This window comes from Capsicum annuum, unplaced genomic scaffold, assembly GCF_002878395.1.
Source record: "Capsicum annuum cultivar UCD-10X-F1 unplaced genomic scaffold, UCD10Xv1.1 ctg81950, whole genome shotgun sequence".
Lineage (NCBI taxonomy): Eukaryota > Viridiplantae > Streptophyta > Magnoliopsida > Solanales > Solanaceae > Capsicum > Capsicum annuum.
In genome coordinates this window covers 23,008-95,096 of record NW_025892707.1, presented here as the reverse complement: position 1 = coordinate 95,096, position 72,089 = coordinate 23,008, and the positions used below count along the sequence as shown (strand labels likewise).

The 72,089-nt window shown below is 36.0% G+C and overlaps 3 pseudogenes; all 3 read left to right on the top strand.

The window, feature by feature from the left end:
* The first annotated feature begins 38,572 nt into the window (after nt 1-38,572).
* LOC124895418 lies at nt 38,573-39,555 on the top strand (annotated as a pseudogene).
* Nucleotides 39,556-50,663: 11,108 nt separating this feature from the next.
* On the top strand, nt 50,664-51,543 carry LOC124895416 (annotated as a pseudogene).
* Nucleotides 51,544-52,275: 732 nt separating this feature from the next.
* On the top strand, nt 52,276-52,845 carry LOC124895419 (annotated as a pseudogene).
* Nucleotides 52,846-72,089: the final 19,244 nt, after the last annotated feature.

The following is a 72,089-nucleotide window of genomic DNA, read 5'->3' as shown; positions in this document are numbered from 1 at the left end:
AAATTAGAAATATGGGCGTGGAATCTACATTTAGTCAAAATAATCTTGGATGGAAAATTTGACTTTGTCAATGCATCTAAAATGTCAATTTTAGGATGGTAACATGTTTAGTGTAATTTTATGGCTTTTAAATCTCATTTCGATCCTCGATTTGAAAAATTATAATTTCAGGCTTCGAGGGTCAACTTTGTGAAAATGATAATTTTTTTAAGTTTTGATATCTCCATTGAGTTTGGAGCATCAAATTAAGTATGGTTGCATAGTTAATTTGCATATATAGGAATTCAAAAAAATTTCAAGCACCCCGTCGAAATCTGTTTGGACATAGAAAAATCAGATGCAGAAAAATCTACACTATAAAATATCCCTTTTTGACACATTTTGCTCATTCTTCCACCTTTTCTCTGAGAAGTTAAATCCTAAAATAGTATGAGATCTTAAAAGTGAAGCTTCTGGAGCTTGGGAAGTTAGATTGACATCTATTTCTTGATTCTATTACTGATTTAAGGTGAGATTTCATCCTTTTCTACTTTAATTTCTTGATTAATTTCTCAAAATCCAAAAAATTATAAGGCCAGATTTTAAATCCCAATTTCACTCTTTTTCACTTGAATAATATTTTAATCTTATAATTACTAGTTTTTCATCAATTTAACCTCCAATACAACTTCAATTTCTCGATTTTAACATGGATTTCAAAGATTTTACCCGATAAAGCTTTAATATGGTTTTTCTTCAATTTGAACCTTATTTTTTACTTGATTTGGCTTGAGTTTTAAGATGTAGATTCCTAAAAATATGAGAAACACATTCTTGAAGTAAAATTATGATTTTGCCCTTATTTTTTGAAAATTTGTTTTGGGTGTCCGTTTTGACTCCAAATCAAAAGTAGTCAGTATGGGTATCATTGGCTTTGTTTGGATGCGTAGATTTTATATTTCTTGATTTTAGTTGATTTTAAAATTGTTCATGAAAAGTAAGGTCGTAGGTGCAAAGTATGGTAGACCAGTTTCAACATTCGAAGTAGGCTATGGCTTAACTCTTTTAAACTGAGCTAGGTAGTTAATGATGGTACAAAATGCATGTTAAGGGTGGGAATTAATCATGAAAAATGGCCATCTATTTTTTGTGCCCGTGGGAGCCTATATGTGATGTATTTATTGAAATTAAAATATTATGTAATTTTTTTGACTGTATTGGATCCTATATTATATTAATAGCCATGTATATATGTGAATAATTGTATTGTGTTGTTGAAAATGCCTATTATGGTACCGTTGGTGTATTGTGATATATTCATACTTATGGGCATATGAAACATGTGAAAATTTATGAAAGGTTGGAAATAATAAAAGGATATTGGCCCATATGGTTGTGAAAATATATCATTATGGTTAGCTATGGAAATACATCATGTGGTTAGTGGTAGAAATACTCGTTGGGAATGATTGCGAACTTTACATCCTCATGGCATCATATGCATAATTTTACTTGTTTGTTATATGTTTCATATATACTTATTATTGTTGTTGGTATTTCTTGATTTGTGCCTGGTGTTATATATGTTCTTGGAAACATTGAAAATAATGGAAAAATTCTAGAAATATTGGAAACATAAGATTTTAAAGACTGCTTCAAATGATATATCGGGGAAGAGTTATAGATATTGATTGTATATGAGTTGATGAAGCCGCCCATGGTTTTTACATCAGAAGCCTTAGCTCTGTAGGTGTATACAGTGTAGTATACGGGTTGATGAACCCTCCATGTGTCATACATCGAGAAGCTTTAGCTCTGTAGGTATATACGAAGACTGTGTGATGATCTCATGCATCATCACCATCATCATCATCATCTTATACATTGCATTTGTTGTATTGTGATTGATGATGTGGTTCGATTGCCATATTTATTTATTATATGCCTACTTTCTGTATATCCTATTATTTACACTTGACCATCGTGTATATACATGTTCTTCTTTTTTTCTACTTTCATGTGACATAATGTATGCTTGTGTTCTACATACCGTGTTATTATTGTAATTCTAATATATTAGACATGTTAGTGCAAGTGGCGTGGGATACCGTCGTGGGATATTTTTTGACTGCAGGGGACGTGCCATTAGTGTATGTTTTTTATGCTTTATTTACTACTTTTCTTGGTCAGCCTATGATACCTTCTAAGTGGACCATACTCATGACTACTGTGCCATTTTGATGCAGGTCCTAGATCGAGTGCATCTCATATTGGTTGATTTTGAGCGCCTTCAAATTACTCAAGATCGTGGTTAGACATTCCTATATCTGGAGTTTTCCTCTATCTTTCTGTATTAGTAATGTATTCATTAGTATTCGGAGACAAAGCTTGTTTTTTTTGTGGTTATTTTCCTATGAATTGACTCATGGATTATATTAAAAGTTCTTACACTATTGATACCTAGTTTTGAGAATATATGGCATTTGCATATGTTCTTTTTATATTGTTATAATTACTTGTATAGTTTGGCTTCATTCTAGAAGATTTACCTTGGGGTATTTCTATCTTTTCCTTTTTTTTATATCAGTTGGGTGATAGTCTTACTTTTTATGGTACACCATGATAAGTGCCATCATGACTCGTATTTTTGGGTTCTAATAAAATGGTATCAGAACCAAGTTTCATTGGTCTCAACGGTGTAAGAATGGGATGTCTAATAAAGTATTATACATCGATATATAGACATCCATATCTATCTTCAAGAGGTTATCGAATGTCATTTGGAAACTTTTCTTATTTTATCCTTTATCGTTCGAAGTTCTTTCACACCTTGTGTTCTGAGTTGTGTTTCAGTCTTTTTATGCAGTCGATTTTGATTATGTCTAGCTAGAGTAGAGATACAGACCCTTCACTTAAAGGTCAAACCTTGAGGCATGGTGGAATCGAGGGAGTGGACGGGACCATAGTTCAGCCCCATCTAGGATGAGTACTAGGGGACTCTCTTCTGAACCTCGTGTTGAGAAGGTTGGAGGTGTGGGTTCTTCTCCAGTTTCTTCGAGCTCATTTGTCCCAGTTTTGGAGGGATTGTTGGTGCATTTTCTAGCCTGTCTTTAGGGTTCTCCTTTGGTTATGCCAAGTGTTCCTTCAGTTCAGAGTATGGATCCTCCTATTGCACCTGCTTCTATTTTGGTTACTCCTTAGACTCAAAGTATTATTCCTCTTCTTTGCTAGTATCTGATATGTTTTTCTGGGGTTAGGAGTTTGTGACTTTATCTATGTTACCTTCTTAGGTAGGGTCTAATCCAGTTGGACTTATTGTGCCTCCTATTTTCAGCGAGCCACGACATAGATAGTAGTGTTTGGGGCATTATTTTGAGTATAAGAGATCAGTCGAGTATGCATGGATTTATTTCTCGAGCATCTTAAGAAAGCGCCAAGAGGGTGCATTGTTTGGACAAGTTTATAGGTTGTTTTGTGTGTGATAATTTTGGCCATATGGCCAAGGACCATCCCCGTCGTGTGCTTAGAGCTACTCTTATTTCAGCTATGAGAGGTAAGGGTTTTACCAAAGGTGTGAGAGATAATAGTAGCTAAGACTGTTAGAGGTCGTGGGGTTATTCAGCTTGTTAATGGTCATAGATAGTGCTATATTATACCATCTAGAACTGAGATAGAGGCTCTAAATTTTATGATCATAGGTATTATCCTCTTTTATTTTAGATTTCCATCTGTGTTATTTGATTTTCAAATTGACTTTCTCCTATGTGTCTATATATTTTGCTTCGAGTTTTAATTCTATTAGTAAGAATCTGGCCATGCCTATTTGAGTGTCTACCCTAGTAGGTGATTCCTTAATGGTGGATCGAGTGTACCGATCTTGTGTTATGACTTTTGTTGGGCATGAGAGTTGGGTAAACTTCCTTGTGTTAGATATGGTTGATTTTGATGTTATTTTGGGTATGGATTGGTTTCATCCTTATCATGTTGTCCTAGATTATTTTGCTTAGACTGGGACTTTAGCCTTTCTAGGTGTGCTTAGGAGAACTTAAGAGGGCATGCCTTATTTGGGTCCTAAGAGGGTCACATCCTATGTTCAGGATCATCAATTGGTAGAAACAGGATGTTTCACATATTTGTCTCATATTTGTGATCCTATTGTTGTTTTGTCTCCTTCTTTGGATTCTGTCCATGTTGTTCATGGGTTTAGGGATGTATTTTTGATAGATTTTCCAGGTAGCCTCTAAATCGTGGTGTTGATTTTGCTATTGATGTTGAGTTGGGGACAAAGCTTATTTCTATTCATTCTTATAGGATGGCCCCAAACGAATTAAAGAAATTAAAGAATCAGTTACAGGAGATGTTTGATAAGAGATTTATCTTACCTAGTGTATCACCTCAGGGTGTGCCTATCTTGTTTGTGATGAATAAAAATAGGTCTATGCGGATATATATTGATTATCCATAATTGAATAAGGTGATAGTTAAGAATAAGTATTTTTTTCCTTGCATTAGTGATCTATTTGATCAGCTTTAGGGTGTTGTGGTGTTTGAAAAGTTTGATTTTTAGGTTTGGTTATCACTAGTTGAGGATTAGAGCTTTGGATATTTTAATGATAGCTTTTCAAACTCGATATGGTCATTGTGAGTTCTTGGTCTTGTCCTTTAGTTGACTAATGTCCCTGTTACGTTCATGGAGTTGATGAATCGAGTGTTTGGATGGTATATTGACTTCTTTGTTATTGTATTTATAGATGATATCTTAGTTGATTCCAAAAGTAAGGCTGATCATGATTAGTATTTGTGGATTTTTCTTCAAAGATTTAGGGATGAGAAATTGTATGTTAAGTTCTCTAAGTGAGAGTTTTGGTTGGAGTTGGTTTCTTTCTTGGGTCATGTGGTGACTAATGAAGGTAATATGGTTGACCTAGATAAGGTTGCAACAGTTCATTATTGGGCTAGACCTACTTCACCAATCGAGATTTAGAGTTTTGTTGGCTTGACATGTTATTATCGGCGTTTGTTAAGGGTTTCTCTTGTATTGCAGATCCTTTGACTAAGTTGACTTAAATGAAGATTTCTTTTCAGTGGTCTAATGCTTTTGAAGTGATCTGTAAAAATCTAAGGATTTGTTGACTTCAGCTCTTATATTTACTTTTCCCAATGAAGGTGTGTATTTCACCATGTTTAGTGATGCTTTAGGTATTGGATTGGGTTCTATGCTAATGTAGGAGGGAAAGGTGATTGCTTATGCTTCTCGTCAGTTAAAGCCTCACTAGAGAAATTATCCTACCCATGATTTAAAGTTGTGTGTGGTTGTGTTTACTTTGAAGTTATGGAGGCACTACTTGTATGGTGTCTATTATGAGATCTTCTTAAATTATCGTAGCCTTCAGTACTTCTTCACCTAGTGAGGTCTTAATATGAGACAACATTGTTGGCTTAAGTTTCTTAAGGAATGTGACTTGACTATTCTCTATTAGCCAGGAAAGGCTAATGTAGTTGCGGATGCCTTGAGCTGGAAGTGAGTAGCATGGGTATCTTGGTACATCTTTTGACCTAAGAGGGGCCTATAGATTTAGAGGTTCAGTCTTTATCTAACTAGATGGTTAGGCTTGATATTTTAATACTTGGACAAGTTTTGGCATTTGTGGAGGCTAGATCTTCTTTGATGGAGCAAATTCGAGCTCTTTAGTTTGATGATGTTGTATTGAGATTGATTTGGGATAAGGTGTTAAGTGGTGAGGATAAGGAAGATTCACTTGATTCGAATGGAGTTTTAAGTATTGGGGGCTGAGTTTGTGAGTCAAGAGTAGGTTATTGGATTAGTTTGATCTAAGAGAAGGCCCATTATTTCAAGTATTCCAGCCATCCAGGTGTGGCTAAGATGTACCATGAATTGAGACAACACTATTGGCGGGGTGGTATGAGGTGATATGTAAAGGAGTTTTTAGCTTATTGCCTATGTTGTCAGGAGGTGAAGATCGAGCATATAAGACCTAGTAGTTTGCTCAGAGGTTACCCATTCCTGAGGGGAAGTGGGAATGGATCACAATAGACTTTATGACTTGTTTTCCTCAAATATCTCATTATTCTGATAGTGTGTCGGTTATCTTGGATTAATTGACCAAGTCAGCTCATTTTATTCTGATTCAAGTCTCGGTCAGTGCTGAGAGGTTGGCCTGTATCTACATTCATAAGATTGTACAACTTTATGGTCTCTCAGTGTCTATCATTTAGATCGGGGTTCTCTATTCATTTCACACTTTTGGAAGACCTTTCAAGATGAGTTGGGTACTCAAGTTGATCTCGGTACAATATTTTACTCAGACTGACAGTCAGCCAGAGTGGATTATTCAGGTTTTAAAGGATATACTCTATGCTTGTGTGATGGATTTTAGTGGCCACTGGGAGAAATATTTGGCTTTAACAGAGTTTTTATATAATAGTAGCTATCATTCCATTATTGATATGGCTCCTTTTGAGGCACTGAATAATAGGTTTTGTCCCTCTTTAGTGGCTTGGTTTGATGTTTCTAAGGTTATATCGTGGGTATGAACTTGCTTTGTGAGTCTTTGGATAAAGTTCGAGTAATTTAGGACAGACTTCGAGCGTCTTTGAGTAGACAGAAATACTATGCAGATCGTAGGATTCATGCCTTGAGTTTTAGTGTTGGGGATCGTGTTTTCCTTTGAGTTTCACCCATGAAGAGGGACAATTTTAGCCCCTGGTATATTGTTCCATTTGAGATTCTTCGAACAGTTGGTGATGTGGCCTATGAGTTGGCCTTGCCCTCGAATTTGTCAGTTGTTCATTCAGTTTTGCATGTTTCTATGTTTCACCCCTATAATTTTGAAGAGTCTCATGCCAGTCGTTGGGAGTCGATTTATTTAGATTAGCGGTAGTCCTTTATTGAGGAAACAATCTCCATTTTGTCTAGGGATGTTAGGCAGTTGTATATAGAGTTATCCCTGTCATTAAGGTTCGGTGGAGACATTGACCTGTAGATAAGTTTACGTAGGAGGTTGAGTATGATATACGTAGTTCGTATCCCCCAGCTCTTCGTTAATTCAGGTATTTCTTTGCTTAGTTCAAGGATAAACTAGATTTTTAGTGGTGTTTGACATAACGACTGGAATATTTGATGAAATATGTGAGTTTGATTTGTATGATTTGACTATTTTAGCCCTCCTCATAACTCCATTATGGAATTTTTGGGGTGTGGGCATGATTGACATTTTTGTGCCTTTTACGCAATATTGTAATTTTTCATGGCTTTGAGAGACTTATTTTGGACTTATACGGATATCTTTTGATCCATACAATGTATGGATGAACAGACTGCACCAACATCTCCAAAATATCAACTTTAGGCTACGTAGACCTTTGGTTCGTGTCCCGATGCATCCAAGCTCATTTCAACCAGTTGGTTGGAAAGTTGAAAAATAAAAAATATGATTGTGGGGCCTACACTTGGTCTAAACGTGTTCAGATGGAAAATTCGACTTTTCCAATGCGTATAGAATGTTGATTTTTGGGTGGTAACGTATTCGTTGTGATATTACGGCTTTAAAATCTCATTTTGACCCTCGATTTAGAAAATTACAATTTCAGGTTTCAGGGTCAACTTTGTGAAAACAATATTTTTTTCAATATTATGATATTGGCATTGAGTCCGAAGCATCGAATTTGGTATCATTGCAAAGTTTGTTTGCATATATCAGATTCCAAATGAATTTTGAAAACTCCGTTGAAGTCTGTTTGGACTTAGAAAAACCTGGTGTAGAATAATCTGCACTATAAAATAGCCTTTTTGACCCATTTTGTTTATTCTTTCACCTTTTTTCTTAGGCTTTAAATCCTACAAGAGTGTGAAAGCTTAAAAGTGAAGCTTGTGGGGGATTGGGAAACTAGATTAACATCTATTTCTTGATTCTATTACAGATTTAAGATAAGATTTCATCCTTTTCTACTATAATTCCTTGATTAATTTCTCAAAACTCCAAAAATCTTAAGGCTTGATTTTAAACTCCAATTTCACTCCTTTCATGTGAATAATATTTTAATCCTATAGTTACTAGTCTTTCATCAATTTAACCTTTAAACAACTTTGATTCTTGATTTGACATGGATTTTAAAGATTTTTACCCGGTAAAGCTTAAAAATGATTTTTTCTTCGATTGAAACCACATCTTGACTCGATTTGACTTGGATTTTCAGTTGTAGATTCATAAAAATATGGAGAACACGTTTTTGAAGTAAAGTTACAATTTTTTCCTTCATTTTTGAAATTCGTTTCAAGGGTCCATTTTAACCTCGAACCAAAAGTAGTCAATATAGGTATCGTTGGCTTTGCTTTGACTTGTAGATTCTATATTTCTTGACTTTAGTAAATTTTATATCGTTTGTGGATAGTACGGTCGTGGGTTCAAAGTGTAGTTAGCCAATTTTGGCATTTGAGGTACGTTATGGCTTAACTCTTTCACACTGGGTTAGGTAACAAATGATGGTACAAAATATATCTTAATGCAGGAACTGACACGACCCGAACCAGGGCCTTATCGTAATAGGCATCTCAACTCTAACCAGGAATGGAGACTGCTCTCATTAACCAACCCAACCACCCAACATATACCCTAAGTAGGATGAATTCCTAATATATAACAACATTTTGTATAATTCCAGACTTTGGGATAGGTCCATGACCATGACCAGCTCAAGCAAGTCCAACTGTCCAATACCAACCAACCATAACCAAACCTATGTAATAACAAAGTTCGTATCCATAACATAACATAATAGGATGGAGCAATCATAAATACACTAAAGTGGTATCAACCCTAAAACCAATGTCAATACAAAGGCTAACACCACTACTGACACCACCCATTCCAACCCATAGTAGTCCCACAAAGCCTCTATCCAACAGAAAAACAATATTTGGTTGGGACATGCCCCCAATCATAGCCAAAACCAATATCCATGCAATAACCAAAGTATGTAAAGACATCTATAATATGAAATGAAGTCTTTCGGAGTATGTAAGCACTCCACTTCAATCCAATAATTGATCCCGAATTCAATCACTAAGCGGGAGGAGTAGAATGGCCAGTTCCTACATCGCGTGGGGATGTAGCTCAAAGACAGGTTAGCGGGTGAATTCTAGCAAGTACTCAGGATAACGATAAAATAATGTCAACTTTTAAAATCAAGTAAACAACCACATGCTTTCATAACCATACATACATATATATATATATATCCATGCTAGGAAGGGAATCGGGTTTAGCATGCATTTAAAACCATTAACTAGGGTATGTACAGCTTAACCATCCTAGAATGACCTATGGTCTATATTGGTCCAGTGTAACCCCCTGAACAAACCCCGATGAGTGTAGCCGCACATACCAAAGATACCATAGGAGTAGTTGATTCCCAAATACCCTCCCCTCTCCATGATACATATATACAAGTGTAACTTAGGAGATACCATGTACCCAGTAAGTATCATATATGGTAGTCATGATCAATCCTTATATCAGCGAACATTAGTTTCCAGTGTCCATCATTTGGACTCACACCTTCACAGTTAGCTATCACACCCCATCATTATTGCCCAATTAAATCCATTAACACACAACCAAGACACCATTCAATTTATTATTAACCAAGGCTATAAGTAGTGATATCGTAATACCAACTATAGATTGCAAGCAATTTCCTTAGCCAACCTTTTAGAGAAGACGGGTATTCCCCCGTACCCATACATTACGTTATTTAGATTCTTGGGGGATTCCCACGATTATATTATTTAGATGCTTGGGGGATTCCTACATACTCCACAAGTTGTTCAATTAAACCATAACCATGAATTTATTATTTAACCATTCCAAACTATTTAAACCATTTATACCATTTAGGGCTCCATTACCAAGTTCTACTATGCAATAGTTCCTTTTAAAGTCTAACAATATAGTAAAAGCATTCTCATAGGCATTTTATCAAACACATTGGGGGCATACAGTTTTCAAAGACAAAACCAACTACCAGTTAACCATTCCCATGCAACCACTTATTCAAACCACCATTATATTATGCAAACCATAAGAAAAAGACATGGGAAAACCATTACCAACCATTATAACCAAAGCCCCTAATATATATTTGAAAACCCAAAACAATAAAATAACTAAATCATGAAAATCATTCATAAATCATGCCTTTAGATGGAATCAACAATGAGGTAGGAGTAATATGTCTTGGATTGAGAAGAAGATGAGAAAAAATCACCCCTATGAGCCTCAAATTTACCATCTTGAAGAAAACCCTAGATTTTGTTTAACCTAAGAGCCTTGAGAGATTTTTAGAGAGTTTAGAGTGTTTAGAGTGTTCGAGTGACTGCAAATAGGTAAATGAAGTATTAAAAAGGTGTTTTAACTTGTGGGGACCCAAAGAGTTATAAGGAGAAATGTCCAAAATACCCCCAATTTAAACTGTATAAAACTCCCTCATGAAGGTATGCCCACCCACTTCATCTGTACCTTAGGGTATTGTAATACCCCAACTCTTTCGGATATTGGAACAAGAAGTTATGAATATCTGAAGTCCCAGATGTAAAACATCGTTATTTGGACCCTCAGCACATCGCAGAGATGAGTAATATCCCAATTGTCACTTTCCAGTGTCGCTTCGCGATATTACAGCATCGCACCAAGGCTCAGTATCAGGATTGTCAAAATCCAGTGTACCAACGCGATTCCACCACATCGCGGTGCCCTTCTAGGTTATAACTAAGGTGGCAATGCAATTTCACCGTGTCACACCACTGAGCAGTTTCCCAGTTGTCCAAATACAGTGAAGGACCACGATCATGGCGCGTCGTGCCAGGGCCAAAAATCGAGCTCCAGTTTTAGAATTTGCTCAACAGAATTTTGGTCTTTTCGCCCAGTTTGTCCCTCTATATATAGATTCAAGTGAAGATAAATCCATTCTTGTCAATTATTCTTCCAAGAAATATCTAGAACTAGGGCTTCTCTCTTCCTAATCCAAATCAAATCTTCTCTAAGAAATTCAAGAATTTTTCCATAGATTTCACCAAGTTGTTCAAGAATCAAGTTCTCCAAGTCAAAGGCCTCAAGAAACTTAACTGAAAAGTTTGAAGAAGAGTTTCCAATCAAGTCTTTTCATGTTAAAGTTTTAATCCAAGGTAAGTGGGGCTTGAACAAGAATATCCTTTCATTCTTATGCCCCTAGAATTGATTTTTACTATTGGAATTTCATGATCTTTGCAAGTGGGTTTACACCCAAATTACTTTATTGATGATCTATGAGATTTGAGTTGATTACGTTTGATATTGATGATTATTTTACCATCATATTTCTTAAATTAAGAATTTATGCCATGAGTTATATATTGTTATTATGCATTGATGATTTCTAAGTGATTTGAGATAAGTGTCATGATTTAAGCATTTCTATGAGAAGTTGATCATTGAATATATATTGATATTTGAGCTTGATAGTCAAGAATGAGTTCTATGATATTTTATTGTAGTTTGTGACGTTTAATATGAGTTAATAAGCAAGTCCACTTGATGATGAGGAAAATTATTTTGAGTTGAGTCGAGTTAGGAATCTAAAAGTTTTTTATAACTTATAGATGAGAAATATTTATGTTTGTATCTCTATCATAGACCCTTGAGTTGATTAAGGTGGATTTCCCAACACGTTCTGAGCTGAGTCTGGGGGAGTATTTAGCACCGAGCAGAAAGTATGGGTTTAGCACATCCTACTTCTCTAGAACTACGTGCCATCTTAGGATTTAGATTTAAGGTTCAAAGAGTCGAGTTTGTGGTCATAGAGATGAATTTGAGGTTATACTCCTTGGCAAGAGTATAATGCTCCCGCCAATGTGGGGTTCTTTCCTTAGAAGGGAAAAATGTTGGACTCTATGTAACTCACATGGTTTATGTCGGTTATAAAAAACTCCTAAGTCCATAATAGTCCAGGTTTCATAAGTCACCGAGTCACTCTAAGTCACAAGTCAAAGAGTTTGAGTTAAGTCCAATGATTTATGAAATTTATGAAGCATGTCTTATTATTGATGATTTATGGAAGTTATGATTTAGGTAATTCAAGCGAAGAGAGTCATTATTATCAGCTTACATGATTTTCTTACACATTTATGATATTATTTATAATGTTTCATACACCCCCACATACTCAGTACATTCCCAAGTACTAATTCCCATACTCTTTTGTGTGCTACATTTCTCGTGATGTAGGTTCAGGTGCTCAATCTCAGCAGTGACAGTGATCTTCGAGTACCTTCATCTACACATCTGTAGTTGGTGAGTCCTCATGGTTTGAGGACCTATGTACCTGATTTTGTCTTTTTAATAAATGGTTGTTTCTTTTCAGTTCAGTATGAGTCAATTGGAGATATGTCCTAATAGCTACTCAGTCTTATATAGTAGAGGCTTTGTCAGACTAGAGTATCAGTATGTATAGAATGTCAGTATTTTGATTGTGCAGGCCAGTATATCTTGATCTGAAGTATGTCCATGATATGATATCCTTTCTTATTTTGCCATGACTACCATCAAAGTGAGTTCAAAAAGGGATGACAAGATTAGAGGGTTAGCTTGAGGCCACGTGCGGCCTTATATACCGTGTGACATTTCGGGATGGGTTCTTGGGGTGTTACAAGCTTAGTATCAGAGCCTAAGGTTTAAAGAGTCCTAGAGAGTCTGACAAGCCGCATTACGTAGAGTCTTGATTATTGGTGTGTAGCGTGCTACATCTATAAGCAAGAGACGATGGGATATTTTAGGAAAAGTCATTTCTTTCTTTCAAGAGTCTATTATGCCTACGACTGTTTCTCTTCGCTATTAATTCATGTTCTCTTATAATAGAAAATGGCTCCTCGTAGAGCTCGTAGAAACAACGAAAGACCTCAACCCAGTGATTCTTTAGATGAGACGGTGTCCCATGCTGAATTCTAGGTAGCTTTTCAGGCGCTAGCCCAGGCGGTTACCTCCAATGCTCAGACCCATGCTCAGTTCACAGTTCCACCTTTTCAAAAAGGTAATTCATCAGTAGCTCAGTTTCGTGATTTTATACGGATGAATCTGTTAGAGTTTTATGGGTTAAAGACAGGTGAGGACCCACAGATGTATCTTGATGAAGTGCAAAATATCAGCCAAATTATGTATGTAACGGAGGAAAAAAGTGTGGAGCTAGCTTTCTATCGCTTAAAAGATGTTGGTTATGATTGAGTAAAGATATGGAGGAAGTGTAGAGGGGACGATGCTACTCCCATGACTTTGCAATTATTCCAGGACATCTTCTTAGAAAGGTTCTTTCCCCTAAAATTAAGAGAAGCAAAGGTAGAAGAATTTATGAACTTGAGACAGGGCATGACAGTTAAGGAATATTGTCTTAAGTTCAACCATTTAGCTAAGTATGCTCCCGGTATGATGGCTGATTCGAGGACCAGTATGAGTAAGTTTTTGACTAGTGTATCAAGTTATGTTATGAATGAGTGTAGATCTGCTATGTTCAATAGGGACATAGATCTTTCAAGGCTAATGATACATGCTTAAAAGATTAAGGCAGATAAGGTGAAGAAGAGCGAGAGAGTAAGAGGAAATAAGAGGGTTAGGTTAGAGCAATAGGGGTATAGCCAGATGTGATTTTTTGGAGAGAACCACCCTCAGTTCCAGAACCATTCATTTATGACAGCGCCTTCATCAGCTAGTGCTCCCGTATCAGAATCAGGAAGGAGTAGGGTAATAGGCCTACTATGTATAAGTCCCAAGACAGTGTGAGTAACAGACCTCGTCCTCCCTATGTTTGAAGTAAGGTAGGGACCATCCTGGTGAGTGCTTAGTTGATCGGAGGGGTTGTTTTGGTTATGGTAAGTTGGGCCATAGATTCAGGGATTGCCCATACAATGGGAGTCGTGATGTTCGTACCTAGAGTCAGGCCATTAGTGCTCAAGCTGCTTTAGTTGGCCCTACTCCTCCTCAGGGTGCCTCATCTAATACTGTAAGTTGTCAGCATCAAAATCATTTTTATGCTATACCACCCCGCATAGAGCAGGAAGATTCACCAGATTTTGTTACTAGTACACTCTGTATATTTCATTTTGATGTGTATATGTTGATGGACCCTAGGTCAAGTTTTTCCTATATGAATCCATTGGTGGTTGTGAATTTTGAGATTTGTGCTGAAAAGATTCCTGTGCCTTTCCTAGTTTCTACCCCAGTAGGTGAATCTATTGCTGCTAAGCGAGTGTATAAGAAATTTCCTATCACTTTCCTTCATAGAGTCATGTTTGCAGACTTGATTGAGTTATACATGTTTGATTTTCATATTATTCTGGGTATGGATTGGCTTCGCTCTTGTTATGCGTCTATAGACTTTCGTACCATTGTAGTCAAGTTTTAGTTTCCAAATGAGCTAGTCTTTGAGTGGTCCAAGAATTCCCTATCCCCTAATAGTCGTTTCATATCTTACCTTAAAGCCAGAAAATTGATATCCAAGGGTTGTATCTATCTTTTGGTTTGCGTTAAAAACACTAAGTTCGAGACTCCAACTATTCAGTCTATTAGTGTTGTCAAAGAGTTTCTTCATATTTTCTCAAAAGATATCCCAGGGGTACCTCCCAATAGAGAGATAGAGTTTGGGATTCATTTTTTTCCCGATATGCAGCCTATTTCTATTCTTCCATATTATATGGCCCCCGCAGAACTTAAAGAGTTGAAAAAGCAACTCAAAGATCCTTTTGATAAGGGTTTTATAAGGCCTAGTGTGTCTCCTTGGGGAGTACCCGTCCTATTCTTGAGAAAGAAGTATGGTTCATTGCGTATGTGCATTAACAAGGTCACAGTAAAGAACAAATATCCTTTTCCTAGAATTGATGACCTGTTTTGATTAGCTGCAAGGTGCCAGTTATTTCTTGAAAATAGAATTGATATCCAGTTATCACCAACTTAATGTTAGAGAGTGTGATATTCCAAAGATGGCTTTCCGCACACGTTATGGTCATTTTGAGTCCAATGATTTATGAGATTTATAAAGCATGTGTTATTATTGATGATTTAGGGAAATTACGTTTTAGGTAATTCAAGCGAAGAGAGTCATTATTATCATCTTGCATGATTTTCTTACACATTTATGATATTATGTATAATGTTGTATACACCCCCACATACTCAGTACATTCCTAAGTACTGATTCCCATACTCTTCTGTGTTCTACATTTTCTCGTGATGTAGGTTCAGGTGCTCAGTCTTAGCAGCAACAGTGATCTTTGAGTACCTTCATCTACACTTCTACAGTTGGTCAGTCCTCATGGTTCAAGGACCTATGTCCCTGATTTTGTTTTGTTAATAGATGTTTGTTTCTTTTTAGTTCAGTACGAGTCAGTTGGGGATCTGTCCCAATGGCTCATCATTCTTATATAGTAGAGGTTTTGTTAGACCAGAGTATCAGTATGTATAGAATGTCAGTATTTTGATTGTGCAGGCCAGTATATCTTTGCTCTCAAGTATGTCCATGATATGATATCCTTTATTATTTTTCCATGACTACCGTCAAAGTGAGTTCAAAGAGGGATGACAGGCTTAGAAGGTTAGCTTGAGGCCACGTGTGGCCTTAAGTACCGTGTGACATCACGGGATGGGTTCTTGGGGGGTTACAGGTACGAGTGGTACCTTTAATCGAACCCTAGGCCTCACATTGGACCCCCCACACTAATCAACATACAACTATGCAAGGCCAAATTGTATCCTAAGGTATAAAAAGTACCCTACTACCCGTACCCTATATAGAATGTGATCAAGGACACACTGATTAACATATGACTTAGCTCCATACGACCTGTATGTTTTCCACTTGTACCTTGGATAGAAACCCATCCTCACCACACTGTTTAAGGTAACACCAAGACCCCTCTAACCTGTATCAAATCATACGACTAGTAATCTTATTCGTATAATATCCAGAGAGTTGAAAACTTAGGAAATTTCTAAGGATCAAAACCTAGAGTTTTTCAGTCTCCCCCACTAGGATCATTCATCCTCGAATGATAGACAAGGTAGTACAAGCACGATTTATACCCCAAGATGCCTCTACTTTTATCTTTAACAAAGATACAAGGAAATCAATCTTTCATTAAATCAACACTAGGAAATAATAATGTTATAAAGAACAAATACCATAAGCACGAATATTGGATGGGAAAATAAGTGTGGATATTTAGACTTCATGTCCTATTCCGCTTTACAAGTATCGTCTTCCACCTTGTGGTTTCTCTATTGAACCTTAATCAAAGCTACATCCTTGGTCCGCAATGAATGAACTTGTCGATCCAAGATCTCAACTAGGATCTATTCATAAGACAGAGAATCCGTGATACCCAAACCTTCTAAAGGAACAACCAATGAAGGATCACCTACACACTTTCTCAACATAGAGACATGGAATACCTGATAAATAGGGTTAAAACTAGAAGGCATTTCCAATTCATACGCCATATTACCAACCCTTCTCAAAACCACGAAAGAACTAAAATACCAGGGACTGAGCTTCCATTTTTTTTCAGAATTGTATTACTCCCTTCATTGGGGAACCTTTAGGAACACCCTATCCCCAACCTCAAACTCAAAGTCTCTTCATCTTACATCTGCATAAGACTTTTGGTGACTTTTTGCAGTTTTAAGTCTATCTCGAATCATCTTCACCATTTTTATTAAGACAGGATCTAGCATTTGCTTCACTTTGATCTATGCACTAAGAGATGACCGCACCACTTCCTGTACCAACACGCCACCATCCCCGGAGTCTAGAAGACAAACACCAAGATTAGCTAAGCGGTGAATATCCTATACCAACTCCCTCTTATCCTTTTCCATATGAGCTAAAATCACCATGGACAACCTGCTAAGAGCATCAAAAACCATGTTAGCTTTACTTGAGTAGTAGTGAAGACTCATATCATAGTCCTTGAGAATCCCTAGCCATTTTCTCTGTCTGATGTTAAGCTCCTTCAAAGTAAAGAAATAATACACTCTTATGATCCGAGAAGATATCCAGGATCACTTCATACAAATAGTGACGCCAGATTTTTAAAGCAAACACCACAACTAACAGCTCCAAATTATGAGTAGGATAATTCCTCTCATGTATCTTCAACTACCTGGAAGAATAGGCTATCGCCTTCCCATGCTGCATCATAACACAACCAAGTTCAACCAACTACCTGGAAAAATAGGCTTTACCTTCTTCTGAGTCAACTTAGTCAATGGGGAAGCTATCACTAAAAAACTTTCCATAAACCTCCTATAGTACCCAGCCAAACCTAAAAAGCTCAAAATATCGATCATAGTCATGGGTTAGGCCACTTCTTAACCACCGCAACCTTTTATGGATCCACCATAATTCCCTCACTAGAAATGATATGACCTAGAAAAGTGACAACGTTCAACTAAAATTCACATTTCAGGAACTTAACATACAATTACTACTTCTTCAAGGTCTACGACACAATACGGAGGTGATTAACATGATCCACCTCACTCTTAGAATACACGAAGATGTCATCTATGAACATAATGACGAACAGGTCCAAAAACTAATGGAAAACCATTATGAAATCCATAAATATTGTCAGGGAATTAGTCAACCCAAAATACAACACCAAGAACTCAAAATGTCCATACCGTGTATGAAAATCTATCTTAGGGATATCCACCTCCCTAATCTTAAGCTAATGATACCAAGACCAAAGATCTATCTTAGAAAAGAATTTGGTACCTTGTAACTGATCAAACAAGTCATCTATCCTTGGAAAAGGATACTTGTTCTAAATTATCACCTTATTTAACTGCCTACAGTCAATGCATATTCGAAGGTAACCATCCTTCTTACACATGCATAATATCGGTGCACCCCATTGGGTTATACTAGGATAGACAAAACCCTTATCTAAAAGATCCTTAAGTTGTCCCTCAAGTTTCTTTAACTCAGTCGGAGCCATCCTATAAGGACGAATAGATATTAGACGAATGTCCATAACCAATTCAATCCCAAACTCACTCTACCTATCGAAAGGAACACCAGGAAGATCATCTAAAAATACCTCAAGAAACTCATTCACCACTGAAATAGAATGCAAAAAAGGACCATCCAACTTAGAATCTTTAACCCAAACTATATGATAGAAACATCCTTTGGAGATTAATCTCTCATGTCTAAGATATGATGTAGAATTCTCCCTGGGATCTAAGGAACCACCCTCCTATTTATTAACAGGTTCACTAGGGAACCCAAAGACAACCTTACGGGTCTAAAAATGGAAGCATGCATAGCATGAATGTAACCAATCCATATTCATAATAACATCAAAATTCACCATATCTAATTCATACAAATCCACCAAAGTCTCCTTACTACTAACAGATACCACACACACCCTATAAACTTTTTTAGCAATCACAAATCTCCTACCCGAGTAGAAATAGAAAAAATATCCAAAATAACCTCAGGATCAAATCCAAAATACACAGCCACAAATGGGGTCACAAAGAGAGAGTGGACCCCATATCAAGCATGCAATACACATCATGATAAAAGAGTTGTAATGTATCACTCACAATATCAGGAGAAGCCTTAAATTCTTATCGGGTAGTGACTGAATATAACCAATTCTAGCATGTGTCAGTACCTGAAGCAAAAACAGATAAAAAAGTAGCACCCTTTGGTGCAGGAGCAGATGAAGAAGAAATCATAACCTTATTCTCCCTGGAAGCAACCTTACCAACTTGGCAGCATCTGAGCATATGACCTAGCTGACTATATTTAAAGCATATATCCCTCTCCTCATCACAAAAACCCTAATGTAATCAACCAAAGAACCTATAATAAGCACATAATGAAGTTTATCGTGCCCTACTAGACTAAGATTGGGCACCCTTTGCCTTGAAATTATTGCCATTCTATTGATGCCTGTCACCCGAAGGTTTTGGGTATGGAGCACTAGCTGTAGAGAAAGAAAAAATACTCCCCCACTTTATTTTTTGCCACTTGCCAGCATACCTTCCAATTTGTTGGTAACCACCCTGCTTAGAGAACCTAAACTTTTTACCATGCCTTTCTCCTACCTCAGCCTGCTTTCTCTTTTCCTTCACTACCTATTGCATTAGAATAATCAACCTAGAAATATCAATGTTCTTGATCAGAAATGCAGTCTTGCTTTCAAGGATCAACTCTCGAGGCAGTCCTAAGGCAAACTTTCTTATCCTGGACCTCTTATCCGATACCATATTCGGATCATACCTAAAAAAAAGGTAAAACTTCAAGGTATACTCCTTGACCGATATCTTCTCTTTCTTCAGATTAATTCATTCCTCGAATTTTGCTTCCCTTAACTCTTGAGGAATAAAATGGACCAGAAAAGCATTCAAAAAGGTCTCTTATTAATATGACCTCTCAACATCACCCCTTGTCTTATCATATGCCTCGTACCATAGGTACGCCACATTCTCTAGCTGATGGGTAGCAAATTCACCCATTCAAAGTTCGTGGCCTGTATAATCTTGAAAATTTTTTTTTTCTCATCCAAAAAACCTTGAATATCATTCTTCTCAATAAAACCAGTAAAGGTTGGAGGACTTAGTTTCATAAACTGGACAACCTATGTGGCCTCAAAAAATAAAATACCAGATGCACCACTCTTAGCCTGAGAAGCTACCAACTGAGAAATCACATGAATCGACTGACAAAACTCTGCATTCATCACATTACCCTAAGAAAGACTAGAAGAAATTGATGAAACTCAAGAATAATAAGGGATTGGACCCATAGATCGAGTATGGATCCCCTGAGTAGAACAAGTCCCGTTAACATTATCCCGGGTTGGGACATAGGAATTTTCATGAGCTTCAGATTGTTGAGGAATAATTTGAAAGGCGAACAAATATGAATTAGAAAGGATTTCAGGACTCAGGATCCAAGATTGAAAATTAAAATGCAAGAAAGATAAACATTCCTTAATGTCTTTTAGCCTATCCCTTATAAGTGTGGAACGCTACACACCTTTAAAAGAGACTCTACTCGATACGGCTTAGTGGACACCCTAGTTGACCGTGAACCAAAAGTTCTGATACCAACTTGACATGACCCAAATCAGCGTCTTGTGGTAATGGGCATCTCAAGTCCAACCAGGACAGAAGACTATCCCCATTACCCAATCCAACCAACTAATACATACCCAGAGTCAAATAAATTCTGACCATTTAACAAGATAGCATTTTGTATAATTCTATACTTTGGGATAGGTTCATAATCGTGACCATCCCAAGCAAGTACAACTATCGAATACTAACCAACCATAACAAAACCAATGGAATAACAAAGTTTGTATCCATAACATAATAAAGTAGGATAGAACAATCATAAATACAGAAAAATGGTACAAACCCCAATACCAATGAAAATAATAAGGCTAACAACACTACCGACACAGTATATTCCAACCCATAGTAGTCTTATAAAGCCTCTATCCAATATAAAAAAAATATCTGGTTTGGACATGACCTCAACCATAGCATAAACCAATATCCATCCAATAACCAAAGTATGTAGAAATATCCATGATATGAAATAGAGCCTTCTAGATTATAGAATCTCACCACTTTAATCCAATAGTTGATCTCGAATCAAATACCTAAGTAGAAGAAATAAAATGGCATATTCCTACGTTATGTGGGACTACAATTGCCTAAAGATAGGTTAGTGGGTGAACGCTAACAAGTACTCAGGATAAGGATAAAATAATAGCAACATTTAAAATTAAAAAAAACGCATGCATTCACAACCACACATACACACACATATATATATCCATGCTAGGAAGGGAACTAAGTTTAGTATGCATTTAAAAGCATTAACATGGCTATGTGCAACTTAACCCTCCTAAAACCACCCACGAGCTATATGGGTTCAATGTAACCACCTAAATGGGCCCTAATGTGTGTATCCACAGGAATAAGAGATACCATAGAAATAGGGATTCCCAAGTACCCTTCTCTCTCCAAAATATATATATACAAGTGTAACTTAGGGGATTCTTGTGTTCCCCTTAAGTATCATATATGGTAGTCATGACCAATTTTTATATCGGTAAACATGTGCTTCTAGTGTCCGTCCTTTGGACTCACACCTTCATATTTAGCTATCACAGCTCATTATTATATCCAAATTAAAAACATTAACACACAACCGACACCACAATTAAATTTATTACTAACAGAGGCTATAAGTAGTGGTATCATTATTCCGACTATAGATTACAAGCAATTTCCTTAGCCAACCCTTTACATAAGAAAGGGATTCCTATGTACCCATAAATTACATTATTTAGTTGCTTGAGGGATTCCCATGTACCCCATAATTTGTTTAATTAAATCATATCTATGACCATATTATTTAACCATTCTAAACTATTAAAACCATTTATACCATTTAGGGTTGCATTACCAAGTTATACTATGCAATAGTTCCTTTTAAAGTTCAACAATATAGTAAAAGCATTCTCATAGGCATTTTATCAAACACATTAGAGGCATATAGTTTCCAAAGACAAAAAAAGTACCAATTAACCATTCACATGTAACCACATATTCAAACCACCATTATATTATGCAAACCATAAGTAAAATACATGGGAAAACCATTACCAACCATTATAACCAAAACCCCCAACATATATTTGAAAACCCAAGATAATAAAACAACTAAACCATAAAAATCAGTCATAAGTCATGCCTTTAGTTGGAATTAACAATGAGGGAGGCGTAACATACATTAGATTGAGAAGAAGATAAGAAAAAATCACCCCTATGAGCCTCAATTGACCACCTGGAAGAAAACCAGAGCTTTTTATTAACCTAAAAGACTTGAGAGATTTTTAGAGAGTTTAGAGTGTTTGAGTGATTACAAATAGGTTAATTAAGCCTCAAAAAGATGTTTTAAGTCATAGGGTCCTAAGAAGTTACAAGGGAAAATATCCAGAATAACCCCAACTTAAATTTTATAAAATTCTTGTATAAGGGTATGACCCCCCCCTCCATCAATACCCTAGGGTACGAGTGGTACCCTTACTCTTACCCTAAGCCTTAAATTAGAACGCTCACACTAATCAATATATGACCATACAAGGCTAAATCATTCCCTAAGGTACGATAAATACCCTACAACCCATACCCTAGACGGAATGGGATTAAAGACTCTCTAATTAACATATAAGTTAGCTCCATACAACTCATACCCTAACATACGACCTGTATATTATCCACTAATACCTTAGATAAAACCTATCCCACTATTTAAGGTACGACTAAGACCCCCTAACCCATATCATAACATAGAACTAGTACCCTTTATCGTATGATGTTTAGAGAGTTCAAAACTCAGTAAATTTCTAAGGATCAAAATTAAGGGTATTTTAAGAACTACTCATGAAAAATAGCTATATATATGTTGTGTCCGTTTGGGGGCCTATATGTGATGTAATTATTGTTATTGAGATATTATGTGATATGTGCGATTGTATGGGTTTCTATGATATTGATAGCCTTGAATACATATGAATAATTATATTGTGTTGAAAATGCTTATTATGTTACCATTGGTGTATTGTGATATATTCATACATGTTAGTATATCAAACGTGTGAAAATTTTTGGATGCTTTAAAATAATAAGTGGATATTGGCTTATGTGTTTCTGGAAATGTATCTTTATGGTTAGTTGTGGAAATACATCATGTGATTGGTGGTGTAAATGCTCGTTGGAGTGATTGTAACCTTTATCCTCATGGCATCATATGAATAATTTTACTTATTTATTGTATGTTTTTATATACTTGCTGTTGTTGTTGGCCCCACTTAATTTGTGTCTCATGTTATGTATGTTCTTGAAAACATTGTAAATACTGAAAAAATTTTGAAAATACGGGAAACATCGGATTTTATAGACCTCTTTAAAGGATATGTTAGAGAAGAGTCATGGATATTGATTGTATATGGGTTGACGAACCCCCCATAGGTCCTACATTCGTAAGCTTTAGCTCTATAGATATACACGGGTTTATGAACCCTCCGTAGGTCCAACATTGGAAAGATTTAGCTTTAAAGGTGTATACGGAGACTTTGCAATGGTCTTATGCATCATCATCATCTTATATATTACATATGCTTTATTGTGATTGATGTTGTGATTTGATTTCTATATTGACTTGTTATATGTTTACTTGACCTATATCCTATTATTTATACTTGACTATCTTATATATACATATTATTCTCTTCTTCTACTGGCATGTGATATAATGTATGCTTGTGTTCTACATACCATTGTGTTATTGAAATTGTGATATATTAGAGCTGTTAGTGCAAGGGGTGTGGGCTACTATTGTGGGATATTTTTTGATTGCAGGTGATGTGCTCTTAGTTTATATTTTGTGTTATTTATTTACTACTTTGCTTGGTTGGCCTATGATACCGACTGAGTACAAGTGGATCGTACTAACTCGTACGATACCCTTTTGATGCAGGTCTTAGCTAGAGTGCTCCTTAGATTGGTTGATCTCAGGCGCCTTCAGATTACTCAAGGTAGTGGTTGGACATTCCTACATCCAGAGTTTGGCTCTATCTTGCTGTGTTAGTTATGTCTTTATTAGTGTTCGGAGACAGAGATCGCTTCTTTGTGGTTATTTTCCAATGTATTCGACTAGTGGATTGTATTAGAAGTTCTTACACTGTTAACACCTAATTTTGAGAATTATGGTATTTGGATATGAGCTTTCTGCATTGTTATAATTACTCATATGGTTTGGCTTTTCTCTAGAAGCGTGCCTTGGGGTATTTATTTATTTTTCTCTTTTTGTATTAGTTTGGGCGATAGAATTACGTGTTAAAGTATGTCGCGACAAGTGTCATCATGACCTTCATTTTTGGGTCATGAGATATTCCAACAGCATCTTCGAAACCTCACTTGTAGATGTTAGAGTGAACATCATATCTAAGGGTGAGCTTTCATCTTTCGGATAGTCATGTATCTCTCTCATCTTCATCATGTCATCTTATTTTACACAAAGATAGCATTTATTTTATTGTTGATGTTTGTTGATTTATACTCTTGTACATGTTTTATATAGAGTTTTGACACGGTGACATTCCATTTCTGGAGGTAATTTATGGATGTTATTAATTTTATTTATTTATTTAATTGTTAGATATTATCATATTTATTAATAGAAATGTTTTATTCTTACTTACAACGGTTAAGTATTTGGTGTTAGTTTGTTGGGTTCGAAATTGATGGGGTGTCATGCCGAAACTAATAGTTGCAAACATAGAGGTGATAATTCTGATGACAAAGAAAAATACACTAAAAAGCATATTATTAATATAGTTTGGTCAAACAACATACATATTATAAACTAATATTGAAAAAGCATAAAATCTATTTGGATAAAATCTCTATATAAATAAGACTTTTTTAAATGACTACATTATAGATGTTATTATATTATGGTATGAGTAAAAGGATCTTCAATTTATATAGTTACAAAATCTTTCCCCAAAAAAGAGGTTAGTGTGATGCCCCGTAGTTTTCTCAACTTGATATCACATCATAGTATCCTTGGAGGGTCAATCTTCTGAAAATTTTCTAATTGTCAAATGGACTTAGTCATATTTTGAACCCCTAACCTTTGATTATTTTATTTTCAACCTTCCCGACCTCAACAAGTTAATTTTTAAGTTTTTTTCATGTCTGGGGGAGTAAAAGGAATGTGTCGAGGAAGTTTTGAATTTTTTGGACAGTGTTAAAGGTGTGTTTGGGCATTGGAAATAGTGAATCAATGTGAAGTCGATGTGCTGTGTTGATGGTCACGTTGATGAAGCAGTAAACTGATGCGATACCGATGTGTCGCATCGGTTGGCACGTCGGTGCTTAGTTTGCGAATTTATTTTAAATAACTAGCCTTGGGGAGGGAAATTTAGTCATTTTCCTTAATCATAACTCTGCCATAAAACTAACATAAAGAGTGTTTAGGACAAAATATCATCAGAAACTACTCTTATCATCTCAAATCAAAACCCTAGTCCCTCCTCATTAATCAAGAGTCCTCTTGGAAGCCAAATATTTCAAGAACTTAAGTGTTATTCGGATTCCACTCTTCCTTCTAAGCAATCTAAGGTAAGTGGAGTTTTCCTAAAACTACTTGGGCATAAAGAAATTGTTCAAAAACTTTTAACATTGTGAAATCATGAATTTTGAAGGGGTTTTAGAATTTATATTACAATGTTGCTTTATAAATTCTTTAATGACATAATTATTTTGGTCTTGAGGCCTTTCCCTCAAATTGATTTTAAGTCTTATAATTATATGTATGTCATTAAAGTTGATAACTAAACTGAGAGCATAACTATTTACGCTCCCTCTCATGTCGTAATACCTCTTGATTCTTAGAATGTTATTTAGAAGCATGGTATTAATGTTTCCTGACTATTCTTGAATGATGTAAGATTGATCTTTAAATTAGTGAGAGGGGTTTTTCATGTTGATAAATGTAGAATATATAATGAAAGATTGCATGGTTTGCCAACAATACATGACCACCACATGTTTGTTGAAATGATTGAAAGGAATGATTTTACATAGTTGATAAATGTATTGAAGAATGAATCTTCTTGAATTATTTGAAGTTGGGTGGTCTAAACCTTATGTTTTGAGATAGAAAACTGTGATATGATTTTTATGGCTCAAAAACATAACTTGCAAGTCTTGGTATGATGATACCAATTCAGATAATGTCATAGTAACACAGAATAGAACAGAATGTGGATTTTCCTCTAGATTTTTAGATTTTGAACTTAGAATGATACATATTCAGAAAAGGCTAAAAATGGGGATAAAGAGATGTTAGGTGGTTATTCAAAGAAGTCACGATTCCCCAAAACTCATTGCCCAAAATCGTGTTTTGCCGATACGGGATTATTTTGTCCCCTAGAGGGATTATACGTTGGTCTAGTGCCCTATGGCGTACCAGAATTAGAAACTCCAACTCTACCAGCAAACTTAGGTTGGGGGCTTGGAAATTGAGTTAAGGGAAAACTCCATATAGCCCGTAGGGTTGTAGAATTATAGGGTGGACCACCAAACTCAGAATTAATACAAAGATCTGAACTGCATTGACAAGAATGTTTTTATGAATATCAAAGAATTGCCCATGTGTTTTAAACTATATCATGCATGATGTTTTCATGACTTGCTCTCATCTATTTTTTATATATAAATGCATTATTTTGGATTCCTCTACGTACTAGTACAATTCTATTGACCCTTTATCTTTCAGGGTCTGAGGTTCAGTCTAGAGGTCCTGCTAAGCCGTAGACTTGTTTCGACAGAAGAGAAGTATATGCAGTTGGTGAGTCTTCTTTATTTTGGAAGGACTATTTCTTTTCAGTAAGTTGTTATTTTATTTGGTTTAGGTCCACTGGGGGCCTTGTCCCAGATTCAGACAGGTTATTGACATCTTATGTAGTAGAGATTTTGCAAACTGAGAAAGATGTTGTTTAGATGTTGAAAAACTTATTTTCTATATTGTTGAACAGATTTCAGATTTATGACCATGATTTCATTTATTATGATTCTACATTTTTTATTTATTATTCGAGTATTTTGCATGATTACCAAATGTAGAAGCGCGCTCGGGCCTCTATGGTTCGAGATGCTCATCACGGCCAGGGCCTTGGCTCGGGTCGTGATAGTTCGTAAATTTGAAAGAGAAATATATTTTTATTTTAGGAAAAATAAAATTAATTATGTTATTACTTTGACTTCACTCTGAAGAAAATCAAAACTCAAAAATGGTAAGAAAATCAGGACCAAAAACCCTACAAATCTTCACTTTTTGTCTTGATTTTCTTGATATAACATGATCTGTCCTCTTCACATACATTATATTCATTCTTCATATAATCTTCATATATCACTATTGCGTATTATGGTTAAAATTAATATGGGTTAAAAATTAAAGCCTTATTCATTACAAACAAAAGCATGGTTAATATTATTGAAGCCTTGTATTATAAGTAAATAGGGTTGAAAGGAGAGTCTTGTACATTAAAACTGAGCACAAGTTACAAGTGGAGCTCATACATTAAGAGTATATATATATATATGTATGTATGTATGTATGTATATAAAAAAGCCCAAACATTAAACATTAGCAGGGTTGAAAGTGGAGCCCATGTGTTAATACAAGTATGTGTTGAAAATTGATTTTATTTTTAAAGATATTAGGATTGCTGAAAATTTATTTGAAACTTTTCTGCACATGTAGTATTTGGACCTTTTTTATCAAAAAATTATTCATTATCATTAAATTGATTGCATGATTAATTTGAAACCACTTTAAATATATCTTCAATCTCATTCAACAATTTGACCTTTGAATCTTTGGGTCATAGAATCATCGGTGTTATTATGAGGGGAATTACCAAAATAGTGATTCCCTCCCTGTTCCCATATCCCTGACCAGATTTGGTATCCCCAAGATCATACCTGTTGTGTTGCGAAAACGTATACGAGCAAAGTCTGATCATGGTAGATTGGTAAGGATATACCTATCTTAATTTCGTTTGACTGAGTTGATTTTAGTTGCCAAAAAGGTTAGAAAGGGAACCTTCTCTTCTATAGACACTCCATACCCTGATATTGGTTGTGTCCTAGGAGTCCTGGATAAAATGAAAACTTTGTTCAAGGAACTCCAACCCATTTATTTACTATTCCTTCAAGACATTCCCTTGGAATTAGGAATGTCTTGGGAACCTACTTGGAAAAGTACTCCCTTATTAGATACTTTCGTCCATAGTTTTGGATTAAAAGTGGAAGATAACATTGATAAGGCATCCAACAAATATGCAAAAGACAATAATATTTTTTTTAATCTTAAGCATGAATTGGCGGCATTTATCTGGAATATAAATAAAATTTATTTAATTCCAGATGGGTTCTTTTCACTTGGTATATTGTGGTCAAAAATGGTATATTACCTTTTTTATTCCAATAATACTCGATTTTCCATGGACTCCCTTGAATATTTTGAAAAATATATAGGTCCTTACTTTAGTTCTATTTTAGGGACCTACACTAGGGTTCCATTGGTAACAGGTAGGTTAGCTCAGGTGATTGAGGGAGGTTGTAAGAGACAGTTCTTTGCAATTTGTAATTATATCAATCAAAGACTCCTGTTTCCTGTTCATAAATGGGCTATAAAGGTTCTATCCAGAATTCCAACTGATGGAACGTTCGACCAGGAACTTCCCTTGCATATTTTCAAGAAGAAGAAAAGTTTATTTTTATTTTCTTTTGATTTAAATTTACAACGGGATGTTGGACATTGAGTGTGATATACTACCTCATGTCTTGCATGTGAGGGAGTTCTCTTGCATCTTCAATAGTCAACAGTTTTCTGGGTCTTAGCACTTTCTTATTGGATAAACTGATTGTTAAGAAAATATCAGAGATAACCTTTCTTACTGGATAGCCTCTTGGTTACTATGGATCCTGGTCTCTCTTTTCATTGTCACACCACTATATAATATGGTTGTCTGTAAAATATAAATAACCAACAAGGACAACTCCTTTTGCTGTTTATGTTTTATTAGGTAATGATATCTTGATCACCGACATAAAGGTGGTAGAGCAGTATATGAAGTTATTGGATAGTATTGGTCTTACAATTTCAAAATTAAAATCAATAATTTCTAACAATGGTACCATCAAGTTCACCAAGAGGTATTGGACTAAGTCCATACAAGTGGATTTATCTCATGTATCTCGTCGGTCATTACTTTCTTGTAGGACAACTCTTGGCCTTTGTAATATCTCAACCAAGTATTCAATAAATATTTTTTTTACAAAGGTTGGGAGGAGAAGGATATAGGTTTCATTCATGTCATTACTCTACCCAGCCAAAATGATGGAAAAAATTGACTGTTGTTGCTTGAAAGCCAAACAGGTAAAATCCTCTACCTTTAGAATATTGGATTGGAAGGGCCAAGCCCTTCAATCCTTATCTAAAAAAAAGTTAGTGGATTATATTTGGACGAATTTAAAACCTAAGGAGATACATCTCTTCCCAGAAGAGTTGGTCTTTGATGGTGAACGAGAAATCCTTGAACACACTTTTTTACTCAATTGATAATGGATGAGATGGGTCTCGTGGGACTATTCTGTCGCTTTATCAGTAGAAGTAACCATTGATCTATTTATGGAAGTTCCTATGTGTAGCAGATCCTAGAAAAGATCAAATGTTGACTATGATCCGATCCGATCTTGTTGAATGAATTAATACATTATTGTACGCCCTACTTCTTAGTCAATTTATTCCTACTCGAACCTGTCGTACTTTCTTTGACTACTCCTGAGATATAGTGGAAAGATTTTTGTATGGTGGAGAGTGGGGAGTGAAAAGACCATTGCAGTAGAGAAGGACTGCATGAATCAGAATCTAATTATTAAGACAGACGATTGAGAAAGAATGGCTCCATGTTCGAATATTGGTTGATCTTAGCTTAGCGTGCTAGCCATTTTTTCATTTTGTATAGTAATAACGCTCTCTCTTTCTTAGTGCTCTTTCCCCTTGTATAGTAAGGGCTACTTTGGTTGTGTGGATTTATGTTATAGGGTGACTTGAATCAGCTTGACCTACTTGACTCAGCAGTTAAAGTATCACTTTCGTACAACGAGAGTCACTGGATCAAATCCAATAGTAGGTAAAACTGATGGAACCCCTATTTTTTCCATCATGACAGCAAGCACGGACTGGTAGTAAGGAGTTAATTGAATGATCAAAGTATCGGTTGCTTCCACTTATGGCCTTCTTCGACTGCCTTGACACCTTAATATTAAGGAAGCCCCCTATTCCACAAGTAGGTGGAGACATGGAGGGTCAGATACCCCAATGTGAAACCTTTCACAGTGGCATGTGATTTTTTCTTGAAGTGCTCTTTCCACTCCTGCCCCCACAAGAAAAGAGGTTTTAAGATAGCAGGCGACCAAAAAGCTTTGAGCAAATCTTCTAGAAAGTGTACCCTTAGTTTTTACTTTTTCTCTATTTTAAAACAAAAAGTCCAAAAATTAAAAAAAATTATGGAGGAGGCGATGCGACGAACTCACCTAAACCTCTTTGGTGACATTTGTTACCAGATTCATTCAGTGACAGCCTTAGGACAATGAATTCTTTTATATTTATTGTTGAAATAGGTGGCCACTCTCTCTCTTACTTTCTTTCATTTAGTGAGGCATGGGATAGGATCTCACTCGAATAAGACTCTTACCCTTACTTATCTCTTTACTCAGGGAAGTCCCTCTCGGAGGTTCCATAACATTCACTTTGTTGAGAGGTGTAGACTCTTAAGCTGGGAATGGCAGTAAGGCTCCTATTGAGATGAGATTTTGAAACTTCTTGCTTTCCTTAAGATGGGGGACCGAGAGCATCAAAGTAGTTGCCACTTGGTTGTCAATGAACACGGCTACTAAATCTGGAATCTAAGACTTGGATTTCCTAATCCCACCTGTCTCTTTTATCTTGGGAGTTTAAATCCATTTCTTTTATTAATTGTAATAGCTTAGCAGGCTTTCGCTACTCATTTCTCTTTATCCATTATCTGTTGCTCTGGTTTAAACCAAAACAAGACCAGATGCAGGCCTAAAACTCAATCTATCTGCTATGGACTATTTGCTAAAGTTTAATCGATCGAAGCCCTTCTTTTATTCGATTTCTCTTCTTATAGCCATAAGTCACTCCACCTCTAAGGAGGTTTGCCTATCTTTTCTTAAGAGGTTTGAGGAGGGTCTAGACAAATAGCTCGTAAGAACGTCACCAAGATGTAGCCTTTCTATATGGGAATTCTTCACTAGGTAAGTATTTTATTAATGCTTTTATGGATGGTTGAACCTAATGAGCAAAATAAAATAGACCGAGTAGTATGAAGCTATGTCATCCTATTTAGATATTAGTCTTTTCCACTGGAGATAGCTCTAATAGGGGCATCCGAGCATAGGGATTAATTCGTATAGGTCTTTTTCTCATTATTTTTATAGGAAGGTCGGCCTTTTACTTAAGCGTCAAGGGACTTTGCTTTTTCTTAACAACTAGATGACTATAGAGATTCAGAAGACTCCAACCAAAGGCCAATTGGAGTAAGGCTTTTCTATAGAATAGGATTCTCCCACTACTAACTTCTAAGCTAATTCTCTTGTCAATCTAGAATAGATTCTCACTTGAGAAACTAAAGACCGAAAGTCTAGACTCACTGTCTCATTCTAAAAAATGCAAAATAGCTTTTTAGCATCTATAACACGAGTCAAAAAATGTACCCACTAGAATGGCAAATGGTAAGTCCCTGTTTCTAGTGTATTACCCAGGGAAGTCAGAAAGGAATGGACATTGTAGTAAAAAATGAGAGCTAAGAGGGATTCTCACATTTCCTTCTCATTGAGGCCAAACAAAACCAAAGATTGCAGCTAGACAGCCACCATTGCATTTCTATTTTTTATTGCTTTTATCGACTATATCTGATCGACGAAAGGCATATCTGATCCACCAACTCACCACTAAATGGTTTGGCTTTCTTTTTCTACTCGACCGATAAGACTTGAAAGAGAGTTTCCTGGACCACTAACTACTTCTTGCAAGTAAAGGGGGAGGGGGAGGCACACCCTCACTTACATTACACTCCCTATTAAATATACACCTGACAAATAAAGGTTTTCGGGGCCACTTTTATGGCTACCAATCAATCAATCCTCCGTATTCTAACTAAAGTACTTAAGAGGGCATTTCTGCACTAAGATATAGAATGTTAAAAGAACACATAGATGCACTAATGCTAAGGGTTGGTGCACATGGCTCTTTCTACTGTGGAATTCTAGTCCATCATACCTAACCTCTATTCACATAAAAAATAATAGATAAGAGACATATGATCTTTTTTCTTCAGTGACAGGCATAAAAAAGATCTAGCAATAAGAGCAAAATCTTGGAGCTAGAGCATACGTTGAGCCAGATTTGCCAGATTGGATCACATTCAACTTAGAGTACCAGTCAAGCTCATCATGAGGTGCAGATTTTTTGTTCTTTGGTCATTTTTTGTAAGCTGGTAGATATGCTGAACTTTTTTCTGGAAGGGAGTTATGAAGGGCTATGAAACTAGTAACCTTAGCCCAGAACTCGATCTACAGCCCCCTCAAGGTTAGGGGCACTCAAAAGCATCGTTGCCAATGGTGCAATCTATGGTGACTCCAACGAATCCAGCCGATCCTTACCCTTCTAAGTGACAAAAAGTAAAACCATACTTTATAATAAGCTTTGCTCAAGAATTCACATTCGACGAATCCTATATTTATTGGGAAATGTTTTGATTCATTGCTCAGATTGGATCACATAAGATTAATGCTTATGGATTTACCCAATATTTCCACTCTTGTTACTAATTTGTGGGACCGCAAAGATAACCCACCACTGAAACTTGATTTTCTCTAGCTTTACTCGCTCCCATCTGTCTTCTTCCCACTATACTAAAAGATATTTCACCATATCAGGAACCTCACTGACCTTCTCAAGCATTTACTAAATGGGGATCCGATCTTGCTTATCCACCCACTATAAATGATTAGTAAAGGACTTGGAATGTAAATGAGATTGAAAAGGCCATTATTGGGGCAAATGATGCAATAGCTTTGGTTAGATCAAAGCCTAAAATGGCATATCCAAATAATTATTTTGCCAATGATGGATTTCGCGCCATGGAATGAATCGAGGAATTAAGGACGTTTCTAATATCGATAGCAGCTCTCACTAAAGCAATTGTAGTAGCTCATGCACCCATTGATTTTACATCTTCTAACATATCGAATTGAGAATTCTCCTCGGGCTTTTTCCATCATGATTTTATCATTGAGAACACTCACCTCATCTATTATTGCCCTCATTTCTTTTATCTTTAACATTGAGATGTTCATGCAAAGCATTGGCTAGACAAGACGTACACTCTACACCAACCCAATCTCAAAAAATAAAGAGAAGTACAAGCAAGGACATTTTCTCGATCAAAAAGGTATTGAACTTCTCAACACACATCTATCAGTTCCTTCATTGCCTCCTCTTCTTCTCTTATGGAATTTGTTTTAAAAAAAAAATTTCACTATTCAATATTTATATTGACAATAGTGTATCGAACAAATAGATTTTTTTGTGATAAATGAAGTGGATCTATTTTGTTATTGAAAATAGTGTATCGAACAAATAGAATTCATTGTGATAAATGAAGTGGATTTATTTTGTTTTCGTACTGTTGATTGAGACCTAGCCTCTCTTTTGGTTCGTAGCCTTAGGTTATACACTTTTCCTTAAGGCAGAGGTTTTTCTAACATAAAAACATATACTCCATCAAAGGCAAAGAGGATTTCAGCAACCCTAGAGCTAGTTCAACTTGAAGACTGTCTTTTTTCTCTATACAAAATTCCTAGGATTCCACAAAAGAAGGCAATACCAAATAACCTAGAATAATAAAGTTTCATACCTACTAAAGGGAACTATCAAAGAATCAATATGTCTAGTCACCTGGTCTTTAAGGTTCTTATGATAGCAGGCGAGACTAAGAAGAAATATAAAGTCTAGGTAATTCTTTATCCACTGTATTGAATCAATAACATTTGAGACCTAAGGAAGGTAAATTAGCTGCATCTCTTTTGAGATGAGTCCATATTGTTTTAGTAATACTATGAGATAGATTAGGGAATACTTTATTTTCTTAGTTAGGGTTTGCATTTAGCTAAGGTAGACGTTTTTTAGAGAGTGGAAAGTCAAAATGAGGGTCATTCTCTTCTAATTGAATTTCCCCCGCTTACTTGAATTCCTTCTTATTCAAGGGTTATAGATGCATCCCCATTTTCCCTTTTGGCTTATCCCTCTTTGAGTCATCTTTATTTCTTCAATACGATTGCTCTTCTCTTTCTATATAGCGCGGGTAGCTTACTTCCAAGCTACTAGCAGGAACCAGATAAGGAACAAGAGAGAGAAGCAACTCAATTTCAAATCCCTATCTCATAGTTCTTTTATTAGGAGTTCTCCCTCTATGGTATATATTACTGTGGAAAACCTAATGCAGAAGATTGTTGTACCCTTCTCCATTGGTTCTCTCAAACTAGTATCAACAAATGTTAAGGTTAACATAATAGTTGAGTTTGATTACTACCAAAATCCTGGTGATGGATGTGGAGAGGTGTGTGAACATAAATATTCATGATGTACAACAAAGACGCTCTTTGTAGGAATACAAGTACCAACAAGAATTTGGTCCTATATATTTTAGGTCTATTGGACCTTCACCGCCTACTGATCTATCTAATGATTTTCTAATGGATAGTTTAGTCATTATGACCATAATATCACATTACCATGGCAGTTTTCTTGTTGGGAAATTCGTTGATAGGAACTAAAGATTTTTTTTTGTATGTAGAGTTGTTGATGGTTCAACCTTTACCGTGTCATCGGGCACCAATCTGCAGGCTACTCTATTTATGCTTGGTCGGTATGTACTTTAATATGTATTAGATATTGTACAAAAGTGCGATTATGACTAATCGGGAGCTTACGTATATAAACAAAAGAGTAGACATACATCTTGATAACTGAATGCAAGCAAGGTTGGACCTAGATTAATGTATGTAAGTGAAAATGAAAAGAAAGGAGAAGGGAACTCCTTTCCTATCTAGAAAAGGGAAGAAGAGCTCCAACAAGGTTCAAAGATACCCTCTCTAAAGTATGGTTTAAATATTCTTTTAAAATAAAGAAGAAAGTAAATCCATTTATGGAGGCTTACCTACATACATTCAAGAACAGTTTTGACTCCTTGGCATCTATCAATGCACCGGTGTCCTAATCTGATATGTTTACATTCCTTCTTGTTGGACTGCCTTTGGAGTATGAAAACTTTAGTCTACAACAAAACATTTACAACCCAAACCAACTATGGTTGAGCTTGGGTTCATATTTTTGTTGCATGAGTCTTAGCTTCAGCAGATGCATCCTATTACTATATTGATGATCTTGTATACTAACTGAGTCTGCACTCATCCAAAACCACATACATCCTCCCATTAATTATCTTGTCTTTATTATGGTTTCAGGTCTTACGTCTACCCATCATAGTGTAGTACCGGTAAACTAAGTAATCGACCCTGCAAGGCAGCCAGCCTTTCTACAAAATTAATGCCTGTTTTGCCATTGCTTTTGGGTAGAGGTAGGCTTTTGCTTAATGCTTAATATTTAATACTTTAAGTGGTTTGAGATGCTCTCGATCATTCTTTTGTTGTTTCAAGCTTACGGTCACTGCGATAATTACAAGCTCTCACTAGAAGGATCGGAACACACAAAAGTAGCCTAGGCTTAGGTTAGGGCCCATGATCTTATTTTAGGGCTTTACCGCTCATGATTATCTCGATAAGAAGAATAGACTTCATTCGTTAGGGTGGCTGATGGCTAGCTTAGGATTTTCAACCAATTTCCTCTTTATTGATCCATTGCGTTAGCCGAAGAAAGTGGGCATGCTTTCATCACTTTTGTGCTCCTAGTTTTCCATTGCATTAAGGAAGGTGATGTCCTACGGTCAAGTCAAACAAAATATTTATTAGGAATATTATCACATAAGGACTTTAGATTATTGAAAGAAGAACCCTAAGGCTAGAGTGAGAAGAGTTATGACCCGATAGCTCTATGCCTATGGTTCTATGTTAGGGGTTCCTATAATATCTAAAGCTAAAGAGTTTTTAGCCTATAATTTTCCTTCTAAGGATTCATCACGGGATAAGGGAGTTAAGGTAACAAGTATCATTGAGTAATCCTACCTCAGGTATTTTTAAATCGAGATTATTTTATTGCTAACCCTACAGATCTTAATGAAGCTCATGTAGCTATGAGGATAAGAGTTCCTTTGGGGAGTAAGGCCCAGAAAGTGACTCATTCATTTTAGGGAGTTAGCTTTCTATAGCTAGGATTGGATTGTAAGAGTTCCTATGGTTTCGACTAACTATACTTTGGATTCTTTTACATCTAACCAACAAATTTTCCTTTTAACTTTGGTCCACCTATGAACCTTGGTTCACGATCTACATACCGTATTCTTTTAATCCCTTAACATTCTATTAGAATTACTTGCTTTCTATAGAAAGTGGTCACTCCTGTCAATGAATACCATTCATAGTTGTCTATGTTAGTAACAGATCCATAAAGACTTTGTTTTACTACTTGAGATGGTGATAGCTTTTATGTATTTGCAAAATTATAAGCTTTGATAGTGCTTTTCCTATTTTTTATTTTCTTAGCTTTCTTCTGCTAAACCGAATGAAGAAAGTTTCTTGTATCTATGTACCTATTCACTGATACCTTCTCTTTGTCTTTCTTTCTTTATTCAGGAATGGTGAAGATATATCAAGAATCGAAAATGAAGAAGGAACAGAGTTGTTTTTTGGTTGAGTTTGCTTTACTTCTTAAGCCCTCACCACTTTATGTGATAGCTAACAAGGGGCATTTAGGACAACTCGTTCATTTAGGACAACTTTATTTGGATGGGCCTCTCTTTGGAGAGTCCCTTCTTTCCAATCTATAAATATAGTACTGGCTTACTATTCATATTAATTTCACTTGATCGATACCAAGAACTCTATTTTTACTGAATTCTGGGTCTGGGCGCTTAGCAGCCCCTACTTTCACATTTCTTCCTATGTTAGCCTACTTTCATTTAGACTAAGCTGGCAATTATCTTTCTATAGATATCTCCTTTCTTATAAAAAGATTTAGTTTGAGAATCAGCTGAAGCATATTCAGGATTGATCTTTCTTATTTAAGAGTTTTATCAAACTCTCTGCCACTATAGGTGCAACACGGGTAGTAGTAACTGAAGAAATAGTGTGGCATAATCACGATTATAAGCATCCTATTTAGTTTAGGGATATAGGGACTATGTCTGTTGAGGGACTGAGATGATTCATCTTAGTCTTAGTATGTCGAGTATGTCTTTGGCCTAGCACAAGGATTGACAAATCAATAGTGGTGGGTCTATCTTCTTTTGGGCGAGCTGCGGAGCTACTTTTTCTTTCTTTCATTCCATCTGTCTTACTTGATTTGTTAAAGGGAGCTCTTTGATAAGACTATTCCGCAAAGAGTGCGGCTAAGAACTTTTTCACCTTTTGGCCTTCAAAGGAATGGTTGGAACTATGATCCTGATTAGATAGTTGCATTCTTATCCTCTCACTATTTTGGATTTGGGCACAATTAGGCTCATCTCTCTGAGTTTGACCGGTTGAACTCCTCCCAGGTGAATCAATAATGATTGTAGTTGGACTCTTCTATTTATCTATCGATCTCTTTTATGAATGTTATGATAGCCAGGCATAGCCAAAATTCTTTCGTAGGCAACTCTCAAGGCAGTAGCTTGAAACTAATCTCTCGCAGTCACCCACTATGATCAAAGATGAGATAATTCATACTATCTTGGTTAGGTCAATATCTATATCATCACTTCTATTTGATGTAATATAGTATAGAGGCCAAAAGAGAGAAATCATCAATTAAAGTAGATGCAACTTCCCTGTCTTAAAGGATAGAACTCTGGTAAGAAATCTATTAAAGACTTGGTGCTAGGTTAGCCAAAAATAAAAACTTTATCCGGTTCCTAAAAAATAGCTTTTTATGATTACATCAGCAATAATCCAGAAAGTGGATATATTTTATTTTTTTTTCTCTTTTAAGAAAAGAAAAATCTTATTTCCTGGATCATTGTTCATTTTAATTTGAATTAGGCATTTTGTGTCCAAATCTAAGCAGTCCTTACCTATATATGCAATGATCATATATGTATTATCTATTCCAACAAATAATACATAAGAACAAGGTTTGGATGCGCTTTAGGCCTTAAAGGGAGTCAGCAAGGGTAAGAACGAGAATCGAATCGATTGAATCACAAAGATATATTCAATTATATATATAGAAGAAGAGGAGTAGCATCATTCAAAATTCCTACTTCAAAGTCATAAATGGTAATAATAATTAGATTGGGTGGATTATCAAAAATAAAGAACATACCCAGAAGAAAAAAAAAGAAGGTAGATATGGTGAGGGAACAAGATGTGGTGAGGGAACAGAGGGTTTGTATTATATGTGACGACTAAAGGGATGGTCTTGTTTTTCCTTTTTTATTTTTCGAACAATTTTGTATATAAGAATTAGGGAAAGCAAAGGAAATTCTAGTATATAGTACTCCATAGGTAATACAGTAATAGTTTTCTAGTGAGAGAAAATAGCACAAGAGCCAAAGCTCACTAGATATTTCTGAAGTCATTCTTTATCCAAAGCAAAAGGTAACTCCAGTCTTGAGAGCTCTAGTTTATTACAGTAGCATAGTGATTTTCTATATATTTTGTCTAAAGCTTCTAGAGCACCATTTTCAAAGAGGATGCTAAGTTTCTTGAAAAAAGGTGGACATGGAAAAGAAGGTCAATCTTTTTCTCCTTTAATCATGAGTTGCTCATCTATGTGGAACTCTAGGGACCAACTAGAACATGATCCCTCTAAGAACACTGCAGTGGAATCTACATTGAAACATCACTTCGATATCAAGAAATCAAAATCTGAGTTCCAAGATCAGGATTTAACTTATACTCTGTCAACTGGCCAATCTAATCATGTGGAGGCCATAATGGGAAAAAGAAAGACCGTTCTGCAAAATTTTACAGCTTATCTGGGTTGGGGTGGATTTTAGATATGTAAGAAGAGAGAGGAACAAAGTCATCCCTATAAGGCGAAAGTATCACCAACACTCTTCCTCAGTCGCAACTGCATCATGATCATACAATAGCTTGCCTATCCTACCCTTGGGCTGATACTTACTTTGGAAGGCACGTAGCTATTTATGGATCATATGTCATTATTTTTCCTCAAATAGTGGGTTTCACCTCCATAAGAGTTGAACTTTCTTTTGAATGCACAGAGAGCTTTCCTATTTATATGAATCCAAAATAATACAGTGCTATCCTCAACAGGCGATAGGTCTGTTCTAATCGTCAAGCTCAAAATAAGCTTGTCAAAAACAGAAAGCCATATCATCACGAGTTTCAACATCATCACATAATGAAGAGAGCCAGGGGTTCTAGCATGTGCTTTTTGAACACAAATAATATGCAGCAATCCAAGCCTTTATCTCTAAAGAATGATAGAAATATCTTTAATCTTCAGTAAGCTATCAACATATCTAGTTAAATCGTTCAGCACTCATAGATTGGTAGTTGGGGGACTTCCACCCAATATGGTTATGATGTGACTAGCATCTTCCATGGCGATGACATGTTTAAGAAACTAGAGTTCAGAATCTTTGGCTTCCCTTTTCACATAGGTGCTAATATGCAGAAATCTAAAGACATCCTGCATATTGGAACCTAACAGCATACTTATGTTATCCATGGTGGCAGCACCAACACAGGCTTGATTGGAAATGCATTCTTATTGGTTCGCATAAATGGATAATCGACAGTTCATCCTTGGCTATGTTACTCTCCATTTTCCATATTGAAACCGTTAAGAATACTTTTTCCTAAACTTTGGTTTTGGTATGGTATATGGTTCATAGTTAAAGAGAAAAAGAGCACAAGTTGGTGTTGCACATCATCAAGAAGGGTAATGAAAGAAGAAATATATATTGTTCTGAATCATAAATAGTGGATATTAAGTTGTTTTCTTATTTTCATGGTCGAGCATATATGGATCATCTTGCACTTTTATGCCTGTACTTGTTTTTATTGTTTGCATTTGTGGTTTATGTTCTTCTGTGCTTTGCATTATTCAAATTCTTAATAATTTTCACTGGGCTTTATGCAACTTTATATCTAATCTATTTTTCTTGCTTGGCTAGGTGGGATAGATGAGTCATTCCCTTTTTTTTGGATAGTAGATTGGGCAAAACCACTAAAGAAAAAAAATCTATTCAATTAGAAAAAAAGAATGGAGGGGGATCATAATTCCCAATATGATTAAGTCAAGTCAAATCCCCAGCCGCTTTTATAGGAAGATGAGAAGAAAGGGCACTCAACACCAAATCCATCTTCCCTTTATCAAGCTTAGGTAGGCTTAAGCAGCCTACACATTACCTAAAGTGTGAAGATAATTCTTTCAAATAGGCCAAGGATTCAGTCGACCATTAGCTAGGAGTGATCTATTTTCAAACACAGGGGCATGCCTCTTTCAGCCCTATGTCAGCTTAGCAACGCAAATAGATAGGAAAGAGGCTGGGAGCTAAGATACATATATGAATATGGGAAATTCCTATTCTCTTTGACTTTTCCTATGAGCTTTAGTAGTTTGAACCTGATCTATAAAAAAAAAACATAGAGGAAGCCAAAAATAAAATAAGTGCCTACTATCTATTACTAGCCAGCGTGCGCTACTATATGTATAGATAAAGGATAGAAGAGAATAAGGTCACCTCATTTCTTCTTTAAACCCTAAGAGACATTAAGGAGGTATGGCAGAGTTAGGAAGGTTACCTACAATTCACTTTAGTTCTTCACTCTATATTGTAGATACAGGAGTTCAAAAAACTCCTCTATGTACTCTCTCATAGCCATTTCAAAAACAACCTTATCTCAGATCCTTAAAATTATTAGGCCATCAACTGGTTGAAATGAATCCTTAAACTGACGAACTTCTTGTTGTTCATAGCGATTCTCCTCCTTTTCCCTTTTCTGTCGTACATGTGCTCACCATAAGCCTGCCTTTTTATTTACCTTTAACTTTGTCTTAGTAATAGTGAGATGTAACCACTCTTGAGTTCGTAATTTCTTCTAGTTTGAAATACTGGTCTATCGCGGATAATCAGTTTAAGACCATGGAGGGATCTCATATTCCATAAAAGTTAGGGACCGCTACACTAGTCTTCACAATGACTCCACTTCCCTAAGTATTTGTGATTCTCCTATAGCTTGTACCATATAAAGGTTGCTCATATTTCTGTTGCCCTCACTCTCTATATGTTATGTCTTCTCCTTGGGGCATTTGGTTTCCCCCTATTAGTAAGCTCTGCTTCAGACTCATGCCTTTTAGCCTGGCCTCTCTAGCTACTACCTCTATGGGCATTTCCATCCTAGTTCTTTACTTATAGCTCTCTAAGGAACTTCGGCTACATCTTCCCTACTCGCTGCGCAGCACTAAAGTGATTTCCTAAAGTCCTAGTAGGCCTAGCGATGGGAGTAGTTGAATACTTTTTTATCTTTAAAGACTAAAATTCTTTGGCAAACCATGCCCAATAATCATTAGACCACATATATATATATATATATGATAGTTGTATAAATTTATTTTATTGAGGCGATACACAAGTAAGATGAGCCTTGTCATGAGTGGAAAAGCTAGAAAGTGTGAACCAAGATCCATACAAAAATTGAATGAGGAAGATACAATACCATTTTCATTTTTTAGAATTGTAATACCTGAACTTAGCCATCCTTGCTCCATTACATTAGAACTAGAAAGAAGTTACTATCATTCTCGAGCTTTCCTCTGGGACATATATCCCTTTTTGGACTACTCTTCAACAGCCCTTACCCTCTAGAAAAAACTACACCATGTCTGATTTAGATCTTATCTTTTTTTCTTTTATTTTATGTTTATTCATTTTTTTTTCCTCACGTTGATGCAGAAGTAGATCGAGACCTGGGAGTCCTCGCTGTGATTTTTTCTTTTGAGTCTGTTGTCTATGAAAGAATGTTCATTTTGAGGCTTTGCTTTTGAGCATCCCTTTTCTTGCTTTTAGTGAGGATTCTAGAATACTACTACTTCCTATAAAGCTTCCTTGTTCCTCTTTCTTCCACAGGCGTCTATGCTTTAATAATGGTTTATCCCTTTGAAGTAAACAATTCCTACCCTTTCTTTTCCCTAGCTAATCGTTGTCTCCATGCAATTAATGCAATGATTGAAAAAAACCTTTGGTCTCAAGCATAAGAGCTGGACTGGACTCTCGTATTTGGCTATCAATGATTGGAGCAGGGGGCTCTCCTAATAATCAATAATCAAGAGTAATACAATGCTTCTTTCTCCCTTCTGTCAAAGAAAAGATAGAAAGAAAAAAGCAGTATACTAACCTAACCTTATTGGAAAAATTAAAGTTCTTGATGTAGACCCCTTCGGTGTCTCTTGGCCTTGAAGGATCGTAAGAAGCCCTTTGGTAAAATATATTACAGAAAGGAAAGGGAAATGTGAAATCTTGGAAAGATCTCCGCATGCATATACGGAAATGAAGTGTCCCTCGAGACCAAGAGCCGAAGGTAACACTTCACTCTTCTTCCAATCTTTCCATGTCCTCTATGCTATTCGGTCCATTGGAGCTTGTAAAATAGATGAGAAATCATTTGTATCTGTTATAGGGACACCCTTCTTTGGAGTTCTCTTTCATCTTTGACTCCCTCTGTTTTCATTCCATCGGGCCATGGCACATATAGAGAACGGTACGATTCTTGTTATAAGGACACCATTGCAAAACCTTCCCCATGGGTTATTAATATTTAATATAATATGCATAAACCTTGGCTTTCTATCTTCTCACGTCTCTTTATCCATCATGATAGCAAAAAAAGTGAAAGTACGATGGACTCCTCCATGAGAAAATGGATTTCTTAGTTAATAGGATATGTCCTTTAACTTGGAAGATTGGAAAACCTCGGTCGTCCTTCGGACTTTAGTTTGCATCGAGCCCTCTTTTTAGGAAGAGTAGAAAAAGAGTTTCAATATTGAAACAACATTGGATAAAAAAAGTCTTTGTTCATTCAACGGCATTGCCGACCGGCCTAGACTCTTCGGGAGCAGAGAATATGATAGGCTACTGATAAGACCTGCTTGTTGGGATAGGTCAGGCAAATTCCTCTAGCCGAAGGAATATGCCTATAGTGAAAAAACCAATTAGTAAGTAAGATCTAAAGAGTAGGGACAGACTTTTGCAACAATCCTAGCAGTGAAATCCTCGAATTGAAGGAAGAGTAAGTGAAAGGCTGCACATTCATGCTTAGACTAAGCTATTTTTGGAATAAGCGCAATTTAGAGGGACTGATTGATCAAGATCTTACAAAATCTTATTTCATAACCAGGATTTAGCCATGTACAAACTATTAGTAATGATGCTTTGACTAGGTGTAAAACTTGAATAGTAAAGGCTATGTGCAATCAACACAAATCGGATTCTCAAACACTGCCTTTTGCTCCTAATATCGTATTCTTCTTAACACTTGGGCAAGAAGTCCAGGGAGTGGTGAATCCCTCAGAGCTTGCATTTCTAGCTTCGAATTCCATTCTTGAAAACAATTTTAACACACAAGGTGAATCAAGTTCTTTGGCCTATTAGAAATTTGACACAAAATCAATGATAAAATCCGCAAAGCAAAGCCAAGCAAGGACAAGGGTTCCAAAGAGCTAAGAATCCAATCTATCCCTATGAAGTAGATCTTGTAGCACTTTTACCCATCGAACTCAAACCTATCCTAGCCTAGGGTTGAGGCTATTTCAATTGCTTTCAAGTTTTATCGACTACAATAAAAGTAGAGTGAATATCTGACTTCATATCTTCATTTAGATGCCTAACTTTTTACCCGACATTAAGGGTTCTTCAAAATAGACTTGTGACTTCACTGACTATCATTGAGATTTCAAGTTTGTAGCCCTCCTTTTTTCAAATTATGTCATGTAGCATGCTGATGATCACACCCAACCTTCTTTGATCAACTTCACACCCAAGTTTGGATTCTTATATCTTTTCTTGACACATATACAATGGCTCCAACACTCAATCATCTAAGGTCGCCTATCATAGTTTGAAGGATTGACAATAGAATAGCCCTATATCGAATGACAAATCCCTTAATAAGGTAATGTTCAGCCATGAAAAAAATTCTCGCTTACACTCCACATTTCCAAGGTTTCTTGACCTAATAAATTTCCAAGGTCGCTAAACCTAATAATAGATAGTTCTCTTTCATTGTAGAAAATATATAACCCTCATGCCCTTATCTACAAACCCCTTACCCTACCTCAGAAAAGAATAGGAGGAGTGAACCCACCCATTAGAGCTACTATAAAAGGTACTAGGCCCTTAACTAACAACAACGTAAAAAAGTTACTCCACCCTATGCCCATTGCCTCGGTCGCTTTTATACAACTATATAATCCAAAAACAAAAAAAGGAGTAAACCCACCCCATTTTGGTTAGGACTATACCCACTGCTAAAATGAAGAATGCCATAATCCCCAATCCAACAGCCTTCAAAAGAGGTCCACTAGCTGGAATCGATAATTCACATAAAGGGTCCTTGCTCATATCTTGGTTCACTGGTTTTGACTGTGTTGCACTCTCTTTTTCTAGAAACTTGATAACCTGAAAACCTAGAACTCGATGTACGGGTTGGGAAAATCCCTTGTAGTTTATAAAGGGACAAATAAGAGATGGGTCCGATATAGAGCTATGGTCCACCTTGTACCAAACAACACACCATACACCAATCATAATAAGAGTAAAGTAAAGGGCAATATAACCCAGGCTGCATGATACTACATCTGTTAATACTTTTTCAATATTCACTTAGTCATTCACTAAAGCACAAAAACCAGCCCCTAGATTAGAAGATGTGAATAAAGTTGTATCTAGTGATATTTTATTTGTAATGTACTCAAATCCCAATTTATTATTAAATATGGTAAGATTTTCTAATTGTTAGTTTGAATATTCTAGCTCTTTTAGTAAGAAGTTTTTTTGGCCAAGCAGAAAACGAAATTCAAATGTCATACAACTATTCTTGCACGGACTTGGTAAATAGTTATCCAACCTGACCCCCAACTTCATTCCTTGTATGATACCTTCCCACTAAGGATGAAATATTCTCAATGCATGATTCAGAAAAGGTGGATTGCTAACCTCAAAACTATCACTACCGGTATTTGGACTATCTTAAAGAGTCAATTTATTTAAATAATTACAAAGGGAATCTATATCGAAATAGTAGATATCTCTTAAGACATCCAAAATTCTATACCAATCAACACTCTTAGGAAATATAAGCGCTATTTAGATCACTCATGCATAAAATACAAACCCTTTGGGCAATCGATTTAAATAAATGCTGACCAGCGCTAAACCCTATAGCTAGTTGAGCAAATGGTAGAGGGATAATTCATAGTAAGCGGGGTTTGTACACTATATACAACATTTCTCGTTGATTGTTTTTTAGAGAAGTATTTTGTAAAAGACACAAAATATCCTACTATGTATATACATACAAAAACCAAGCACTCATGGCGCCATCTATCATCAACTTTTTTTTTGGAACATCGGCTTCTATAATATCTTTAGTCAAAATCTTTTATAACTTCTTCATTCCGTAATTCTGGAAAAGTCAATTGTGAGACATCTTCTATAACCTTGAGATATCTAAACCAATATAGAAGATCCACATCCAGGTACATACAAACTTCATTGATATCATATTCAAGTAATTTTTATCACTACTCTCGAGAAAGTATAACACAAAAGGAAGAGCAAGACATACTATAACTAATTCGATTAGCATATTTTTGCTGAATAATAAGGATATAGCTCTACTACAATTCATTATGAGAAAATTGATATAGGTGAATATGCTTGTAAGTTGGTTTAGAACCAATAAATGATTATAAACAATTACATATAATCTGGAAAAACCTAAAATCCAAATCATACATATATGCTTCACGTAAGGGACAAAATATGGCTCTATAAATAAAAGCTATTAGAAGGGTAACCATGGTAGCAGTATTGAAATTCTATCGCGTAATTTTATTTTGCCATGCTATTACTTTCGAGCATTATTGTTAAATGTTTGGTTTCTATCTCTAACATTAAATTCTAGTTTTCAATGGCCTCTGGGACAATTATGTGATGACATTATTTCCCTAGAGATCTTGTAAAGCATATATATACTTTTTTTGTATGTTTGAGTTTGTCTTAGCCTCGCGTGTAGGGAGTTTTGAAAGTCGGAAGTAGGTTGTAAAACCAATTTTCAAAGGAATAAAGTACTTGTTGTATGAGGATTTTCAAATGTGGAAACCCCAATCAGGATTATTGTTCTCGTGGCTACTGGCTTCACATACCCATGGAAGATGTTTTTTTTTCAAAAAGTGGTACTCGTCATTTTGTTTTCAAAATAGGTTGGGCCGATCCGAGCTCCTAATAAAAGCTTTATGGTTTTATATAGTCTCATAAAGTACTTGGTCCCGTACGAACTAGCCAATTCAAATCAATAATTTTTCTACACAAAACAAGGAAAGAGAATGAACTAAAACAAAGAAGATTCTATTTATTCTAGCACTAGAAGCATTTTGTTACATGGGAAGCAGATATAGACCAGCCACACAACACAATATTACAAAGAGAAGCATTAGTGATACATATACAACAATGACACAATGCATAGAAGTAGATCTCCACAAAGAACAAGAACACCTTTAATGAAAGCATATGACAAAGTATCTACAGATACTTATTTAAACCTTCTGAAACTCCAATGAGTCGACTGACTCTTAGTTGTTTCTGCCATGGATGTGGAGTCTATTCTAACTATAAGGTCCTCCCTCTCTCGGATGAGGGTCCTCTTCTCTTCTTCCAAAGTTCTTATTTGGTTTAGGAGTTGTTGAGTGTGTTGTTCCACTAGCTCCTATAAAATAACGGGCACGTGTTCTAAAATTCCATGCAGATTTTGATGACATTGATGCATTTTATTTTCCACATAGAGAATTCTTTGATTCATTTGAAAAATCTTTTAGTTGTGGCTAGATCCATCTCTCTCTTTGCTTTTCCAAATATAGAAAACGGCTTCTATTTATAGATATTGGAAATCCTTTCTCTTTCCTATTATATTATTTGTAACCCTATTTTTATTATGTTGTCTTGGTTCCATACCATGGTTTAAACCTGGATTTTCATGAATATGGAACCCCATCCATTAGATTTTATTATGTTGAATAATTGTCCTTTCCTCATACGTATTTGACTACAAAAGGCTCTATTTCTTTTAGCGGGTATCGCCACGTGGGTTAATCCCGGATCACTCCTTAAGGAATAGGACACAATAATATAGCGTACATCAAAGAAGAGAGTACCCCATTTATTATAAGACAAGACCCCCGTGTCCTTACTTAAGAGATGTAGTAATCACCACTCGACAGCTTAAAGCTGACCGGTACAACCCGCGTGCTTGCCTGCTCATCTTTGACAAGCCTATTTGTATCCAGCTACATGATAGAATTCATCTCGGGTAATCATCACTCGATAACTCAAAGCTAACCAGTACAACCCCCATGCTTGCCTACTCGTCTTCACAGTCCTATTTGTACCCAGTTATAGTCTCTTCCATTATAAAAGAAAAAAGGGCCCCTCGGCTAATCCTCAATTGATAGCAACTCCGTCCTAGCGAAGTAACGTCTTTGCCTCGATCTCTTGATTGATCTGATTAGACGCTTGCTCTTTCCTACTTTTGATAGAATAATAAGAGCACAAGTTATCCCTAGTAGTATACTACAGTATCTCTATATCATTTAGAAAATGAGTTTGATAAAGAAATTTGCGATAGTCTTATTCAAAAATGAACATAGTATCTCATCCACCCTTAAGAGAGAAGAACTTAGAAATCCTTAAGAAGTATCTTATCTACCCTTAAGAGAGAACAACTTAGAATCCTTAATAAATGAACATAAGAATCCAACCACACCGTAATGGATAGTACTAAGTCCTCCATCATTTCATACATTTGGAGAACTTTCGGCTATCAAGGAAATGAAAAGTTATGTGAAGTAAAATAAAAAAGGGTCATCGATTACTACAAAAAACCTAATGAATCTGATGCGAAAGAAAAAAATACAATGATGCAAAACTATCCTAGTAATAGGTGCATCTTACCCATAAAAATAAAAAGACATGTCCTTATGGTTACAAATATTGAGAAATTTGTGAATGATTGTGATTGGTCATATTGCTAATATAGATCCTATCATCTCGGTATTGGGAAATTATACATTACGATAAAATGTGATAAGTTGTGTAATAGATTTCTGGGGTTAAACTTGATTCGTGATAGAAAAGAATATTGTGTATCTAATCATACTATTATTAATGAGTTTTGGGAAAATTTATACAGGGATATAATTGATAAAACCAGAAATCAAGAAGAAAATGCTACTTATAATAATAATGTTATGAAATTACTGTATGATTATAATAGAAATAAAGAGATCATTAATAATACAATTGACATCTCGGATGAAGAATTGCTTGAGTTATTAAAAAAGATTGAAGATATAAATAGTCAATTTGATGAATGTAATATATTTAATGAAATTCCTAACTTAATCAAACTATTGATAAGAATGAATCTTATAAACACTAAATCTTATTTATATAAATATCTTCCTCGAGATAATTAGTATAGTACTATTCAGTTCGATCAATATATGTTGGAGGTTATCATAATATGTGTTAGGGTTATTGTACAAATGTACTCAAGACACCTCAGTTGTAAGGGTATCTACATTGTAGGACAAGTTAGATAGCACACTTCGAATACTGGCCAATATAATCAATAATAAAAATATGGATAGTAGTACAGCAACAAGTAGTCGAGTTGATATAAAAGGTCAAAAGTAACAAATTGGTAAAGAATTGCTCGAGTTCATGATTAAAAGAAAGTTGATTAAAATTGAGACACTTTCAGCAGACAATGATAAAGCAGTAGTGAAGGAGCAGGAAAGGGTTATTCTAAAATGAATTTTTTCGCTGTATGTGATTTTGAAAAAAATTTTATCCCTTTTAAAGACAATCTTCCAATGGTTTACAAGTATTTAAAGCTGATCGAAAAATGTTATACCTAACGAACTAGGGTAGTTATGGGACACTAGCTGATATTGACCTCCTAGACTAGTACTGATAGTGGCTACTCGAATGAGTTATTGTTTAGTTAGGAGTAGGTTCTTGCAAACTTAAAACACTAATAAAAAATCACTTCCAGTTTGTAGCTAGCGAAAGTCTATCCTTTCATCACAAGTATTGGGGTGATCCGCTTCGGGACAACCATAGCCATATAGGCACTGGTAGTAAATTGATCATGGTAATAAGTATGGATCGAGGAAAATTCAAATTCATTCTTGATTCCCACTAGCTCACTGAAAACTAATCCTTTCATCTCTATTTTTCTAATCAGACTCAGAGGGAGATGAATTTTCTAATTTAGGCTTTTTAGCCGGATTCTCTAAGGCTTGAAATGCTGTGATTAGATTGATTTCTTTTCTTATGTGGGTTTGCCTCACTTACATAGTCTCCCATTAAATTCTTCCCTACCCTATTGTAAGAAATTACGTGGAAAAATGAGTCTCATACCCTTCTAATCAAAGAAGGTGCATTTCCTTCAACCTTTATGCTTTTCAACTTGACCAACTTTTCCACAGTAAGGAATTCTTTTTTTTTGTTAGGGGGTAGATCCTATAACAAAACTTGCCCCTTTTGGTCGAAATGCCTATTAGTCTTAGTGGTCTCATAGTACACGTCTCTTTTTATCACCCTTTGAATACTTTCGGGCTTCCCTTAGATTTTAGTTGTATTTAGTCTCTCCGTCCTGAAAAAATAGAAATAGTCAAGTTAAAGGAGCCCACTTTAGAGTTGCTTACAGTAAAAGCACTAACCTTTTCTCTTTTTGTATCAACTTCGATAAGACTAATGTCAGGGAAAGCTCTTACTTAGAGAGAGTTAGTTGGGTAGGGCCAATAGCTATAAGATCACATCAAGTTCTAACCCTAGGATGAATTCACTCCCTTTATAGATGATTAAAGACTAACAAAGGCAGGGCAGGAGAGAGGGAAATAAATTAAGAAGTCATTGTCACATCATAGCGGGTTAAGAACTTAGGCTTAGTGAATTCCCACTAAAATTTTGTATGTAATGTAAGGAAATCCTCTCTGTTAAAATAAAATCTTTCTAAATGACTTTTTGAAGAAAATACTAGATAATAAAAGTGAGAGAAGACAGCCAGTCTGGCTAGCAACTGAATTTCATGCTTTCAAGCTTAATTCGTTCATTCTCTCTAGGGTTATTGGACTAGTTAAAAGCAATTCCTTCCCACACGTACTTAATTACAAAGCTCAAAGTCATTTGATCCCTTTACCAATCATAGAAGATGACTTATTCTATCTCTTTGCTATCTTCATTGGTTAAACAGGGGGTATCAGAAAATCTTTGCTTATTTTAGCCGTAGACAAAGGAGCTACATGGATTTCATTAGCTCCTAGTGTATCATATCTGAATTCACTATAGGGTTAAGAGTTTCTTGATTATATAGCTGAATAAACTTCACTTTAGCAAGTTGTAGGACAAACTACATTCAAGAGGATAAAAAAAACTTTAAATAGAAGGATTAGTGCCCGTAGCAATCCTGGAGTTAGGTTATGATGGTCTTGATGAGCTCTACTAGAAAGAAAATCTCTTCTATTCATAGATGAAGTACTATCTAAGGGCTTTTGTTTCCTTTGACTTCCATTCCCTAGTTGAATCTGTAGCTCTAGATGTGTAAGTAGTGGCCAAGCGGCTTTGTACTTTTTAAAAAGGTTATCCTTCTCTCTTACTGCTACTTAGTCTTATAGGATATCTCACCATTCAAGTAACTTACTTTACCTGGCGCTTACTATCTTTTTTCTAGGCTAATTGGTAGAAATCCCTTTTTAGTTCCCCCATTCAAACCATTCAAGTGGCTTTCACTCCTTGACAATCAGTCTACTACCCATCCCTGATCCCATGTTTTCTGTTGGTCAACAACTAACTAAAGTGCTCTATACTTTTTCACTACTCGTACAGTCTTGATGGAGTTAAGCAGTATTGAGGGAATAGTTTTGTCTTAATCGAACAAGAATACCTCAACTAGATAAATTCACTTATTTCACACAATTCTTCTAGTCATGCCTTTTCCTCTTTACTTACTATATTCCTATAAACAATAATGGAGATGGAGTACTTGCGATTAGAAGAATTCTAAAACTATAGAAACAACTAGTTTCACACCAGGAGAATAAGATCTGGGGTGACGACCCCAACAGTTTGGAAGATATCTTGAGAAAAGGTTTTAGCACCGTGTATCCTATCTGTACTCAAGTTTATTCAAAGTATCCCAATGGTGTAATGTCATGATTTCTTGGGAAAAGGGAGAAAGATGACTTTATTCTTTTTTTTTTGGAGAAATAAGTGGATCACGAGGAATGGAAAAAAATATATTATATTTTGTCTCTAAGTCCGTACATAGCAATCTTAGGTAGGTCATCACTTGTACAAATGACATAATGCTAATCTATGTTCCACACGGCCAAGAAAGCATTGGTTTTTAATCTCATTATGACTTGGTCATTCGAAAGAGAAATTAATTCAATCAGAATAGTGGAATGGAAGAGTGTAAAATAATGAATACTCCTTTACTTTCCAATCGCCCCACAAAGACAAACGCTTGAATAGGTTCTTGAGATTCTCATTTTAGTAGGGAGAAATATTACAGGAAGGGAGCAAGACTAAGATGATCCACTAGTAGAGTAAGCCCTTCCCATGTGTCAATTTGAACATGAATAAATAAATGCAACCTCAACCAGAGAGATCAACCTGCACCTTTGAGTTGAGGTCGTTGGTGGTGCAGAATGAACTAATATACAACCAGTAAGTTTTTTGAAACCAAACTAAATTTAATTGTTACTTTTCAAAAATATTGCTTCAAATCAAAGAAAGAAAGTCTATTTTCCCATATAGTTCATCAGTCAAACCAACGATTATTTTCTCAAAGTAATAACGAGAGTCTTTTTCTAGTTAGACTTCTATTAATGGAATGAAAAAAACTATCTCTTCCCATTTCTTTGTTTGTCCTGTCAGATAGAAAGAAAATTAGACCCCAAAGAGCCTTCTTAACTTTACTACTTTAGGAGGTGGGGGTGAAGGGGGGTTTACATTGAAATGAGGTAAAGTTGTTTATGATTGACTCTCAGAGGCATTCTTATCATTTGGTAGATCCATGTCTATGGCTTATTTTGGGTTCACTCAAAGATTTGGCAACAATCGTAGGAGGTGTGATGTACATGCACTCATTTCAAGGGGGTACAACACTTCTCAGTTTGGGCCTTATATTTCTCCTATATACCATATTTGTAAGGTGGCACAATGTTCTACGTGAATCCATGTTTGAAGGACATCATACCAAAGTCGTACAATTAGGACCTTAATATATTTTTATTTTATTTATCGTATCGAAGGTTATGTTCTTTGTTGCTCTTTTTGGGGTTTCTTCTCATTCATCTTTGGCACGTACGATAGAGATTAGAGGTATTTGGCCCACAAAAAGGATTGTGGTTTTAGATCCTTGGGAAATCCCTTTTCTTAATACCCTTATTCCCCTTTCATCTGGAGCTGTCGTAACTTAGGCTCATTATGCTATACTCGCGGGGAAGAAAAAATGACCAATTTACACTTTAGTATCTACCATTTCATTGGCTCTATTATTCACAGGCTTTAAAGGAATGGAATATTATCAAGAACCCTTCACTATTTCGGATAGTATTTATGGATCTACCTTTTTCTTAGAAACTATCTTTCATGTTTTTCATGTGATTATAGGTACTATTTTCTCGATCATATGTGGTATTCGCTAATATCTTGGTCATCTAACCAAGGATCATCACAGTGGCTTTGAAGCAGCTTCATGGTACTAGTATTTTGTAGAGGTGGTTCAGTTATTCCTATTTGTCTCTATCTATTGGAAGAGAGGGATATAAAGGAAGGAATCAGTGGATTGAGGAATGAAAGTTTGAAGATAAAGAGAATTGGGCTTTTCCAAAGAATACTGCATCTTTACCACTCCCTTTAATTATCATATACAAAAAGGTCTCTTCCACTTTCCTACCAAATATCACTCTATTCTGGCACATAAATGAAGGGATCAAAGAGATTATAGAAGATTATGTTCACCAAGAAATGACCTGAAATTGGATTTTGGTCTATTTGAGATTGTTTCTTTTAATCGTAATCAAAGATGTTTTCTTATCTCTCGTTTCTTTTGTGAAAAAGAGCCTAATATATTGAACTCATATGTTGTACCTGGTCATTTAAATTAGATCTCTATTTTGGTTCAATGAGAAGGGGGCTTCACCTGATCACTATGAATTCTCTGATCAGGAAGTGAGAAAAGAAGAGTTTTCTTCTTTAGATAAAGCAGAAGCTCGCTCCTAGCCTCTTTTCCAGTAGCTAATTTGAATTTGTAACCTGCCTTCTTTATGTAGGAGTCGTCAGATCTTGCCCAGGCAAAGGAGCGATCGACACTCACTTACAAGTTTTTAGAAGTGGTAAGCGCAAGGACAAGTTGATTCTAAAAGGGGAAGAGGATTAGCCTAGCCTAGTTCTTGTTTGTTTGCCTTAATGGTATAGTATGGTACATGGTAAATCATAATTAGAGAGAAGTAATGATATGATACATCCACAGGAAATCGCAAAGTACATAAACTCTCTATATCTTTCCTTAGCTGAGAGAGAGGGAGCGTACTCTTGACATGCAGGCATATCTCATTGAATCGGTATTTTTTTCCATATCGCGTATAAGGAGAATCGAACCACTTATGCTGCTAGTGGGCTGATGTATAATGTACTACTATGATCCAACAACTTCTTAGGAGTAGGCTTTGTCTTGCGAAAAACCCGTGGATGATCGAGAAGATGCAAATATTTTGTTAGAAGCTTTCCCCTTGCAGTATTTTTTATTAAAATGAATGTGTATGGGTTTCTGCTTTCTTTGAGAATTTGGATTGTAAAACCAACAATGTGGCTAAATATTGGGCCATTTACCGTGGCCTTATGTTTGCATGGGATTTGGGTTACTAATAGGTCATTCTTGAAATAGATTTGGAATATTGTTTGTATGCTGTGATTCATTTGATTTCCTATCACCCTCAAGAATAACTGATCCAAGCTTGCAGGAATTTTTTTCAAAAGGATTGGTAGTTTTTTGTTAAGCATACTTATAGAGAAGAGAGAAGGTAAGATCGTGGCCAACTGGTTGGCATCTGAAGCTCTGAAGTAGCCATCAGGTTATCAACAGCTTTTGACCTGTCTGCCTATACATAAAATACCTAAAAAGGAACAAATAAAAGGAAAACATTATTGTAAATGGCACGAGAAATAGACTCACTCTACAAATAATTGTGTAAATTTTAGGAATCTGATTAAAGATTACTTGGATAAAGGTTTGTTCCGAATAGTATACCAATGATATTCAAGACATCACCATATATGGGAGGAGAAGAGATCAATACGATGTCTGATGACTTAAGGAAGTTGTCTGACCAACAGAAAGAATTGGAGGTGACTGGGCATATCCTATCCCACAAGAGTCAAGCCCAAAAAGTGTGGCAAGTCATTCACCAAGGCTATTACCAGTAAAAGGATTATATTCAAGATATAAACTTGAAATGTCATTGAATCAAGGATAAAAGCATCTACCTTTTCAAAAAATAATGGAATGACGACCTGTGGTAAGAGAGACTTTAGCACAAGAGCAAAGGAAGACCACTGATTTAATTTCCCTTTCTATTCAATTGATTGAATATAGTTGTGTGAAATAGCATAAGTGCTAACCTGGTCTAAGGAAATAGGGGGAACATAAAAGCAAGGCTATTTTGGGGAATCAAGCGTTGTAGGCCTATCATCCTTAAAGTACGCATAAGAGGGAATGGGGAAAAAGGACAGTTATAAGGCATCTAGAGGACCTATTTTTGGCTAGTCAAAACCTGAACTCTTAGGTTAGGGGGACGAGACTAGTTCATTGACCTAGACCATGGCCTGAGACCATTAGGAGGGGGCTTAGTACACTGGGTAGGATCTTCTTAAAAAACATACTATGGCTTAGAACGCTGGGAGTGGGGGTCAAGTCATTCCATAAATATTGGAGGGAATAATGATTTTCACTATTCACTAAAGTTATATATAAGAGAAAGGCTTAGTGCAAGTAAAATATGCTAGAAAAGATTGGTAAGTCTAGAACAAAATATAGAGGGATTGGTTTCCTAAATTCAGTCAAATTCCCTCTATATATGGGCTGAAACAAACTAAGGTTGATCATTCAGTATTTTTTCATCATATCCAAAGTGGATCTCTAATCTTTGTTGTCTATGTTGATGATATTGTAATTACAGGTAGTGTGAGGATAGGAATTGTTGACCTGAAATAGTATGTTAGTAAACACATTTTTACTAAGGATTTTGGAAAGCTTGGATACTTATTGGGTATTGAAGTGTCAATATCAAGGGCAGGAATATCACTTTATCAAAGGAAGTAGGTTATAGACTTTTTAGTGCAGACTGGATTATTGGGAGCAATGTGGATACTCCTATGGATCCGACTTTGAAATTCAGTAAGGATGATGGCCTGCTCTTTGAAAATCTAGAGAGGTATAGATGTTTGGTTGGAAAGCTTATATATCTGACTGTAACCCGACTAGATCTAACCCTTTCTCCTGGAGTGGTTAATCAATTCATGCAGAATCCAAGACAAGCTCACTAAGAGGCTTTTTCTTTTATCTTAAGGTATCTCAAGAAAACACTTGGAAAAGGATTGTTCTTTAAATGAAAAGATCCAATTCTTTCACACAAAAGGAGACAAGTCTCTCTTATTGTCTTAGCCTTTTGAGTTGAAGGTGCATTGTTAGGATCATTCTTCTCTCATTCATGGTCAATGTCAAACTCTTCCTAAAAAATGGCTTTCACAGGATATTCTTTATGAGTGGGTGTGAATATCTTGACTTCTTATTTAATTGTTCGAGGAGGAAGGGGTTCAAATTTTTGTGAAATGGTCTTAGGTGTCTTTTGATTAGAAGGAAATAGTCTATGTCAGGAATCGGCTTCTCAGCTTAGCTAAAGAAAGTACGGTAGCACTATTTGATTGAAATAAAGTGTCATTTGCTTGTACATGACCTTTTTTCTTGAAGCTCGCTTCCCATGTCGATGAGGGACTATTCCTACTATATTCTAACTAGAAATATCATAACAGAAGGTGTCAGCAAATCGACTCTTAGAGATTGAAAGTGAGCTCCTAACTCGAGGGTGATAATCTATAGTTGTTATGTTAAAGTTTCTGCAGGTGTAGGAGTTACTGCTTTCAAGAATTAGCCCAAACCGATAAATGATAAAGACAAAAGTCTAGATTTCACTCTTTCAAGATAGAATTTCTAGTTTAGAGTTTCATACCCAGGCACGAAATCCACTTGCCAACTAATCCAAGTTTGAAATAGGGAACGAATGATCTAAGTAAGGCGGTAGCTCCAGGAAGGTATTTCTTTGACCGAGTTCAATGAGACCAGGTTTAGCTCTTTGTATAACATATTCAAGGAAGTTTCAAAATTCTTACTTGAAAGAGTAAGGAAGAAGAGTTGCTTTTATTTAAGCAGAATCAGAGCTCTTTGGTAAGAAGGCAGGAAGAATTTCACACAAGGATTGAAGAAGTTGGTTTGATCGAACCAAGATCAATGAAAGAAAATGGAAAAGGCTTCTTGTAAGCATGATCCTATATCCTCTCTCTTTCTATCATCACATAATCAATCTCGTTGACTATCTATGTAGCAGGATCAGATTCTTTTGATGGAGTATGAACTGCGGCTATGTAATCTACTGCTCTGGCTGCTGTTCTGTTACTTGGTATTGATGTTGTAGTTATAGGAGGTGTAATAACTTTAAACTCATTTTTAAAGATGAGAATCATAGAATTGTTTATTGCCCAATCAAGGTAATCCATTTGTCTTCGACCTGACTTTCAAAAATGGGATTCTGAGAAGGTGGAGTTCAGTAACCTAGTTTAGTGACCGAGGAGAGGTTCAGAAGAAGACAATGAATGAAATGATTTGAAAGTTGCTATATAATATCATATGATTTTTAATGAAGCTATTCCATTAATTAGATAAATCACCTGTGCATATATTATCTATGATAAGAAAAAACCAATCTCTAGGTAGTGAAAGGGAGTAGCAAAGGGGATATTCATTAGGACAGAAGACCAGGATTCCCTTGGTCTTTCTAAAGACCAGAAATATACCTAGATTTACCATCCATACAAAGAATACCAGTCATCCAGCTTAGAAACCATCGAACTAGCTGCCGAAGAAGGGGAACTTCAACTAAAAAAGAAGAAAAATAAGAAGAATTGCTTAAGGTAGTCTCTTCTCTTTTATGGTATATGCTCTGCTCGTAGAGTTAATAAATATAAATCTTTCCAAATATCATGAATATCCTTCACCCTTTATCTCCTCATCTTCCTATTTATAAGCCATAACTTACTTCGATGTTTTTCAATTTCCCATAGAATCTCTGAAGTTTTAAAGGTAGCAAATGTTCTATCTTTTTTTCAGGATGTATTCCAATAAGAGGAAAAAATAAAAATTTTGGCTGAGATTTATTCCTGAGTAAATCCCATGCATGAATATCCCTTTCTTGGGGTAGCGAAATAAGGGCTAAGCCCATTTTATAACTCGATAAGCTCCCCCTTCCTCCCTTGTACCTCTCTCCACCCAATACATTGGGGATACCTTCTAATTTCTTCATTTTGGTGCCTCCCCATTCACCTTCTTAATCGGGAATGTCTTCCATAAATAAAATTCTCTCTCCTTACACCGAAAGAAAGGTATGTAAATTACAAAGGAGAATAGAGGGGGAAGTCTCAAGTATAGCAAATGCAAATGAAATGGGATCACTTTGGATAAGAAAACGCCTTTTGTTTTAGGACAATGGATACACCGAGAATCATCAAATCTAAATTATTTGACATCCATTTTATTTGATTCAAAAATAATGAAAGAAAAAGTCAATGGTTTGAAAGTGCGACCAACGTGTGGTTAAAGAAATTTTTTATCCCATCTCTGATGGAGCAATTCCACATGAATCCCATACTAGTGGACTTTTCTTTAGGACTCTATTTTGTGTTGGCTGCTTTTGGTCTTACTTCTCTTTTTTTATTACTAAAGGTAAAAGGCACAGGTAGCTTGACCATCTTACCCATTATTGAAACACAAGATGGAGATGTATCGGCCTATATTCCCATCAATGTGATCCCTTTTACAATAGGAATAAATAAATAATGGTCGAAGTTTAGACCGCTCACAGTAGTTCTACAAATAGAAAAGATCACCAAAGAGGAGACAAACCATTTATGATTCCATCTGAGAAGACTAATAAAAGGAAGGATCAAGAATGTTATATATTTTTGGAGCTAGATTAGTTGGCGATGAACAAGTAAGAATTGACTCAATCAAAATTGATGGAATTAGCCCTGAAAAAGCCATTCAGGTTCATTATTGATTAGGTATCAGTGGAAACATAAATATAAAAGAATTAACTAAGTATCAAATCGACCAAATTGAACAAATAATAGGTCAAGATCATGTTGTTCATTGGGAATTAAAGAAGGGAGAATGAGCATACATCAAATGATTAATTTTGACTGCATGTTATCATGAAATTCATCATCAAGATAGATCGCCCTTATGCGGTCAACGAACTCATACTAGTTCTAGGATTTATCGCAAGCGAATTCATAAATAAAAGAAGTCTACCAAAAGCCCTTGGTACTTGTCTGATCAATCACATTGATAGCTTCAATAGTTCACTAATATTTATGTTAATGATCATGACGGCTTTTCAAATCCTATTCAGTCTGATTAGATATGTCACTGAAACAAAGTGATTCCATTTTGTCTCTCTTTTCTTATTGAATTTCGAGGATAAGTTGGCCAATCCTAACATTATTTATGAGGAGCCGAACGATGAAGCCTCATCCTCAGATAAAGATGTCTCTAATGCTACTCTCTCGGTAAGAAGAACTTTTTCTATTATGATTTTTTTAGCGAGTTTGGTCAAGAGGGACAAAAGAGAGATACATTTTATCAGTCAAAAGCAGAAATCGCCCCCATGCTCCCACAATCCACTTACCGAGGAATAGAAAGAAAGGACCCAAGGCCAGAGTAAGTTGGGTTAGGGTATAGAGCCGTAAGCACGGTGGGGGTGACAGAGGACGTGCTCGTACAGTTCATAGAAGGATATGAAAAAGTACTTATTTGTTAGGAACTTTCACTCCTCTATATTTAAAATATGCCTTTCTAGAAGCATAACGATCTGCAGCTCAAATGGTCATTTATAAAGTCTCTATAGATCTTATTCTTAGTGTGTGCCTTATGAGTGTGTTTGGATCCGTAAACGGAATCGCTCAGATGTTCCCCTAACCAAACTCGAGAAAGGATTAGAGGGAATTACAGAGTGGGGAATCTCCTCATATATTCGCAAGGCTCATTTTTCATTATGGGTCATAAGGCGGGTAGCTTTATCTGATCAAGGGTTCGGGTACAAAAGTCCTGGGACTATCCAGGTGCGAAGAACCCTAGAGATGATTGCAAAGAGGAAATATCACTCACAGGCCTAAACAATGTGCAAACACTTAAATGTGAGAGAAAGGGATCACCCAATGAATGGACAAGCTTAAAAGGGGGGGAAGCAAGAACTATGCTTGTCGAGACCTAACCCAGCCCAGTCCGAATCTTATCTGAACTACGAGAATAATTTACTAAGTCATTTCATAAGGGGACATTCTCCAAATGGAACGGGGCCAAGCCTTTAGGTTGTTTAAGTAAGTTGGTGACAGATCGTCCAAAGGAGTATTCCAAGATATAAACTAGGGCAAGTAAAGTGGAGCATACAATGACGCTACCTATTTTTATTTTGTGGAAGTCCCCAGTAGAGAAAAGGGTTGTAGGTGATGACACATTCTAATTCATATCTAGAGAGGTTCGTTAAGCCACTTGACTGGTTGGTGAGGGGCATCAAAATCCTTTTTAATGGTTCTTACATCGCAGCTGATATAGATGATTAAAGGCGAGCCACTTTTTTGGGACCTATACTCTTAATAGGAGACAAAGAGAAATAGAAAAGGGGTCGAGTTGACTGATGAGTTCCTTTCTAGACTTTATTTTAATTTGAAAAGGCTCTTATATGGAGCTAACATGTCTGGCTACATACAAGTATAGCCGAATCAAGATGATATGGGATGTCCGTTCAGAAGCAGCAGTGGGACTACCATAGGAGAGCCTTCCCCCGCTAGCTAACATAGAAAGAGATTCCCGGATAGAAGTAGTCTCTATGTAAATCTCTTCCCAACTAGCTAGGCTGAATCAGGGCACCACTTGGGATGGGAATGGCTCAGCCCACATGCATCATTTGATGAAATCACTCCAGTCACCTCCGATGATTGGTTTGTCAACCACACTTTCTCTCCCTCAAAACAATGATCCTCACCAAATGCCCTTCCTTGGGTTGGGGCAACACAACAATGAGTAGTTTACTCCAGGATACCACCCCCTAGAGATAAAGATGCCAGCCATATGGAGCTAGGAGCAAACCTAGACTTTCCAGGGGCTTGCCTTACCTCAACATCTAAATAAATAAAGGATGGCCACTAAAAAAGAACCATGCCTAGCTCTTTAAGAAAGATTTTCTTAGTAGGTGCTTCCAATTCACTCGGACAATTCTCTAAACACGAAAGTCTGCAGTTCCACCCCCTTCTCCTAAGCTAACTCATAAGCAGTGCCTCAGAAAGAATAGACAAGCCACATGTAGGGAAATTTGGACGTGTGGTTCTGGCTGGAGACCCAGGTATACTGTACTAATATGTGTAAGTTCCTATAATTCAAGTAAAATTGTCGTGGTGCAAAAGAAGTTATGGTCTAGTATTCCTTTGTTCCCTATTTTGGTTATGTTCTTTATATCTCGTCTAACATAAACTAATCAAGCTTTATTTGATCTCTTAGAAGCAGAAGTTGAATCAATTGCAGGCTATAATATAGAATATACATGGGATGTGATCCTGAATAGTCCACTATTGGCGGAATCTAATGTCCCAGGGTATCAGGGACTCATTCTGACTAAAACAAGGGGTGGGTCTTTACCAACTTCCAAATATTCTACTTTAGGTAAAAGATGAGCTCCTACCATAAAAGGTTTCTTTACTAAGATGAGGCAAGATTCAAGGGCACAACAGTTGCACGAAAGCCCTTGCTTCTTAGCGCATCCCTTTTCTTGCTTGTTAGCGTTTCACTAATAAGATAGAAAAATCCTTTCTTACTTGTAGTAAAGTCTCACTTTTTGATAGGAGTAGGTTTTTCCTAGGATAGGGTACTTTACATTTTTCATTCGAAACTAACAAGTGTCGGGTCAGGGATTTCTGCCTTGTTATAAAAAAGGGAGTTGGGTAAAGCAAACTCTCTCCTTAGAGGAGCACAGGCTAAGTCAAGTAAAACCGAGTTGTGCTGCTTGATTCTCTAATCAAATACAAATTAGTGGGTCCATGTAGGTATGATTGAATATGCGTTAGAAAGGTTAATACCCCTCTACTACACAAAAAAACTGAACTGAACTTCTAAACAGCCTTTTTCCATTGAATAATATCGTGGCAACGTAGACCTAAGTGATCATAATAGATCCTTGGGAACCTTCACAAGTACAGTCGGCCTATACATATTTAAAAAAATTGTTGTGTCATCCAGAGAATCCTAGAAAAAAGTGACTCGCGTAGACAACTAACTCTTTTTCAATAGAAAAGAATAGCCAAACAACCTAGCTAGCTGGTTAATCTCAAAGATCTTATTGGCTGGCAAACAAGAGATGGACGACCACGGTCCCGGCCTTACCAGCACCGGAGGTGTACTAGATAATGAACCCACAAAACTAAATTTCTTTTATGACAAAATAATCCAAGCCTAAGCGGTCACGACATATTGTTATATTGATTTGGAGGAATTTTTGCTAACTGAATCCATCCCCTAGACCATGGTAACCTTCGTAACCAAAGTGTCATGACAACATCCAAAGGTGACCTTTAGGTTCTTAAGTAGGGCTCAAAAAGGATCATGTAGGAATGCCTACCACTACATAAGCCACTAGTGGATGACAGAAAGCAAGCAACACCTTGTATAGGTTGGGCGGAGCTTAAAAAAGCAATCCCCAATCAGAGAAATCCATTGCGCTCTAGCCTAGTTAGCTAACATTTTTCAGTTGGCTATTATGTTAGTTGTAGTGTGCCTTCCCCCCTTCTCTCACTTTGGAAAGATTTTTCAATATTTTCTTATGATGACCTGGTCGAGAGAGTACGATATATTGGTGTAAAAGATTTCCTTTTTCTTATAGATTGGTTTACTTGACCGAAAGGTGCAGTAGAACTTGAAGGAGAGGAATAAATACCTGGTCTATAATTTTGATAAAAGGAGGACCGCTATTGGGAAATATCCTCTTGGTCCTCATCAAAAAAGTTGATGTTCGGGGCTTCCTCTTTCCCTTTAAAATAAAAAAATATGATAAAGTCCATCCTAAAGTTCTAAATCTACATCCAACACCAGAGGTTCCTGATGAGAACAAATTGTAAGGAATTGAAAGAAACCCTTAAGAAAGATGTCAAGACCCTCTTTGACTTTGATATAGAAAACATAACGGGGGAGATTCATAGTCTCCCTTATTTTCTAACAATAAAATGCATTTTTGGAAAGTCCAGTAACAATGCGATATTCTATAGATAAGAAAGAAACTGAAGCCTGTCATTTTATTTATGATGTACCGGCTTGAATTAACTTTTACTTTAGGAAAGGATTTCTTTCTCCTCAAAGTAGGTGTTCACTCTACAGCATGAACAAGTCGAGATGCAATGTCAATCACATCGGGTGGGGCCATTCTTCTAGAGAAGATCTTGAAGCAAGGGTCAAAACTTTAGGCAGGGCCCTCTAGATCACGATCAGGTGAGGACACTGAACGGGGTGTTACCTATTTGAAGAACTAAGCCTTCCCACGGCTGAAGAAGAGCCACGAGATTGGTCTGAGATCGAAAGAGCCTTGGATTAACTTGATTTGGCCAAGATTAAAGAACAAAATAATCACTTCGCTGAATAGATTAGCCCCCTGATTGAATCGGAGAAGGCATACCTAGTTCGAAGGTTGTGGAACCAAAACTTGGGTGAACTTCCATCACCAAGTGAGATGGTCAAAATGATTATTGACCGCTTCACCAGCAAAATCTTCCTATAATTCCAACAAACCTAATATCCCCTGGGCTAATTTAATTCACCTGAGGACTTAGTTAACATGAGCACAACAATCGACGGAGCATGATGGGAGGGTAAACATAAGTATAAAAAATATTTAGAGTTGACGTATTATTTCACATTTGAGTTTCTCTTAGATTCTATTTTTCGGAAATGGATCCTATCAAATATTTCATATTTTCTATGATTATCTCTATTTCAGGTATTCTGAGAATCCTTCTTAATAGACAAAATATTCATATTATGCCAATGTTAATTGAATCAATGTTATTATCTGTGAAGTCAAACTTTTTGGTATTTTCTATTTCTTCGGATGATATGAGGGGTCAATCATTTGCTTTATTGGTTCCAACAGTGGCAGCTGCGGAATCTGCTATTGGGTTAGCGATTTTTGTTATGACTTTTCAATTCCAAGGGACTATTACTCTAGAATCTATTAATAGCATTCAAGGTTAAAGATGACTCCTAGAGAGTTACCAAAATATGAAATTCTCTTCTCCTTTCTTTCTCTTATTTCTTTTTGATACTTGGTTGGAAGGGTCAGGGCCTTTCTCGCTGGGCGAGCACATCCGATTCGTCAGTCCTTTCTTATGCTTAAAAAACTCTTGTTAAGTTGATGAAAGATAGAGATCAGACTTTCTAAATAAGATTGAGTTCCATGAATATGCATGCTAGAAAGATGCTATTTGCTGCTATTCTATCTATGTGTGCATCAAGTTTGATAAAGATCTCAATTTATAATGAAGAAATGATAGTATCTATATGTTTTATAGGCTTTATCATATTCATTTGAAAGATTTTAGGTACTACTTTCAAAGTGACTCTCAACGGGAGAATCCAGGCTATTCTGGAAGAATCACAGCAATTCCCCAATCCTAATGAAATAGTTCCTCCAAAATCTAATGAACAACAATAATTACTTAGGATTAGCTTGCAAATTTATTGCACCATAGTAGAATCATTACCAATGGCTGCTGTGAGCCTAAGTGTAAAAGACAGTGCAAGCATTGTTATGCCAAAACCGAAATATTAAGTCAGTAACACTTCTAAATGCCACTTCTTCCCATCGCATCTATCTTCAGGATGATATAGCCACAAAGATTTATGTCTTAGTGGGGAAAATATTTTTCCCCCGGTGTAGCTCGAAAGCAGAAAGATTCTTTTAAGAATAAGGAATTTGAATAGAATCTAATTTATGTTCATGTTAACAGAATATCGGATCCAATACCAAGATGCTTGAGAGAAAAGAATAGCCTTATATATATGCTGTTTTTGTGTATGTTAGAGGTGCCTAGAGCTATAAGCAAGATTTATAGTAGAATATTCAAATCTTTTGAGTAAGCAGGATGGATGGATTTGGAAGCAAGTGAAAGAACTAGTTGCATATATATAGATATAGAGAATTTCTCTAAAAGCAGTGATATTTGGGTTTTGAGATTGGTTCTGACATTAAATAGGTTTTTCACCCAAAAAGCTCTACAGAGCTATTGTATGCGGTTACTACGAGGCCCACGACTTTCTTAATTTCCTCATTTGGGTTAAGATGTGGCTAAAGTTTCTCTAATGGTAGCACATATTACTCTCGAGATATCTTGAGCCTCCTATTGTACCAATGTCTCTATTTTAGGGAGAATAAGGAAATGAAATTTTGGTATGGACTTTTGTTATAGTTACGATAAGCGGAGAGTAGCACCCTATTGGTATAATTCCTGCTTCCCCTTGGTATCAGTAAAGGGGATGGTAAGTTCTTCCCGAAAAGATTCCTTTCTCTTCCCCAGACACCGAACAAAGGGAAGCCTGGCTTCACTTGTCAGAGTAAGACCACTCCCTCTATATGCTTTCCCTATCTCTCTGATGAACCTCTTTCCGCTCATTCTCTAGAGTTCAAGAACAGATTTTTGCCTATCCCTTCTTTGTCCATGAAGTCCATTTTCCGCTAAAGGAAACATAAAAATCACCTATATTGTAATACGTAATAAGAAGGATGACTAATAACCTATGCTATTATTGGCACCCCAAACTAAAAACTACAACTAGAAATCTAACTTTAGGTGGTAATTATGATCAGAAGCTCACTCTCTGGAGAATTTTATTGACCTTGTATATAACATAGGGAATCTGGTTAGCACCCATATTTCATAATAAAAGAAGAAAGACTATACTAGACGGTATTCATGAGTAGATGACAAGAGTGAATAAGGGTCTTATCTTACCATTTTTAATGGTAAAGAAGATGTTCTTATTCTTCCATTCCCTAAACCTACTTCATCTTTCAAGATTGGATTGGTGTTCTGATAGGTGAGTGGTGTGAATCCAAATTATAATAAAGACAATGAAAATTTTTCAAAAATGATAGATTTACAAAGAATAAGTGAAAGCAGAATGAAAAATAGTCCTATATTGACAAGGTTGAGCTTTTTTACAAAGAAATCTTTGCGCCCAACTAATTGTATATCGATAAGAAAAAAGCAGCTGCAAAAGCTATCAGTGGTTCTTCCTTCTTATCCCATCTATCTATGAGAGTTGCTTGATTCGCCCTCATCTTTAATATGAATGGACTAAGTTCGGGCAGATCTTCATCCCATATCATGGATGCATCGCATTGAGAATTGATTTATCGGATTAACCACTTAGATAGAGAGTTCCCCATATTCCATTTCATTAGTAACTAAAATAGATCAAAACGGATTGTGCGGTACCAGGGCTTAAAAAATGAGCTGAAAATAATATCGCTTTGCTTGACCTGATCATTGTGCCAAGGGAGGGTGGTTCTTGAGCAAATCTTAGTTCCATTTGCTAGCCCCACGATTTATTTCATCTTTATGTTTGAAAGATGTTCTATTCACATACTTTTTTCACACATAGCCATAGAGAGTCAATCAAAACTCCACTTTTTAGCCAGAAGGGCCTATGACATGGCTCCTCCTATGAACCTCCGAACCTAAGAAATAAAGTTGAGCATCGGAATCCTACTCCTCGGGATATTTGGTATTTGAATATGCTTTCCGTAAAGAAAGAATACTTTTCTATTCGCTTGACTATGTGTCTCTACTTATGCGGGACTGACTGTGCAATACTAAGAATAGAGCACACCGCCTTTCAATGGAGGAATTATGGTTGGAAGGCCTTCCTTATCGGCCTCTTCCTAAAAAGGCAGGATTGAAGGTAAATGAGTAGACCCCTAGAAGCATATGAAGGCGCATTTTCTAGGCCTATGGATGACTTGGGGGGGAAACTCTCCAGTACAAGATAGATTTTTTTTGCTTTTTTTCTACTCCTGGATGTAGGTACATTACTTTACTTCAATTAGACAATATAAGAAAGCAAGGGAATTTCTAAAAGGCTTCACGCATAATAACATAGCTTTTATATTAGCTATCATGTATGATAACACGATTGTTGGTACCCTTCTGAGCCGAGAGATAAGGGATGAAAATTTATTAGACTGGACATGTCTTCTCCACGATCTCAGGGAAATAAAAATAAATTCTCAAAGATTCATAAAAAAAATCTATAAAGTTTTCTATAAATGGTTAATCATATATAACCCCTTATTTTGAGGCAACTATTCCATAGCCTCTTAGACTGTCTTGCCTGACCTTGAGCTCTTCGCTTCTCTGTGTTGACAAAACCAAAGGTGCAGACTATTGATAGCTATAGTTGTAAGGTATCAAAATATTCTTTCTGTATCCTTACTCCCTGATGTCATTCTTCGAAGAAAAGGCAGTTGAAATCATACTTTTCATTCAGAGAAATCGCTCCTCGGTAGTACTAGTTAGAACTAAACTTCTAACCTTTTCAATTGAGCTTCTTTGGTTCTAGGAGAGTTACTTCTTTCTTTGTCTTATTTTACACACTTCAAAAGGTTTACAGAAGACCTTATCCCTCAGACCTCATATGGAAAGAGAGATTTCTTAGGTTGTTGTTCGAGATAAGAGATATCCATTGGGACGAAGCTAACAAAATGTCACCCACTTTCTTAAGGATCCTCGCTAGCTCAACTAGTTTTCTTTTCTGGGAAAGAACTAGCCTAGAGGAAATAGGCATCAAGCCTATAAGTCAAGTCAAGAAGAGTTTCTATACAAAGACACTTTCAGTCAAAGGTAGGGCAGTCTTTCTAACTTTAGGGTTAATCAAATAGATAGAAGATCTAGTGCCTCGATTTGAGAGAATGGGGCACGAGTTCATGACCTAATAGAATAGTGTTTTGTGATCATAGGTAAAGCTATCATAGTTATTCCACTAGATTTTAAAGAAAATGAAACAAACCGGGATGAATCTTTAACCAAGCATAGTTGCTGGAGTATGACCTTTTGATATAAAGTTTTCTGGATTCCTAGTCTACTATAACTGACTTAATAGAATATGATATTTTATAATAAAAATAATAATTAGTCAATGTCACAGGACAGTGATTAACTGCCAAGTTAATTTCCGTGCCTCCTTGTTTTCTTGAAATAAATTTATGCACTAGAGTGCCCCATTCTAAGGGATAGTTACATATAAGAATATATATTTATTTCTTTCTTTGATTCCCAATGATTTTAGTTGTATTTGTTGTTTGTTCAGGATAATTTCATTTGATTTCTCTGTCAGTCTAGATGAGGGGCGAAGGGACTGGAGTCAACCTTACTCCCTTCATTTAAGTTGGAGGTCTTATGCTTTTATCACTATGCATAGGGTTTCCCCTCCCCTGGAAATAAATGTAAACTTTCTCCCTATTTTATTAGCTCACCGGGGTCGATAGCAAAGGAAACACTTGCTTGAGGGAACTATGCCCTACTAGTACACTTTTTTTACAAGGAAACTAGGCGGGAAGCTTACTTTACTTTCTTACCCAGAGAGAAAAACCTATTAGGGTAGTCTCATTACTTAAAGTAAGATAATGAAAATCATTTTAGTAAAAGCTATGCCCCTTAGCTTAAATACATGGGAGAAAATATAGTCACATCTGCTAACCATGATATTCCATTAAAGGTAAGAAAATGGCCTCCAACTAAAACCATCGAGAAATCCTTAGCATGATAAGTGAAAAGGACAACAACTGGCTCTCAATAAAATCCTACTAGACGTCTAGCAAGAGCAACTTAACCTTGATCTCAATCCTCACAAAAGGTAACCGACAATTGCTTAAAGAGATCTCGGATAGACCCTTACAAGATAACAACATTTATGAGTGCTCTTTTCATCTGACCCGGCTATAAATATCGGTAGAGAAGAAAGCCACTTTTACGCCCAACAACTCCCATGTTCCCGATCTTTATATTGCAGGAAATCCAACTCTGAAGAATCCAAATAATAATAATAATAATATATAATAATAATTTTTCAAATTCTTTATTCCATTCCTGGGAAGAAGCTTGCTTATTTTATTAGTAATGAACGCCCTTAGATGTCATTGCGAGTTTGTTCGTGGTAGTATTTACATTAGTAGTGCAGCCCTTCCTTCTTCCTCATTTGCTTCAAATCTTTTTCTACAGGTCCCTTTTTCAAAAGATATGACGTTCAAAATTAATGGGGTGTCATGTGAAACCTAATAGTTGCAAACCATAGAGACGATAATTTAGATGACAAAGAAAAATATACTGAAAAACATATAATTATTATGGTTTGATCAAACAACCTAGATATTATACTAATATTGAGAAGTTTAGAACCTATTAGGAGATCCCCCCCCCCCCCCCCCCTCCCTCAACCCCAACCCCAACAAGACTCTTTTAAATGACTACATTATAGATGTTATTGTGTTATGGTATGAGTAGGAGGATATTCAATTTATAGAGGTACAAAACATTTTCTCCAAGAAAAAGGTTAGCCAAATATGAAGAAGTTATTATTTTTTTTTAAGAAAAAGTAAAAGAAATTATGAATTACTTTGACTTTATTCCAAAGAAAAAAAATCAAATATGGTAAGAAAATCATAGCAAAAAACTCTAACAAACTTTCCCTTTTAGTCTTGATTTTCTTGACGTAACTTGATTTGCCTTCTTCCCATACATTATCTGATTTTGGGTTAGATAATTCTCCCAACAAAAAATTAGTGTGGATACCAGTCACGATGAATTTGGATCGTGAAGCATTCCTCGTTACTTCTCTTGTACATAGCACACATAACAAATGTAAATAAATATGGGTGTCAAATTGACATTGTCGACATCTCACATTAATTTACAAACATATAAAAACTGTCTAAATATGCAGTTGTAGTAGTTGCAACTATTAGTTTGATATTATCTCTGGCACTACTTGTGTTGTAGAATAAATTGCTCTTTGTTAGACAATCGTTTCAACATCAGAGCCGATCCATCAGACTATTTCAAACTAATCCAGCATAAACATACATATAATAACAAGCTCCTGCCACTCAAACAGGAAGAAGAAAAATATGATTTTCCCAATTGTAATGATCACATGCATCTATTAGCTTCAAGGAAGATTCATATAAAAATACGTCAAGATCTAGCAATGTCATAATGGCATTATAAAATAACCTTTATCTATTACCATTCGAAATGTCATCTTCTAAAATGTTATAATTACATGGGTTAGCAATAACTCTTTCTATTCTAAAAATGTTTTTAATTAGACATAAGCCCACAAAAGAATACTAAATGTAATACATAAAAATACTAACTAAGGATCATATAGTATCAAAGTATATAGGATCATTGAGTATGGGTACAGTGTGGAGAGTTGTAGAATTCTCGATGAAGAATATAGGAAGAGCGTGTGTTAGCAGAAATCAAAATTTAAATTAAATCTGAAATTATAAATTTTCCTTTGATCGTCCAACATTTGACTGCAATATTGTGTTGGTGCATTTTATTATTAAAATAAAAATATTAAAGTGCTTGACAATTAGTAGACATAAAGTGAAGAAAGTGGTGTCATCATTCTTGTAACTCACCACATTATTTTTTCTGTTAGTGGGTATGAACTGTGGTAAAGATGACCATCAGTTCTTGTAACTTATATGGCCATTAGTTGCATGTAACTCTTGTAACCTATAGGCCATTCATGTACCCACTTTACAACCCCTCATTCATCATATTCATTACATGGAAGAATTCTACACCTATAAATAGTGGTGTTTTCTTCCTTTGTGTATATACAATTAGAGACATTAAAAAGTATTGAAAGATAGAGTTGAGATAAAGAAAATATTCTAAGTCTACAACTATATTAACTATAAAAAAGAGTTATTATATTAGTGAAATAAAGAGTTGAGACAAGAAAATAATCTAAGTCTTTAACTATATTCACTATACAAAGAGAATAAATATAGGTTGAAGGAAGTTGGTCTTATGGTGGAACTTTGGACTTTTCAACTAATCCGGAGTTTCTTGAATTGTGCATCGTTGATGGGCCGTTGTATCCTGGAGGGGACAAGTCACGAGATATACTGTTGGATCGGTGTAGATTATGCCGCAGTGGGCTTGAATCTCCTTAAAGAGAGTGAGATATCCGCGCCTCAGCCAAGAAGAAGATGATCTTATTTTCTTCATTTTTTGTTCACTTTATATTTTCAACTGTAATGATTATTGTAATTTATGGTATATTACAGCAACATTCCACAAAAGAGTTATTATATTAGTGAAAGAAAGAGTTGAGACAAAGAAAATAATCTAAGTCTTTAACTATATTCACTATACAAAGAGAGTAAATATATGTTGAAGGAAGGTGTTCTTATGATGGAGTTTTGGACTTTTCAACTAATTCGGAATTGTTTGAGTAGTATATCATTGATGGGCTGTTGTGTCCTGGAGGGGACAAATCACGAGATATACTTCTGGATCAGTGTAGATTATGCCGCAGTGGCCTTGAATCTCCTTAAAAAAAGCGAGATATCCGCGCCTCAGCCAAGAAGAAGATGATCTTATTTTCTTCATTTTTTTGTTCACTTTATATTTTCAACTGTAATGATTATTGTAATATGTGGTATATACACAAAGAAAGAAAACATCACTATTTATAGTTGTAGAATTCTTCCATGTAATCACTACTAAAAAGGGAGAAAACCAACGACAAAAACCGACCACAAAATCGACCAAAATGTGTGATTGGTAAAGTTGTAGTAGTTTTTTAAAAACAGACAACAAGTGGTTGGTTTTTTTTATATATATATTTTTAAAATTCATTATTATTTTATTAAAATTAGAAAAAATAATTTTAGGAAAAGTGATCGGTTTTTTATTAAATTAATTAAGTTAATAAAAAACTGACCACAAGTGGTCGATTTTTTAATCAATTAATTATTTAATTTATTAGAAAACCAACCACTCGTGGTAGGTATTCTGCAAAAAAAATTCAAAAAACCAACCCCTTGTGGTCGGTTTTTCTGAGAATTCAAAAAAAATCAAAATCCAAATACAACATGCAACAACAACAATGCAATACAGTAGTATCAAATCAAATACAGCAGCAATAAAAACCAAAAATCAAATGTAAATACCTCCAAAGTATACAAGACATACAAAATGTCCAACAAAAGTGAGTATGAAAATACTACAACAATACTTTCATACAACAAAATGTCTAAATTCAAAGTACAACACATACAAAAATCAAAAAACTAAAGGTCATCATTATCGAATTCGTCCTCGTCTTCCATATCACCATCCGTGATGAAATCATCCAGGGGACCTAGACCATTTGGAGCTCGAACTGCATCACCAGGACACAGAGGGATAACCCCCGTAGTCCTAATGAAAGAGCTCAACTGTTGCTGAAGCTTCTTGAATTGTGATGTTGTTTCCTTCTCTATCTTCTTCTTCCTCTCTCTCT